Here is a 52,522-nt window from a genome sequence, read left to right as displayed (position 1 = left end):
CCATTGTTCATGGGATTTCAAAGGAAGCGACGGATTTCAATTTCTCACAATCCAGCAAACCAAACACTGGATTGGAATGGATTTCAAATCCAAATCCCCCCAATTCCATTCCAATCACGCAAACCAAACGCCCTTAGGGCGTGTTTGGTTTGAGGGATTTGGAGGGATTTGGAGGGATTTGGATTTGAAATCCAATCCAACCCTGTGTTTGGTTTGCTGGATTGTGAATATTTGAAATCCATGGATTCCTTTGAAATCCCTTGAACGCTGGATTTGGAAATCCTTCCAAAACACACGGGATTTGAAATCCCTTCCCTTACATCGTCTCCATCGTCTCCCACAGTACATGCTTGCCCTAACTCGTCTCCATCCCGTCGCCTTTCGCCCTTCCTCTCCCTCCGTCACCGTCGCCGTCGCCGTTCATCTCCCTCCGTCACCGTCGCCGTCGCCCTTCCTCTCCGTCGCCGCCTCCGTAGGTGGTCGTCGCTCACCGTCTCCGTCGCCCACCGTCTCCGTCGCCCTTCGTCGCCCACCGTCTCCGTCGCCCTTCGTCGCCCTTCGTCTCCGTTCGTCTCCGTTCGTCGCCGTTCGTCTCCGTTCGTCGCCGTTCGTCTCCCTTCGTCGCCGTTCGTCTCCCTCCGTCTCCGTCGCCGTCGCCTTCGTCTCCGTCGCCGCCTCCGTCGCCGCCTCCGTCGGTCAACAGGTGAATCCCTTTCCCCTTTTCGATTTCTGTAGTTCTCGATAATTTGCTGGATTGAGGAATCCTCGATAATTTTCGATTTCTGTAGTTCTCAATACTACAAATCCTACAAACCAAACAAAGGAATGGATTTCAAATCCAATCCAATCCAAATCCCATGGAATCCAAATCCCTATTAGGAATCCAAATCCCTCAAAAACATTCCTGCAAACCAAACGCACCCTTAGAGTATTTTTAACAGGTTTTTTAAAAGTTCTTCAAAATAAATAAATTATAATTTAAAATATTCGATCACATTCAACACTAAAAGATTCTTTATTTTAAACATTATAAAATTATTTATATTATTAACTATTGTATATTGCTAATACAATATTATTTTATCTTTTCGAAACATTTAATTTCAATTTTTTTATCAGTGGAAATATAATAAAATATTATTTTACTTTTATGGTAATAGTTTATGAAGAATTCTTCAAATTTAGAGGATTATATATGCTCTCTCTTATACTTTATTTTCCACTTAAATTTACTATGATCAATATCACGTATGATATTTTGACGAAAATTTACAGTTTTTTTGTGAATATAAATATCGGAATTGTGGATATCATTTGTGGTTTTTGTCAAAAGTTGTAAAAAAATCTTAAATAAATTATTTCAATAAAAAAATAAATATTATAAATGTCATACAAAAATAAAAAGTAAAAAATTAATCATGAAAATTATATTAAAAAAATCTTAAATAAAGATCTTAATTAAGAAATAGATTAATTTTCATTTATAATCCATATGCAACAAATGCCACATATGCTTTTGGACGATTTTAAAAGTTTTATCTAATACATGATTTAAGTAAATAATTGTCTGAGATTTATCCTCTTATTTTCTTATTTGACAGCATTCTCGTTTGAACTTCATTCATTTGACCATATCCAACAGATTTTTCAAAAGTTTTCAAAAAAGGAAAAAAAAATCATTGATAAAATCTTTAAAATTAATTACATTCAAACTCTAAAAAATTCTTTATTTTAAAGATTACAATATTATTTATATTATTAATTATTTTATACTTGTAATAAAATATTTTTTTTTTTCATAAAACATTTAATGTCAAAGTTTTTATTAGGGGAAATATAATAAAAGTTCATTCTTTTTTTAATTATAATTTTTAGGAAAGTTCTTTGAATTTAGAGAATTTCATACATTCTCTCTCATAAGTTCTCTATTTTAAATAAAACATTAGAGGATCTGTTAGAGCAAGAAATTTGCTCTAAATCTTTATTTTCTTTCATTTTTGTAGAATTTGTTAGAGACGTTCTTACGTTTCCTATATATATATACATATATATATACATATATATATATATGGGGCTTAATCAAATGAGAACTGATTAGTTTGTGTTAACTGTGAGATCCAATCTCAACCACAAATCAACGGATAAATTAGAAAATTAATAATTATGGTAGTTTGAGTTAAAATTATAATTAAAAATTATTTTAGGTATTTTTAAAAAACTCATCTCTTCTCTCTTCTCTCTCCTCTCTCCTCTCTCATCTCTCCGACCTACAATCTCCGGCCTCCGGTGAACAAAAATCCGGCAGTTACCAAGTAATCACAAAAATACAATGTGATACCCATTGTGATATACAGTGCTACCCAAATGGTATCATAGTATATCACAATGAGAATTGGTACTTGCCGTATTTTTGTTCACCGGAGGCCGGAGATTGGAGGTCGGAGATGAGAGAGGAGAGAAGAGTTTTTTTAAATACCTAAAATGCCCTATAATTATAATTTTAACTCAAACTACCATAATTATTAATTTCTTAATTTATGCGTTAATTTGCGGTTGAGATTGGATCTTACAGTTACCACAAACTAATCAGTTTTCTCTTAAATGGACCCTATATATATATATATATATATATATATATATATATATATATATATATATATATATATATCTTTGAGTTGAAGGGAAGTTGTTGCTACTCCCGACCATGAACCACTCCGTTTTTAACTTTTATCATAAAAAGATTCACTCCATCGCCTTTAAAACCTTTTTTTATTGTCAATCATTTCACAAAGAATTCATGGTTACATATGTTTAAAATATTATTGAAAACAATAAAACTTTTTCATGAACAATAAACATGTGTAATAAAATGGCTATTTAGTTGATTTTTCATTAAGTCCTATCTAAATAAATATTTTTGTTTTCAAAGGTTTTTTCATAAATACATGTAAATAATTTGTATCTTTTTCCATTTAATTTAGTCAATTTAGCTTGATAAATGATATGTTTTACCATGATAGTTCATCACGTAAAGCAATTGAAAATGATCATGCACCATATTCTATTACAACTTATCTCCTAAAAAACACAACACAACCCCAAATCCTCTAATATACATAAAGGGCACACACTCGTCAGCCACGATTTACCTTCGGAATTCATAATATTTCCTTTAATTACCTTGTATTGTTTTTTTTTTATGTCAAAATACAGTCTAATATTCCTCTCAAAGATTTGAAGCCCTTATACGAAGTTGAGTAATTCACACGGTGCTTTTTTAGTAAGCATAACGACTTAGTAGGGACCAAACCAGACTAAGGGATTGTTTACCAAACACTTATTCGGACAAGTGAACATCAAGTTACATTATCTTACCGGATGAATATGATAAAGACGAAAAATCTTACCCAGTAAGTGATGACGACTTACCATGGTAAATGCTTACCAGGTATATTGTTAGGTACGATACCATTTTGGTGGACTAAAATCTTACCTGGTAAGTAAACAACAGTATTAAATTTACCAGTAATTGCTTACAGGATAGGTGTTTGATAAACGGACCATAACTAGTACCGATCATAATCATACCAAATAAATTAGTACCGAACTCTTTTGAGAGAGATGAATAGAAAAGGTAAATTGCAAAATGAACCTTGAAGTTTTGTATTTAGCAAAAAGCAACCCCACCATCAAAAATTTCTTACATACACACCCCAAACGAGATACCATTCTCTTGTATATACTCCACCCATCTTCTAGAACCTTAATGCTCTTTTTTCTTTTTAATTTCTTTTTCTAAAAAACTACTAACTTTTTTTTTTAATAAAAATGAAATTAGAGAAAAGAAAGAAAAAGAGTGGACAAAAATCATCCAGAATCAAAAAGGAACGACGTCGCTGCACGCAAAATCATCCGAATTCCTAATCGATTGTTCCGGCCACGAATCCCGGAGCAGTTTCAACAGCATTTGCGCTTTTCGCTTTGCACGCTCTGTACAATCGCTCTGTACAAGCAACAACAGCTGCGTCAACACCCCCGCCGCCACCGCCTCCCTCTGCAGCCCTTCCGCCGCCGAGCAAAGGGACAGAAGTGCTCCGGCTGCGTATTCCGTCGCTCTATCGGATATTTTCAGGATGATTTTTACCAACAGAGGTACGATGAGCGCGTGAGACGCGAATGCCGCGCATCCTTGTGGTATTCGGCATAGAAGCTCGATCGTCGCTAGAGCTCTCTCTGCGTCGCATTTCTCGAAATCCGCTAGCCGGTCAATCAGTGCCTCCACAGCTCCGGCCTCCACCGCCTTGTGACGGTGTTGCTTCACCAGGCATAAAGCAAATAACGCCTTGATTCCTACTTTCATTGCTCGCGGATATGTCAAAGGATAATTCAGAATTCCGACAATTCTGTCGAAAATCTCATCGCGATTGCTGATTTCTGCTCTGTGCTCCGGAGATCTCGTTCCGGCGACGACGTTCTCAAGCAAGGAGGCTGCGTTTACTCGGACATCAATAGACGAATGCGAGAGAAGAGAGATTAGGTAGGAAATACGATCGGGATCCGAGGACACCAAAAGACACTCCGATTCAGAAAGTGGGAAGGAAGATAGAACCGCGAGAGACTCGAGATTCAACTCGGACGAGTTGGAGTTCGTTTCCGAGAACAACACCCCAAGCAGCACCTCACGTGCGTTATGCGTTGAGATCACCGAACGATTTTTATCCGAGTCACGTGCCAGCCCACGGAGGCGACGAAGGACGGCCAGCCTGGCATGTCTAGAATTAGACTCAGAGGCCGCCTGGTTGAGCAACGACCTCACCATGACTGGATCCGCCGGTTGTTTTGGCGTTGGAATCCGCTCCACACCGTAGGAGCGGTTGGCGACACACCATTCCTGGATGAGGCGGCGTAGGGTGTGGTTAGGAATGAGGGTGAAGTCGGTAAGAGGAAGTCGGGTGACGGGGCAGGTGGTGTTTCCGGTGGCCGCCCATGACTCGATGCTTGAACGGTCGTAGGTCTGACCGGTGCCGACGATGACCGGGTCCCTCATAAGCTCAAGAGAGATCGGACACCTGAAATGATATGGGATCTGGACACCCAGGTCCAACGGCTCTAAGCTCCCAGGCATGTTTTCCTACCTTTTAACACTCCCAGATTCTGTGTTTGCCTATCTCTGTGTATATATATGTGCACAAACAAAGGACTCCGTAAATTCTATTTGAGTTAGTTCTATCTTTGGGTTTGGCTTTTTGACATATATACGAAATTGACGAGAGGGACAAACCCAACAGAGGGTCTCCGTAGAAGGGGAGTTTTGTTTTGGAGAGGAAGAGAGGTTCGGGCTGTGGCCCCTTTTATCTGACTATGGTACTTCTTTTCTTCTCCACACGTGTGTACCCATTAACTTGAGCCTTAACCATAGTTGTTGAATGGAGTGGGGTCTGGTCAAAGGTGAGTAGGACCCACTTTCATGCTGGAAGGATATCTAACTCCCATTTACATCAACAGGCCCTCCTCCTTTTCTTCTTTGCATTGTTTATTACCCATTTGTAATTTTGTATGTCGTTGAAACTTTGGATTATTGCCTATTTTTATTCTCACACATTATCTTTCCATCTTTATTTTTAGAGTTGAGACGATTCTTTATTGATATAAAAGGGGTAAATAATAATGAAGTAAACCTTAATCGACTAGTGAAACTCTTGATTCTTATTGGAACAACGTCTCAATTGACCATAACATTGTGGGCCAAACTTTAGAGGTTTTCCGGATCAACACCACCTACCAAGTAAAAACCGTAACTAGCTTCTTCAATTACGAGATGATATGTACCAATTTGAAATGAAATCTTTGTGTCAAAGGGTTGTTAAATTGATCAAAGGTAGGTTGTGGTCCAGCAATAATATGCTAAAGTCATTTGGGGACCTGAGTATTGACTCTTTCTCATTAGCCTATGACCTAACTCACATGGTGGTGGAGCTTAAAGTTTTGGTAGCGAATGAACATAATCAAAAGCTTTCTTTTTTGCCTTTAGAATTTACAGCCTTAGCAATTGGTAAAAGGTGTGATGATTTTGGAAGTATTGTGAGGAGTACATATCCACATGGTGACTTTATTCCTTGACCAAAATAAATGCAAGATATGTTTGAATGATATTTGGGGAATGTACGTATCATTTGTTATATAAATGTGAGTTTGATTACAATGTTTGACCAGTGCAGTGGCATAGGTAGTCAAAGAGGGGTATTGAAAACCACATGAGATAGATAAATAAAGTAAAAAATGATGGTTTGATTGGTTTGTGTTGGTCTAGAAAAATCACAAGCCATTAAGGATGATGTCATCCCCACAACACAAATAATAAACACATATTATAGTTTACTATAATGAGGTAGATGGAGTGATTGCTTCAATCTTTGAATCCCAAACAACTATTGGAAAGGGACCTTTTATTTATTTATTTTAAATATTTATGGGAATTATAATGGATAGGTGGGTGTGGGTGTGGGTGTCTTGCACATTATAATTCCAATGTAGGCAATTTCTAAAATGTATGTTGAAAGTGGTTTACACCTAAAGAGTGTTGTCATTTGTGCAAATCACCAAATGAGAGAGACACAACTTTAGAACTGCAGTTGGCCAAACAAAGCAGGTTTGCTTATTGGTGTTCTTTTTGAATTTAGACTTTACTTCATACCCCATTTCCTTTCTAAGCCCTAAAAGGCATTTATTATAAAATGATAATTATAATTCCTTACAACTTTAGGGTTATTTACTAAACACTTACCTAGCAAGTGTTTACGGGTAAAATTTAACACTATTATTTACTTAGCGGTAAGATTTTAGTCTACCAAAACGACACCATATGAAACAATGTACCTGGTAAGCGTTTACCGTAGTAAGAATCGTCGTCCTTACTTACCGGGTAAGACTCTTGGTCTTTTTCTCGTTCATACAGGGTAAGATTCTTGGTCCTTACCATTTTCATTCGATGAGGTAGTGTGACTTGGTAAGAGCTTATATGATAAGCATTTGGTAAACCACTCATTTAATTTATTTTATAAATTCACTTGATATTTTTAATTTAGTTAGTTATAAGTTAGATTCTTGAAAAAAATACTTCTAGTAGTGTTTGATAAGTTTAAGGGTTTCTTTTTAATATTTCAACATGTATTTTTATTTTATTTTAATAAACATGACTGTTAAATATATAATATAATATTTATTAATCAACAAATAATTTATCTTAAGAGTTAACTTATTAGATAGTTTAACAAATATAATTATTAATTATTAATTATTGATGTGTAAAATATTAAATATATAATACAATATTTGTTAATTATATACATTTCTACTAAAGATTTGGTATTCTATACTATTTGATTAAATTGTAGATAATATAAGAGATATTGTAACTTTAAATTCAAAGTTAAGAAATCTTAAGGAGTGTTTGGGATTGCTTATAAAAAYAAYTTATTGAYTTATTCTGGTGTGGCACCGGTAATAAGTAYTTTTGAGTGTTTGGATAAACAACTTATACCGGTACCAAATCGGTAATAAGAAGTTTTTGAAGAAGTTAAATAATTTTAATTTATTATAAGTTGATAAGGAATTTTGTAAAAAAAATATAAATTAATAATTATTACAAATAAACATAAGAAGTAAAAATTTCCATTAAAATTTAATTTGTAAAAGAAAGCAAAGTTGAAGAGGGAAGGTCGGTTTAAAAAGGGAAGGGTGGGGGAGTCAAAGGTCAAAGATGGGCAGGAATGTGCGGGGGCCAGGTAAGGTTGTCGCATCTTTCCTTCTTTATTCGTGCTCCCGCCCCTGGATAACACTACCCACTGGGTCCCACTCCCCCCAACCCAAATTTGCCACCCCTCGCATCTTCTTTGTTTTTCACATTTTCCTTTTTTAATTATAAAAAAAACTCATGTTAAATTCTATCATTAGTTGCTTTAATTAAAATTTCATTTGTCAAACTACCTAATGGATAGGCTAACAGTTAATTGATAGAGTAACTGATTACTGATAAGATGATTCATAGATGATATTTTATCTGATTAACTAATTATGTCTGATAAAAACTAATTGAAAAACGTAAATAACATTAAAAGGTATAAAATTTTTAACATTTTATAATGTATTTAAAATAATCACTAATAATACAATATTTTAATACATACAAATTTTGACATTGAAAATGGAACCAATTTTGAGCTGCTTCTTATTTTGGGGGAACAAACTTTGGAAAACTATCATTTTAGTGCTAATGCAAACTTTTCATTTATTAGAAGATCTCGATTATCTGTTCAGAAGGTAACCGGTTACCTCTAGATGATGTGGTATGAAATAAAATAAGTGCTATAGTATAGTGTTGATTACAACTTGAACTCTGCTCGATCCACTCGGACCACTCCATCTTCACTCGTTTTGACGACTGACATCATTTCCCCATAACAACATATCCACCACCCACCCATTGTAAAGATGGCCTTTTCAGACCCTTTTCTTGAAATCGTACATTGGTTTCACCTCTACCCCTCACAAGAGATGGAAATTACAATAAAACAACCTCCCAAACCCTTAGAATTTGCCAAGGATGTGGACTACCAATGTAAGAGTCTGACCCTAAACAACTTGGCTTTTTCATCATACTCACCGTCAAAGATTCAAATTACAAATTACCCCTTTGATAAAAACCCATTAGCAAAGGAAACCCACATTCCATATTATCTTAAAAACGACTTTTTGGTTGAATATCACGAAGACCATAAAAACCCTAGGCCTAAATCGCCTGAAAGGCTGGTTGTTTCTATGAGGTGCCACAACTTAAAGAATTACGAATGTCACGAATCAAAACATTGAAAACTTGTTGCCTGATTTCGACTTTGATCATATGGTTAGTTGGCTGGGCTAAGAGGACACATTTGGGTCATAGGGGTGAGAGAGTTCAAGAGAGGTGTGTGGTGATTGTTGGTGGGTGGAGGGTTGAGGTGGCTATGGAGGTTGAGGAAGAAAGCGGTCGGAGCAGTGTAGTGTGTAGCCGAAGGCCGGAACATGGTGAAGCCGCTTGTGTACAATTCGGGAAGTGGGTGACTATTGAGGAAGAAGAAAATGAACAATATTCGTGTTTGGCCCAACCAAGTTTTAATATCTTATGAGATGCTTGTTTAAATCTTTAAATATGACTTGAAATTTAGTCCTTCCACGTCAATATTATTATGTAATGAGATAATGAATACTTTTAAATAAATGTAAAGTCTGATTTAAACCCTAAAACGATAATTTTGAAAGTTTGTTTCTTAAATAAGGAATCATGTCAAAGTTGGGTCAATTTTGATACAATTCCCTAATATATTAATAATAGAGTTTCAATTATCATCAAGTAACACACTGCGATCTCACCTTGTGAGCACAATATGAACACCAACATACCAAAAACAGAAAACTAAAGAAATTACAAGTCTCTAAAAATATTGTGTGTATACACATTGTGAACAGAATGAATAATCAAATTTGAACACTCGTCAAACATCTCCGATAAACACAGAACCAAAAACATATAGTATCACGATTTGAACTACTATCAAATATACCACATATTTTTTACATGTTATGATCATCTTGTGAAGACAATATAACCCAACAACATCAAGAACAAAAAAACTAAAAATTACTAAAACATTATGTAATGATTTGGATATACATCGTGAACAATTAATTACTGTTTTTATGGATGAGTTATGAATTACTTCTTCATGGGAGTTATGGATTTTAAATTTACGGAGGGAATAAATTCTACATTTATGAGTTTTATTTTTTATTACAAAATTACTTTTTTTTAATTTATTTAATAAAAAATATAATTATTTTAAATAAGTGGTTTATATTAGATATTATTTGACTCAGCTCCTATATATAATACTATAAATTTTAGATTTTGTTTAACCAAATACGAATTTTAGAAAAATAGTTACGTTAGACGATGAGTTTAAATAATCAATATATATATATATGGATTTTTTTTATTATTTTGAAAAATGCATATTATCTATTAAAATTGAAGGGAAACAAAATGATCACACTTGCTACTCCTTTACTAAGAGTGATGAGTGATCATTTGGGTGTTTCCTTGATTTCAGGTTCATTCTCAAGTTTTTTGCAAATAACTATTTGGGTGACCTTATATTTGATATTCGGTTAGCGTTATAAAATGGTTTTTTGAAATAAGTTGAGTTTTGTGATGGTTTTGTTATCTGACATTTAGGTATGTGTGAATAATTGGATCTCGAGACGTTCCTGTAAGAATTTCATCTCTTGGGACAATTCACTTACAACTCCACTCTAAAATCCAAACCGGACGTCTCGTTTGTTCCTCTTGTGCATCTTATTTGTTTGGTTGTTGGTATTCCTTTTCCTTATACTCATGTTTCTCTTTTTTGTTTTCTACAGTTGTAGGGAAGATCTACTTCTAATTGTTACATCTTGTTGCTTCAGCCTTTGTATGTGTAATTCTTATTATTGTTTTTTTTAATATAATTTATTGCTTTTAAAAAACAAGTTTTATTATTTTTTATCACTAAATTTTTTAATTGACCCACTTTGCCATTATATCTATTTCTCATCGAGTTTTTACCCCTTTGTAACTGTGACAACTTTTATCTTAATATATTGTTTCACATAATTTTTTTTTCTATTTAAGGCTAGCATTTAATATACTAATTAACATAGATTTGTTTCACAATATAATTACTTCATATGTATTTGATTCACAATATGAAACTTTTTTACGTGTAACATTCGTTTCACAAACAAACCAAAAAGATCCACAATGTGAAACAAACATATGTTAATCAAAACTTTAAATCGTAGTCCAGTAAAATAACACATAATACATTGATTCTCAAGATCACCACAATTTTACAGTGTTTCTTAAAAGATCCCCCTCCCAGATATAATGCTAAAAACTTTACTTTAAGTTTATTATGTCATGTTTGAATATAAACATATCAACCATAAGGATGATGTCTGATTGGTTTGAGCTTTGCTCCAAATGTCAAAAGTACCTGAATGTCCCAGGTTCAAATCCAAGGAAGAATAAAAATCCGCTTGTGGCCACGAAGGTTCAAATGCGGTGACTACGGGCTATCTGCAAAGTAAGGTGGTCGCCATGGGATTAGTCGGCTCGCATAACGGGTTGGATATAGGTGGAAGTTCAAATGAGAACCCCTGTGATTTATGAGAATGCAAGAACAACCCAATAACCTCAAACTTTTTTAATTAATAAATTAACTTATATTAAATATAAATAAATTAATAAGAGCAGTAATGTAATTAAGTAATTTTTATAATTTTTATTTTGTTTTAATTAACTATAATTATCCTTTTTTTTCCTGCACGTTCATTTCCACTCTCTTCTTTTCCCTTGTGATAAATGTGTGATTGTGTAACCATAACCTATCGAAACCATGATCAATCGGTTGTTACCATAACCTATCGAAACCATGGGTAATCCTTGTGATAAATGTGTGATTGTCTTACCCTAACCGATCGAAACCATGNATCGAAACCATGGGTAATCCTTGTGATAAATGTGTGATTGTCTTACCCTAACCGATCGAAACCATGATCAAATTGAGTGCGTAAGTGATGTTATAATAGTGATATCACATGATTATCACACTCATATCACACCAAATCATTACCCATATCACACCAAATCGTTTAGTGGATTTTACCAATAATCGTTGTGATAAATGTGTGATTGTCTAATCCTAACCTATCGAAACCATGAGTACTCATTGTGATAAATGTGTGATTATCTAACCCTAACCGATCGAAACCATGATCAAATCGAGTGCGCTGTTATGATAGTGATATCACATGATTATCACACCCATGTCACACCAAATCGGTAGTCGATTTCATAAGTTAACCCTAGTCGAGTGGAATCCTTGATAATTGTGTGATAATCACATGATTATCACACCCATATCACACTCAAATCACACCAAATTGTGTTGAGATAAGCGATAACCATAATAGCCCATTATGTTATCCAAATTATTGGGTTTAGTGTGATCGTGTTTTTTAAATTTTATCATTTTGAATTCCAATATTACCCTTTTGCCTCTCAATTTTTTTTGAATTGTTCTAATTTCATTTTTAATTTAAAAAATCTTTTAATTTTTATTGTTATCACAATATGAGGTTAATAGGATGTTCTTGCGTTTTCGCAAATCACAGGGGTTCTCGTTTGAACCCTTCCCTATATATATATATATATACAGAGAAAGAGAGAGAGAGAGAGAGAAAGAGATGAGCGATCAAATGAAAACCACCCTCATTTGTAAAAACCGTACAAACCACCCTCATACGTCGATTTTATTGTTTAATCTTATGAAATTTTTTCATGAAATTGTTTAATCTTGTGAAATTGTTTCATATAATACTTCTTTTGATGAATTTGTTTCATATATGGTTATGAAATTGTTTCATATAATATTTAATGAAACTGTTTCATGTATTTCTCTAAAATTAAAATAATGAAGACGATAATATCCATGATTAACACCCTCCACAATAAAAATGGTTAATCAACCTCTCATAATTACAAAAAAATGAACAAAATGAAAAAGTATGATTGGTTGAATGAAGTTTTCATGGTTTATACAAATTGGGTGGTTTTTATTTGAACGCTCATCTCTCTCTCTCTCTCTCTCTCTCTATATATATATATATATATATATCAAAATTATATGATAATCCTCAAAAAATTGATGAAACATAAAAAGCTATAAGGTTTATGTTTAGCTTTACATTATTCATAGATGGATACTTTTATCTTTTTTCTTGATATTAATTATTTTCTAATTGCTTTTTAAAGGATGCCTAAAATGCTTTTTGTATTATTTATTTTGATGCATATGAAAGTTTGATGTTGTCTTTTGAATATCCAAATTCTATGGGCTATATTTTCATTCAATGTATTTAAAATAGTGTATGTAATAAAGATGTCCACAGAAATTAAAGTTAAAGCTACGGTATAAACAATATTACTATAAAAAAAATGCCATCTGATTCCTTGCAAATCAATTGAACTGATTTAGACTACTTAGAAAATCCATATTGTGTGTAATATTCTTCTTAAACCTCGAGAAAATCCATATATGAACATGTTAACTAGAAAGCCTGCGACGTTCATGGTTAATTTCTAGAAATACTGTAACTTCTGAGATGTATCGAACATGTCAACTATAAAGCTTGCTGAGTTCATGGTTAATTTCTAGAAACACTGTAATTAAGTAACTGAACAACGACGCTGAACAAAATTGGCAACATAACATATTTTCCAATGTATAACTTGTGTAGCAATGATGACATAAATTGATTACATAAACAAAAATTGGGACCATATCAACTCAAGAATTGTACGTTGTTGATAGTGAAAATGCGTGCATAACAATCCAACTTGCTATGTGAGCCGACTAATCCCAGAGCGACCACCTGCAGCAGGTAGCCTGAAGTCACCGCGTTTGAACCTCTATGGCTACAAAGAGATTTTTATTCCTCATTAGATTTGAACTTGAGACCTCCAGACATTTCTAACCTTTGGAGCTCAAGGTTAAACCAATCAGGCATCACCTTTATGGTTAATGCACGTTTTACCAATCGCTTGCTAATGATTCCAAGTAAAAAAAAGGAGGTTAAACTAGATGAATACTAAAAAGTGGTGCTTAACTAGTACATGTTGTATCTAATGAAATGGGCATGCAAATCATATACCAAATATTGATAACTCACATGGGTTCCTATAAGGTTGTGTTTAATATACCGGATAAAATAGAATAAAACAGAATAATGATCCCTGTTTTATGTTTGATAGGATTTTTTTTGTGGAATAGATAAGAATAGAGTGGAACAAAATGGAACATGTCTGTTCTACGCCTACCCCATGGAACATGGTGGAACAGACTTATATTTTACCAATATAACCTCAAAATAAAATTTAATTCTCTTCTAAAACATCAAATAATTTTTCTTTTACATTTTATTCATTCTTTAAATTTTATTTATTGTATTTTATGTTTTTTAAAATTTTATTTTACTGTTCTCAAAATTTTATTTTTGTATGGTTTTTATATTTTTATTTACGTAATTTATTATATAATTAATTATAGAAAAACAATTAGAAAAGGGATAAAATAAAAATTGAAAACTGCGTAAACTTTTTATTTTGGTGTCATTTTTTATTTTGATAAAAACTTTCTAATTATATATTTTGTTATAAAAAAATAAATATTTTATTATAATTCAAGAAATTACATAAATTAATCAAAATATATAAACAACTCATTAGGGTAAATTGATCATTTTACTTGTTCTATTCTTCCAGTTCTGTTACCAAACGTTGAACAATTATTCTGTTATTTTGTCCTCTCCTATCTCGACATCAAATGCACCCTAACGTTGTACATCCCCCTCGGAATGAGTGATGGAATCTCACCTGAATTGTTGAGATACAGAGCCACATATATAAAAATACTTTTGGCATGCTAACAATTTAAGACATGTATAACACCTTTCGTATTTTTACACATGTAAGCCATGTTATACACAAAAAACAATATTTCTAGAATGTGTACGGAGACGTCTATAAAAAATTCTAAAAAGGGATGCAACGTTGGTCCAGTCGTGATGCCGTACATGTCACGAGGGCCTCTATGCTGTGTTAGATCAACGTATCAACTGCTACCCAGCACATAAATCATGACAAATTTTCAAGTTTGCATTATATGCATATATGTATACGTGCAAGTATTCAAGCATGTCTTCAAAGATGATTCACTAATTGCGTAATCATTTTACGAAATAATTTAAGTAGCACGATGTACACCTTACATGCATGTCTTCCAATGTTATCTGCAGGAAAGACAAGTTGGTATATTTGATGCCATCGACTTTTGATGCTAATCACTCCTCTAACATCATATGCTACTAACCCAACATCCAAACATGAGTTTGATATCAAAATGTACCTAAAATTGGTTGATTTCTACCTAAACTTGTTGCACGCTTTCTGATTTGAAAAACAAACCAAAATCATTATTGATTATTGGGAATTCTTCTAAAGTGAGAGATGATTAGCAGGTTGGGTTGGGTTATACTTTTGGATGGGTTGGGTTGGGTTGGGATTTTCCAAACTGTTATAATTGGGTTGGGTTGTAAAAATCTCAAAAACCCCCCAACCCAACCCGCGTACACCCCTAGTCACACATGGATCATAATTGAACTGTAGATCCACATACACAATTGAATGTAAGATAAGGTGTTGGACAATGCGCCACCATCACCAAAGGAACAAAAAAGATTGTTATTGCCCGCTCATACACATCTCAAACAAAACCTATATCACATTGTACAAAAAAAAAACACATGTACTAATCACATCGCTATGGAAGTGTCACACAACCACTGCCAAAATCCCATAAGTGTATCGAAGTAAGTGTCATATGAAATATATGTTCATTTGTGAACTCGTTAGTTAGTTCACATGTGAACTATTTAACTTATTCATATATGAACCCACAGGTTCATATATGAATCAGTTAACTAGTTCATATGTGAATCACAAGAGTTTATATGTGAATCAGTTAACTAGTTAGTATGTGAATCAATTTAAATAGTTTATATGTGAATCACATAGGTTCATATATGATTCCGTTTGCCGTCTATTTGTAAAAATTACGAAACTATCCTCTCTATTCTTTTGCATAACCACAATTTTTGAACAGTCAAACTCATAATTGATAAGTCAAATCTGATATTGACCGTATGAAGGGTTATGATCATTTTTTTTACTTATCAAATATTTATCACTTCTCAAAATAAACTATGACTCTCTCTCTTTCTCTCTCTCTCTCTCTCTCTATATATATATATATATATATGAAATTTTGAATGACCATCAAATTAATATTAAATAAACAAAAGAATGAATAAAAGCTCAACCAAAGATTCTACAAGCTGCAGAACTAACCTAAAAGAAAACAAAACCAACTAAAACCAAATAAAATGAACCAAAGTACTCTACGGACCCAGGAACAACTAAAGCGAAAAACACGCAAGTCTTTATGAAATCCTTCATGCTTGTAGCCAGAATAAGAAAGGAAAGCTGGATTTGTGATTCATAATTCCAACAGAATGGAGCCTTTTCGAATTCTTCCTGAGATAACTCGAAGACGCGAGCTTGAATTCCTGCAAAAAGAGCTTCAATAGATAGAAAATTTTCCCGATAAATAACGTTATTGCAATGATCCGATAACAGGTAGCTAGTGACTCAAATAGATGTCTGCCCAATTCGAGATAGCCATGGAGAAAAGTTCACCGTGAAGGAGAAGTAGTTATGCTATCGATCTTCCCATTCCAACATTGTTTCTCCACTAGTTTAGAATCAAGTCCCAAACTGATCTAGCCATCTTACAGTCCATAAAAAAGTGATCGATTGTCTCCGGTGATTATTAGAAGTTATTAAAAGCCATGACGATGACGAGTGGCTACGATTTTTAAACAACTAACAATGATGGATATTCGCGATGTGAATCAAAGCTTTATGTACCAAAGAGTGGGACTATCCAATTCAACCAATAAAGTAAAAGATAAATTGGGTCCAAAATATAAGTTTTTGAAACTACAAGGACCACAATTGAAAAAACAACAACCATTCCAAAATGGATAGTTGGAGAATCTGTCCAATCTGTATAATCCACGTGTTACATATGTTGGTGTTCTTAGTGGTGTTAAAAAGACGGTGTCGTTTAGCTGGTACAGGCGTGGAGACGGTGGGAAGCAGTCAGGACCCACCACCAGCGTACCGACGACCGACTTTGTCTATGGTCAACCGGCAAGATTTTACTGTACAGATAGACACACCCTCCTCTCTACATTATTTTTTTTTAAATGGAAAATAATTTTATTTACCAATATTATATTATAAAGCATTTGACAAAAAAAATTAAAATTCATCTTTTATGTATGAATATTGTTTATTGATACATATTATTTCAAAATTAAGATTACAAGTAAATTATGCGTAGGTACAATTTATTAAAGTTTGAATTCGTATAACTAACTGCAGATGAACATAATCTAGAGATTAAATATCTCATTTTAAATATAAAATCTAAAATATAATAAGAATAATCATTAAGATTTAACAAAATATTTAATTATTATCTTTATAAAAATATATTATTAAACAAAAAATAAAAAAAATGAATTAAAAAAAACACAAAAAATAAAATTTTTTAAATAATTAGTTTGGTACTAATATCAATAATTTTTTTCAATTCCTTATGATATCTTTATATTTGTATTTTATTCAAAAATAAAATATTATTGTTTTTTACAAAACCAAGTAAAATCGTATTGTAATATCGAGTGAGACAAAAGAAAAAACGAGCATTAAAATCAAGATGTATCTTATTGTATTGTGTGAATACCCTTCTAGTATTTATTAAATAATGAAGTAGAAGAAAGTTTAAGAGAAAACGTAAAAAAAATGTTTAGATTTATATATTTTTATGGAAAAATATAAACATAAATTATTTCGACTGTTTGCCATTTTGGTTGTATCTTGAAAATATATTTTATAAATATTTAATTGTTTACAGGTTTGGTTTGAAATAAATAATGATAATTTATATTCTGAAAATCTTTAAAATATATTTTTTCCATTTATGTTTTGTAGAAATTAGCATTGCACGTGTCAGCAGAATCCCCCATGGCCCAAAGAGATTAGGGGTGTTGACTCGTTTTTGGGTACGGAATTCCAACACAACTACCCTCCATGCTTGCAATTCCCTTTTTTTTTTAATTACTTTATTATTAATTTAACCATAACTATTGTCAAACGATGATACTATTTGACTATAGAATAAAAATATTGAGATATTTTGTACAACATTATAATTAGTTTGTTGGTTAGTTCATTGTTTTTCATATGTGAGGTCTTGTGTTCAAGTCTTTTATTGCAAATTTTTTCATTACCATAATAAATTTGAAATTAAAAGATAAAAACTAAGAAAAATGATACTAACAAGTTTCGAACTCAGGTCTGAAATGAAAAAAAACCTTGCAAACCAACTATACCAAGAAAAGTTGTATTCTTATTGTAGTTTCAAAATATATATGGTGGCACACAACAAGTCGATACGGTTGCACCTTTCACGAACGAATTTTTTTTTTTTTACACTACAACGGAGGAATGAAATGGTGGCACGTGCCACCATAACCACTATACTTGGTCCGTCCATGACTGTTGTTTACATTAGGAAACAATCGAGATGATTATGTATAATAATCATGCGTTTATTATAATTATCATTCTTTTATTTATAACGGTATTGTTCATTCATTATAGTAATGACTTTAGATTAGGAAACGTTCGAGATATTTATGGAGTAAGGTATTAGACTAGATTAACGACTAAGACGGGATTGTGTGGTCTGTACTTGAAACCTCCTACATGTAGATAGAGATGTCATTATACGAAAACCATAAATCCAAAATATGCGATTGATAAAACTCATTCAATTCATTATGATATCTCGAGCTTATTGTCCTTGCCATAGATTTGAGATACATGCTCTGCCAGCCTCCCGTTTGCTCAATCGCATGACTTCGTCGTTTAGTAAACTCGATATATTTCATTTTAAAACCAAAAAAGAAACTGATCAAACAAATCAGTCAATTCAACCGTAAAATCAAGCCATACCATACAGACATATATTCATTCCTTTTGTCGGTCGAGGACTTCTGAACATATTCTTTTAAAACCTTATGGAGAATAGGGATGTCAGCTGGACAATGACGTTACGATTCGTTAGTTATGTCAAGTGACACATTCTTTAAAACACTTTTGTTCTTTTTCTTTGATTCTGATGATACCAAATCCGGATGATTGACATTTGAAGGATGAATATCAGTAGAACTCAGGCAGACTCCAAATTTCAAAACTGATATCACTTGTTGAAACGAAACACATCCATTGAACTATCTATCTTGATTAAAAATACAGTTTCGGTCAAAGTAAATATATATTATACATAATAGAAAATTAATGGAATATAACTTTCCAAGGTGGCAGGGTGGGACCCACATGGCACATGCATACCCCACATTCACGTCCGATGTGGTCCATGAGCTAATGCATGTTGATGCGCATCATTGTTCCATGGTCCATCCTCATGTTTCACAATTGCCTCCAAATCCGAGAAAGGGACTCCCGAATATTATTTCTAATCATTATATCTATTCATTAATTAATCCTTATGCATCATTTAAAATATAGACTCAGATATATCACAAATAATAAATCGAATATTTTTTATATAATGGTCAATGGAAAAGTGGAAATACTGATGTTTCGTCAAAAAATTCTGTTTATACTGATTATCATATCAGATATAATTGGTAAAAGAAATCAACCATCAGTATCAACTGCTGAAACTAGTATACTAACTAAGAGAACGTGTGGAAGAACGAAGACCGCTGATACAGTTGATTAGAATATGGAGTATGAGTGTACAAGGAATTGAGTATAGAAGACGAGGTACTTGATTTTGATTCAATAGTAAAAGATCAGTATTTTTTTAGAGTTAAGGTAAATAGCTAAATGGGGAACAGTAAATCGATAAATATATAAATTGGTAATTATACATGTGTTAGTATATATTTATATATAGGCGAAAGATCATATGTGAGAAGGGAAGTTATGTTGAGAAGCGTAAGGAGATATTTGATTTGAACTTTTGATTACTTTTTAATCTCATGTCCACCTATAAATCGTGGTTTAGAAGAGAATTGATCGAGTACATCTCCGTTTACCTCATTAGTGTTGACATTCAATTAACATTTATCCAAAGGTGTAGATCTGTTCTTACGCTTTTCAACATAACTTCTTTTCTCACCGGAACCCAACCATATATATATAAGCAATTTCAAACGAGATCACTAACTATTTAAGAAAAAACAAGAAAAAATATCGTTAATGTACAAAATCATATATGATTCGGCATGACTTTACCCGCGACTTCAGTCACGGAAAAAAGTCGTCTGATTCCATTTTTTGACGTTAATGTAAAATCACATGTGATTTTGTATATTAAACGACTTTTTTTCTTGTTTTCTTAAATAGTTAGTGTTCTCGTTTGAATCTTTCTTCTTATTCTTCTTCTCTCTCTCTCTATATATATATATATAGAGAAAGAGAAGGAGAAGGAGAATAAGAAGGATCATGCTATAAGCTAACTAATTTATGAGAAGATGAGAAGAAACATTGGCTATGTAATCCATTAATTAAAAAATAAAGTAAGAAAATTAAAAATTAGGATAATTATCATTTTGAATTGAATAAATTTTCTAAAATCTAATTATATCTTTTCGATTTATTTATTTTTTAATTTAATAAATTCATACTCATTTTATAAAGTTGTATATAACTTTTTTTTTTCTATATATACTTCGATAAAAGAAATTCAAACTTTTTATCAAATATCACATGTGATATTTACAATTAATTCATTTAATATATGATCAGTATGATCTACTATATGAATTTTTGTACATATCATATATGGATAATATGTATTTTAATATAAGTGGTGTATCATCACATGTGACAGTACTTACTTCACAAAAAGATCTATAAATGTAGATATACATAGTCACATATGATTAACAAAAAAAATCTGCGATTGTCACATATGTTTAACAAAACTATCTACAATTATCACATATAAATTGATCGTAGATATCACATTAAATATTTGATGAAAATTATGAAATCACATAATTATCACAACATAATCACATCATAAAAAGTCTTCAATTTATCAAAGTATTATCACAGCAAAATCAAATCATTATTACATCACTATCGACAACATTTAAATGATAAGAACAAATATAAGATAACAGAAAATATATATATATATATATATATATATATATATGTATGTATGTATATCATATTATTATCATATAATGAACAGACACAACAATGAATGTAGATGTACTCATCGTTAGTTTTCGAGTATCACAACATCATCACATCGTTATCACAACAAAATCACATAATTATCAGATGATTATCACATCATTAAAAGTCATCGATTTATCAAAATATTATCACCGCAAGATCAAATCATTATCACAACATTATTAAATCACTCTCGACAACGAAGACATGAAGTCTTTGATGATACTAGCAACATTTAAAGGATAAAAACAAATATAAGATAACAGAAAATTATGGATAAATACTAATTTATTTTCATTATATGTTAATTAATTTAGATCTGTATATCAATGGTCATGTTAAAATTAGTAATTATACGTGTATATACATAAAAAAAAAACTATAAATGCTTTAAAAAAACTTGGTCGATATTGTGGTAGCATGGTATTGAAATTCATACCGTAAGACTGACCAAAATATTAACTATCAATTTAATTGGTATGTATTATAAATAAAATGAACGTATTTGTTGGAATATGAAAGGGTTCACATGCATGGGTTTTTTTTTATCAATAATCTATTTTAATGAAATAACTTTTGCAGTTATATTTCAAGAAAAATACTGTAATTTTATTAGACAACTGAGTAATAAGCAAAGTTATTACACAATGCAACTTATACGAATATATATCATTTTCACTTTACGAAAAAGTAGTGTAGATTTACGGTATCAAATCGTGCTTACGTCAATGATAGTTCGACCCGTTCATTTCAAAACGAATCAACTTTTGATTTTATTCTTTCATGACGACTCCCACTTTTCACGCTTTTGAGGACCCTGTTGTAAGATTTATGTTAACTTTTTATTGTTTATAAAACGAATTCGTGAAATAAAATTCCATGTTGTAGTGGATATTTAGATTGGAATGTAATGTTTTTTCCTGCAAATAATACGATGTTGCTACTTTTACAACATTTATCCTTTCATAAATTTTTAGGTTAAACATTTAATCAAATACTGTATAAATATTTAAAATAGAAAAAGCATTTGAAAATTTATACTATATTATCCATAAATCATTTGGTAACGAGGGTCTCGATGGGCATGACTCAAATGATGGTGAACTACAAGGGTGGTGTCTGATTGGTTTGAACTTGACTCCAAATGTCAAAAGTACCAGAAGGTCCCAGGTTCAAATCCACGGAGGAATAAAAATCCCTTTGTGGCCACGGAGGTTCAAATGCGGTGAATCCGGACTATCTGCAAAGCAGGTGGTTGCTCTGGGATTAGTCGGCTCGCATAGCGGGTTAGATATCCAGGTTAATTAAAAAAATGATGGTGTCAATGAGTTCTTGACCAGTCTAGATGGGAGATGACTCCAATGCTGATTTGATATCGTGGGTTTGTTAGCTTCTAGACTTGATAACACGACCATCATGGCCACCAAGTGTATGATGATGAAGACGAGTTACGAGTTTTACACACATAATTACATATTAGACGACAAAAATAAGGTTTATGGGATATAACACAAACACACACCATGAGGCAACTGTACAGATTATGAGTTTTACACCAACAAACACAAAAAAATAAGACAAATATGATATATAACTGGTTTATACACATCAGGAAAATAAAAGCATTGGACTCAGAGTTTTACATGCACAACACACTAAAACGAGAAAAATACTTAAATATAAGTTTTAATAAAAAAAATGAATACAAGACGAATATGAAACAAATACAAGTTAATATTCGGTTTAAGATTATATTCAACACTAAAAGTAACTGGGTTTTTATTTTATTCCTAAAATATTTATAATTCTTATTCAAACTTTCCTCTTTTTAATGATATAAGGTGGTGTTTGGGATTGCTTATAAAAACAATTTATTGACTTATTCCGGTGTGTCACTACTAATAAGTACTTTTGAGTGTTTGGATAAACAACTTATACTGGTGCCAAACCGGTAATAAGGAGTTTTTGAAGAAGCTAAACTCTTCTGACTTATAATAAGTTGATAAGTGTTTTTATAGAAAAGAATAAGTTGTTTCAAATAAGCAATCCCAGACAACCCATAAATCTAATATTATCTTTCTTTTTTTATTTATAAAAGAGAATGTATTTAATTAAAGATAAAATATTTTAAAGAAAGTAAAAACCATAAGTTACTAATTTTGTTAGAGCAAGGAATATATCTTTTTTTTCTTTCCAAAAATACCCTTTTAAGTCAATACAAAAAGATTCTCCTCCCACTCATATCAACACTACCCTTCCACTATGAGTGGCCACCAATTTTCTATGCAAATGTGCAAAAAGATGTATATTGATATAGAAGTGGGTTCAATAGAAAAAAGGTTTTGTAGATATTATTTTTATGATATGATAATTAAATTGAAGCATGTAATAAATTGGGATTAAAATTAAGGGGCCGTTTACCCAATTGCATACTCGGTAAGCGCTTATCGATAGGAATCAACACTATGATTTATTTTGATATGCAAGATTTTTGTACATCAAAACATATCGAATGCAACAATTTACTGGGTAAGACTATATTTTGTAAAACAAAACATTTCTTTTTTTCTTTTTAATGATATTTTGCCTAAACTGTATAACTCATCCAAATCAAAACGGTTTTAAGTTATCCGGTTTGCGGGTTAAACGGTTTAGTTAACCAAATAACATATGATTTCGATTAATTTTTTTTACCATATCAGTTAACCAAGTAACAAATTATACTATTAGTTAAATTTGTATAATTTCCTTCCAGACGAATTGGTTTGAGCATATATAAAATTCGCGTTAGGTAGTTGATGTGTATTTAAACTAAAAAACAAGAAATTGAGATATATTTAACAAAACCATCGACCAACGTTATCATTGTAGCATGATTACAAGAACTAGCGGTAATAAGATATGAGGATAACGATAATTAGACGATGAAGTGGGGGGTTTCGTCAAAAATGATTGGATCACCGGGGGAACCGTAAAAAATGACTGGGGGAACTAAAGGACATAATAGTTCCATTTATAACTGGTTAGAATTGCCAGTAATCAACTTTTTACTAAAAAAAATTAACGGCTTGTGTTTAAAAATTATGATATCAAAAGGGTTTATTTAGACTATTATAACTTTTAGTATTTTTAATAAAATAAATATATTAATTAATTTTATTTTTACATGCAAGTAATCTATACTACTTTATAAACTAAATTTATCAAAAGTTTTAAAAACAATTTTTAATGTACAAAGTATTATACATTTATGCACAAAGTTTTAAAAGTCTTAAAAACAACTTATAATGCATTAAGTACTACTACTTTATGCATTCAGTCTTAAAATCTCTTAATCTACAATTAAAATAACATAACTCTTATTTATTCAAATAGTATTAATATGTAAAAATATGTAAAGACCAAGTGTAACTTATATCATCGTTAAATCTTCTCTAATAAAGCCAATGAAACTTTAAAATCGCTAAAATTCACGGCTCTCATTACATTGCACGAATATACAAAGCCTGTAACAGTAAAAAAAATGGTAAACGTATATAAAAGGAATATACCAAAAAAGGATCGGAATCCTTAATCACGGGAGAGACATATGTTGCGCCGGATTCCCCCTACCAACCTACACTTTTCTTTATCTTAATTATTAAATAAATTAGGGAACAAGTTTAGTTTCGATTTCCGTGCTTCCTCTTCACTAAAATCTTTGAGTTTAAGATTTCCTCCATTTTTTTATTAATCATTTGTCTTTTTTATGTTTAATTTTTTTTATTAACCTGAATATACGAGCTGACTAATCTCAGGACAACCACCTGCTTTGCAGAAAGTTCGAAGTCACCGTATTTGAACCTCTGTGGCCACAAATGGATTTTTATTTCTACTTGGATTTGAACCTGAGACCTTCTGGTACTTTTAACCTTTGGAGCCAAGGTCAAAGGCACCACCCTTGTGGTTTTCATGTTTAATTATCAATCAAACAAACAACTTTTTTGTCATTGGTTTTAACTTTTAACATCACTGGTATTCTTTAACCGTGGTTTTCAGGTAAATCGTCATGAAAACTTTGACAGCATCTGGATCTAACAAGCTGAGATTTTAACGCTTTGTGCGTTACAACCCAAATAGTTGAAATTCAGTGGTTTCGAGCAGTGGACGCCTTTGTAAGGTAAATAGTTTCAATTGGTTATTCATTGTTTTATTTATATCAGTATTTTTCAAGATAAGATCAATCATGTTCAGTCTGGGAATCTAATCTAATTTCTATTGTAATTCTTATTAGTTAACAATATTTTTGTGGATTAAGAAACAGATAAAGGTGCCTCGAGCCTTGCACTTAGATATATTAAAATGGATTTTTAAGAGATTTAATCTGGTTTAGTTTAATTAATCACTTTGGACAATAATCATGTGCCTTCCACCCTTCCCCTATGTAGGTTCATGAACCCTTTCTCACATTGATTTGTCTCCTTTTCTTGATACAAGAACATTTTAGTCAACATATATCAGTTATTTAATTTATTATAACTGATTATAAATAATATAAAGTACAGACTGTCATAAACTTTATGGTTTTGTGTTTTTATGCTAAGAAATAGATAATAAGTTAACTGGAACTTTTTATATTCCAATTATGGGGGTGTTTGGGATTGCTTATTTGAAACAACTTATGTTTTTTTTACAAAAGCACTTATCAACTTATTACAAGTAAGAAGAGTTTAACTTATTTAAAAACTCCTTATTACAGGTTTGACACCGATATAAGTTGTTTATCCAAATACTCAAAAGTGTTTACTACCGGTACCAGACCGAAATAAGTCAATAAGTTGTTTTTATAAGCAATCTTAAACACCCCATATGTCTATATAGTTTGAAATGCAATTTTTTTGCAAGAGAAATAAAGATTAATTATTATTATATTATAGTAATAAAATTAAAAAAACATGTTAAAATTGAGGTTTTTAAAAATTAAAAAATTTGTTTAATTGAAATGGAAAATATATTATTGATTTTATTATGATTATATTTATTTTAATCTCTTCAGGAAAATCAAAACTGTGGTATGATGTATTTTACATTTCGTTCTATATAAAAATATATCATTTTTTAATGGAAAATATATATATCATATTTAAAATAACATCTATATTTGAATGGGTTATTGTTTTGTTAGGCCCAGTAAGCCCATTTTATAGCTATTTCCTACAGGCCCCAAGCCCAAATACCGCGATTGGTTCTAGAGATGGCCAAACGTAACCGGCCCGGCCCGTAACTGACGGAGGCCTGGAACCGAGCCCGGCTCAAGACCGTAACCGACCGGGACCGGTTATGGACCGGCGGTTACGAACCGGTTATTGTTTTTTAGAAAATCTTGGACCGGAACTTGTTACGAAACCGGTTATGGGCCCGGCCCGGCCCGGCCCGGTCAACGCAAAAAGTCAAAACGTATTTATAAAGCGTATTCTTAAATGTATATAAGAAAACGTATTTATAAAATTAAACGTATATAACAAAACGTATTTATAAAATTAAACCGTATTTTTAAAGTGTATTCTTAAATGTATATAACAAAACGTATTTATAAAACAAAACGTATTTATAAAATTAAACGTATATATATAATATATAACAAACGTATTTATAATAAAACATATTTATAATAAAACATATTAAAAATAACATATTTCAAAGATATTAATAACATATTATAAATTTATTAATTACCAAAAAAATAAAAAAAAATAAAAAAAAATATTTTTTTTTCAAAGGACCGGCCGTAACCGGTTATGGGACCGGAACCGGGACCGGCCGGCTTAACCGGTTATGGGAAAGCTTGACCGGTTATGGAGTTTTTCATCGGGACCGGGACCGGTTATAGAGGGACCGGTTATGGACGGTTTTTGTCGCGATTAGGACCGGCCGTAACCGGTTAAGGCCCGGCCCGGGACCGATTTTTGGCCATCTCTAATTGGTTCACATCACATCCCACAACTTAGATTCTTTTTTATTTGTAATTTATTAATATTTAAGAAAACTATAAGGTACTCGCACAATGCACCGAGATAAATATTGATTTTAATATTTAGTTTTTATTCATTGTCTCTATCAATATAATACGATTTTATATGATAATGTTTTTATTTTTGAATGAAATATAAATTTGAAGATAGTATAAACATTTTAAAAAAAATAAATCGATATTAGTATCAAATTAACTATTTAATAGTTCTCATTTTTTTGTGTAACTTCTCTAATTCAATTTTTATTATAATTTAATTTAGATTTAATAACAAAGTAACATTTTTTTGGTTTAACAATATAATTTTTTTATAAAGATAATGATTAAACATTATATTAGAACTCAATGCTTATCTTAATTATATTTTAGATTTTTTATATTTAAAATGAATTTTTATCCTGTATTTGATTATGTTTATATACAGTTAGTTACACGAATTAAAAAATGGAGCTTTAATAAGTTGTACTTACACAAAATTACTTGTAATCTTGAATTTTAAGTAATATGCATCAATAAGCAGTATTTCATGCATAAAAATGGTTTTTAAGAGTTTTTGTCAAATGATTTATAATATAGTATAGATATATGTATGTATATTCATTCTAGAAGAGAGATGTTCAAACAAAACAGTAACCAAATAAAAAAACATGCAAACTCTAATGTGATTTTACACTAATAGTCAACACAAGGGTGTGCGGACGACCTGGCCAGCGACCTCAGATCGAAACCAAAGTCGTGTGAAACACATGATTTTAATATAAATCACATGTAATTTGGTTGTTTTCGTATTCTATAATTTGTTGGCTGCATGTAAATTAGAGGGTTGTGTATGCTTATATAGGGCCAACCGAAAAAGGTGAGCATAGAGTTAACTTAGCCTTTGAAGATTCTAATGAGGCACTGATCAGTTGCGTTGATAGTCCAATTATTGAATCATGGATTATGGATTCTGGGGCTTCATTCCATGCCTCTCACAGCACGAACATGATGCATAATTTCAAGGCTAGATATTTTGGCAAGGTTCGATTAGCAGATGATAAAACATTGGATATCAAGGGCATGGATGACATAGTTAATAAAACTTCTCTTAGTACCTATTGAACGTTGAAGAACGTGAGATACATTCAAGGTCTCAAGAGAATGTTGATTTCAGTTGGGCAGTTGGATGATCAAGGATATCACGTTGTCTCTGGAGACGGTCAGTAGAAAGTGGTAAAAGACAGGTTGGTTATTGCTCGTGATTATATGAAGGGGGACATTATACATGGTTGAAGTATTATCAGATGGAGTCAACACAACTATTGGTGACAAGTGGGGCACTACATTGTGGCACCAAAGACTTGGGCACATGAGCGAGAAATGTATGAAGATGCTAACTTCAAAGGGTAAGATTCCATGTCTGAAAAATGTGGAAGTTGGTTTCTATGAGCCTTATGTTTACGGCAAACAGAAAAAGGTTACCTTTGCAAAATCAGGTATGACACGAAAATCTGAAAAGTTGGAGTTGGTTCATACAGATGTTTACGGGCCTACATCAGTTTCATCAATAGGCGGATCGAATTACTATGTTTCCTTCATCGATGATTCTACCAGAAAGGTATGGGTTTATTTTCTGAAAAATAAATCTGATGTTTTTAATACTTTTAAGAAGTGGAAGACTGTTGTTGAAAATGAGACTAACTTGAAAATAAAGTGTTTGAAGTCTGATAATGGAGGTGAATATAGCAGCAAAGAATTTATCGATTATTGTGTTGAGCATGAGATTGGAATGCTCAAAACAATCCCAGAGACGCCTCAGCAGAATGGTGTTGCTGGAAAAATGAACAAAACACTGAACGAAAGGTCAAATAGTATGAGGATTTATGCAGAGTTGCCAAAGATGTTATGGGCAGATTTAGTTAGTACAATAACGTATTTCGTCAATCGTGGATCTTCAGTTCCGTTAGGGTTCAAGATTCCAGAAGAAGAATGGTTGGGCAAAGAGATAACTCTCACACACTTGAAATTTTTATGCACAAGAAACCAGAAACAAACTAGTTTGAAAAGAGTATCAAAACACAGTCAATGACGAGAAATCAAGTTGTGTTTGAAGACATGACATAAAGTGACATCTTGTTGGCTCAGATAGAAGAAACAAAGTAAATTCAAGTGAGGAGATGGGAACTGGTCAGGACTCGGTTTCTTGATAAGGGGTCAGAAAGAAACGAGAGCTCAGTTGATAGCAGGAGCTTAGCTGATAGTGGGAACACAGAAAATAGTGATGTTGTTGAAGTTGTCTCAAAAGTTCCACAGTTACGGAGATCCACTAGTGAATCCAGACCTACAAAGAGATATTCTCCATCAGCAAACTATTTATTTTTGACCGGAGATCGTGAGCCAGAAGTTTTTCAGAAGTCATAAAATTAAAAGAATCAGTAAATTGGAAACAAGCTATGAAAGAAGAAATGGGTTCATTACAAAAGAATCAGACTTGGTCTTTGGTCAAATTACTGACAGAAAAGAAAGTATTGCAAAACAAATGGGTGTTCAGGACTAAAGAAGAACATGATGGTAGCAAAAGGTATAAAACGCGGTTGGTAATCAAAAGGTTTCAACAGAAAAGAGGGGTCAATTACAATGAGATATTCTCTCCAGTTGCGAAGATGACTACAATTAGATTGGTCTTAAATATAGTAACTGCAGAAGACTTGCATCTAGAGCAGCTAGATGTCAAGACAACATTCTTACTTGGAGATCTTGATGAAGACATCTTATGGTGCAACCAGAATGCTTTCAGGTGGCTGGAAAGGAAAACATGGCGTGCAAGTTAAAGAAAATCTTGTACGATTTGAAACAAACACCGAGGCAATGGTACTTGAAGTTTGACAACTTTATGAGGAGGAAGGGATACATGAGATGTCGCATGAACCACTATTGTTACTTGAAGAAATTTGAGTCTTTCTATATTATATTGTTGTTATATGTTGATGATATGTTGATTGTAGGATCAGATGTGAAAGAACTCAACATATTAAAGAAACAACCATCTCAAGAATTCGAGATGAAAGATCTAGGGGCAGCAAAACAAATTCTTGGTATGAGCATCAAAAGAGATAGAGTAGATGGCACTCTAAAGGTATCCCAAGAGAAATACATTGGGAAGGTTCTAGATAATTTCAATCTAAAGGATGCTAAGATCATAAGTACACCCCTAGGTCAATTCAAGCTTACAAAGGAACAATCACCTCAAACAGATAAAGATAAGGAAAAGATGGCAAAAGTTCCTTATGCATCTGTAGTTGGTAGCTTGACGTATGCCATGGTATGCACAAGACCATACATTGCTCATGCAGTGGGGGTTGTTAGCATATTCATGTCAAATCCAAGAAAAGAGCTTTGGGAAGCAATCAATTGGCTTTTACGCTACTTAAAGGGCACATCTAAGCTAACACTATGTTTCAAAAAGAAAGGTGTTGTATTCGATGGCCATGCAGATGCTGACTTGGGTGGTTGTTCAAACTCAAGCAAAATTACTATTGGTTATATGTTCACAGTGGGAGGAACAATTGTTAGTTGGATCTCTAGATTACAAATAAGGGTTTCTCTCTCAACCACATAAGCAGAATACATGGCACTTGCAGAAGCAAGCAAAGAGCTTATATGGTTGAAGAACTTTCTTTCAGAATTAGGTATGAAACAAAAAGATTGTGCTTTATACTGTGATAACCAGAGTGCAGTAAATCTTGTAAAGAATCTGGTGTTTCATAATAAGACGCAACACATAAAGATGAGGTATCACTTTATCCGAGATTTGGTAAGTGATGGAACATTGTCTTTAAGGAAGATCCTAGGTTCAAAAAATCCGGCAGACATGTTTACCAAGGTGGTGACAATTGATAAGTTGAAGCTTTGCATATCTTCAACTGGCCTTCTAGATGATTGATGAAAAAAGGGTCGCACTAGTAAGAGGGACTTATACATGTTAGGAGTTGAATGGAGTTATGGAACATGGATGGCAGTAGACCTTATCAGCCTCCAAGTGGAAGATTGTTAAGTTATGAAGTCTGATTAATTGGCAGTTGAACAAAATATTAAAGAAAGGAAACTTTCAACATTTTGTATCCGGCCCACTTGGGAGTTTAACCTATTTTACTTCTATAAATTCAATCTCATGTAATTGTAAACCCTAGCCGTCATATCAATAAAATTCTTATTAGTGTGGACGTGGACTAGCTTGATCAAACCGATCAAGTGAACCACGTAAAATCTCGTGTGTTATTTTTTTTTCCTGTTCTTATTTTATCGACGTGTTTGTGTGAGTGATCTTGAGCATCGTTCTCAACAACTATCATGACTTGATTTTTTTTCGATTACAAATAATTAATTATTAGTAGAAAAATACATTTGTCTAACTAATTATCTAGAAATTGATATATAACCCAAAAAATTATAAAATATTTGATCACCATGGATTGATATCATGTTTTCTAAAGCAATAAGGGTGCGTTTGGTGCGCAGACAGGACTGGACAGGACAGGACAGGACAGGACGGGACARGACAGGAYAKGACAGCTGTTCAGCGTTTGGTAAGACAGGACAGGACATGACAGAACTGGTTAAAATGACCAATTTACCCCTAGTGAGCTGTTTAGTGTTTTTTTCACTACRAAATGCGGGGGCAGTGGGTTCATCATCTTCATCCACAATATCAAACACATTTACCAAAATTCAAGTTAAAGTCACAAACGATTCCTTAGTTCATCCACAATATCAATCACATAAACGGTTCCTTAGTTCATTACCAAACCAAAATTCAAACACAAATTGATGCAAGGAAGACACTGTTAATCGAACACAAATTCATTACCAAACCAAAATACAAACACAAATTCATTACCAAACCAAAATAAAAACACAAATTCATTACCAAACCAAAGGGAAGACAGAACTCGATTTGGTAAGAAGGTAGATAAACATTGATGGGCTTTAGCAAAGTGAGCTTGCCTGAGCTCATACAGACTATGGGAGGAGATCGATTCAGGGAACTTGACTATGATACAACAAATCATAGTCGTAAAAATTGACAGAGGGRGATTTGGGAGGAGATCGATTCAGGGAAATACCTGATTGTTGTGAGACAGAAGATAGACAGATGTAGAGATGGTGGAGGCGACAACCGGCGACGGAGGAGACGGAGACGGTGGAGGCGACAACCGGTGACGGAGGAGACGGAGACGGTGGAGGCGACAACCGGTGACGGAGGAGACGGAGACGGTGGAGGCGACCGGCGATGGAGACGGTGGAGGCGATGGCAAAGCTATGGAATGCGACGTGAAGGCGACGTGAACTCGGGAGAGGCAGCAACTCATGGGAGACGATGAGATCGATTGGAAGGAGCAGCGGGCTGTTGCCTGTTGAAGGTCGCCGTCGATGGGAGGAGCAGCGGGCTGTTGCCTATTGAAGGTCCCCGTCGATGGTCTTGTGAAGGCAGAACTCGTGTGTAGGGGAAGAAGGGGTAATGAGGGAAAAAGACTTCTGTTCCACTTAGTTCCAGGGTTAATGGTGGAACACGCTTGTCCCATGCTTGTACAAGTTAGTTCCACTTAGTTCCACATTTAGTCACACCAAACGTAGGACAAATGTGTTCTGTCCTGTCCTGTCCCACCCTGTCCAGCGTACCAAACGCACCCTAAATGATTGTCAAAACTCTCTCGGGTTTAGTAGGTTGTCGCATCAGGCAACTGATGGAGTAGCATAAGTTTTAGACCTGATCTAAGAAAAGGTTCTATTACCTTCGTAGGGTTGGATTCCAGTGAGAAGGAAAGTTAAGGTAAGAAATGTAAAAAAACGATCTTCATTTTTAGATGCACATTAGGATGAGATGCACAGAGATACATCAGATCAATCGTGGTATCAAACACGAGTCATGGGTGGGTTTAAGATTAAAGGTGATGAAGTGTTCAGATTCCTTCTTACGCTTCTCATCGTAACTCTCTTTCTCATAGATCCTTCACCTACCTTCATATAAACTATTATTTTCTTAGAAATCATATGTATGCAATTGGGTTTAATCAAAATGGACAGTTTTATATTAAAACTGTAAACTAAACCAGGTAAACTCAAAGTCAAAATTTCAAACCGACTAACCAAGTATGAGATATTGAACCCGTCCAAACCGGCTAAATCGCTTATGGTCGACCCGTTTAATTTGGTTTCACCAATATCGTGGAAATGTATGCATTTCTATTTATTTTTATCGGAAATATTTAAAATTTATATTTTCAAATTAAATAACAGTATGTCCATTTTAATAAAGTTGGTGTGTATTTATTGATTATGCATTGTTACAAAATACTATTTGACAAAACGGACAAAAATAACTCAGAACATGGTCGAGTTGAGGCCCACGTTCAACACAATTTCTTTAAAATAGAGTCGGCCCCACAAGTGACGCTCGTTTCTCAATATATAACGACTAGCAGGATTCTGCGATGAACCTCCTAAGTCCTAACTAGAATCACGCATGAGGAAGATCTTAGTGTATGTACAATTCGTACAACGTCAACATAAATGGTAATAGAATAGCGAGTTCCGTAAACTGTAGACTTGTGTGCATGCTCATGAAAAGAACCTTCTAGACATTGTAATTTACTTATTCCATGTTTCTAGATATTTCTTTGAGTGATTTTGGGTTATAAAAGGACACCTTTAAGCTCCTATTTCCATCAGCAAACATCGACGCCTCTACCTCTCTCTTTTGAAGCTTTGCTCCCCTGAAAACATTTCATTCACACTTTCACCTCTTACTCTTTATTTATATTCTGTTGTTACAAGATATACTAGGGTGCCGTTTATTAAACACTTGCTTGGGTAAACGCTTACCAAGTCACATTACCTCACCGGATGAATATGGTAAGGACTAAGAATCTTACCCGGTAAGAGCGAGACAAGAACCATGAGTCTTACCCTGTAAGTGATGGCGATCGACTCTTACCACTGTAAGCGCTTAGCGGGTGAATTGTTGCATACAATGTCGTTTTGATGTGTCCATTTTCATGTTTTTCTTATTTTGAACATGTTTTTGTTTGATCCGTTTTAAATACAAACCATGTAATTGTTAAAAATCACACAAACCAATCTTAACCGTCCATCTAAACTAATGAATATTTGATTTTCATGCATAAAGCAATGGTCATAATATATAAACTATAATATCTTCCATAAATATCTCGAGTGTATCCTAATATAAGCTTTACATGGTTTGTATTAAAACATTGTCTCCTCTCTCTTCCTCTATATAAATCATGGTTAATACAAGTTCCGACTCTTTTAGAAAAAGGAAACGATTTCTTTCAAAAATTACCCTTCTTTTTTTTCCTTCCAAAATTTTCAATTCAATTTTAGACAAAAATACCGGAACTACCGGCCATCAAATACATATATATATATATATATGTATATATATATGTATGTATATATATATATATATATGTATGTATCTATATATATATGTTAATCAATACATTAAATATTATACTTAGATTAAAAAAAAATCAAGTGAAACAAAACCTTAAGTTCTTACAGATCCTATAATTTTTGAAGTTGTCATATGAGCATGTATATGATTTATATAACGATGCACACAAATAAAACAATCATGGGATGACAGATCATTCAGTTTGACGCTAATCACATGCCATTCATTATGAATCAATTTTTCTGGGTGTTCAAAGAGCAGGGTTGCAAGTTTGCAGATATAGTGAAGATGTTTAGCATTTCTAAAGTCTAAATGAGCTTTACAAAAGACAAGGTGATGGCCATCAAACCTGTGCCAAACAACCAATCAAATCGAACCAGTTGACTACCCGTGTTCGTTGTGCTTTTCCCTGCTGTAGTTGGGGCCGGAGCAGCACCCGCCTCCGGGAGGTTACACATTCCAAACGTCATGTTTGGCTGCACAATAATCAAATTTAAATATCGGTGAACTTTTTTTGATCCGCTTGCTAACAAATGTTAATCAATGATCCATTTTACTGCTCTAATGATGATTAAAATTTGTAAGTATGCGAAAACAGTATAGTACTGATGAATGTTGCATACCCTGCATACTGCAATGCTGTTACAGCCACAAACTAGCTCCCCGTTGGCCATATCTACAGCAGCAGGTGCACCCCCACCGTTGCTCCTCTGAAAATTTTGATTGCCCATTTAACTTCAATTTCTTTTGTAGTCACATATGATATATTATCTATGTCATGGGTATTAATTGAAATTACCAAAAAAGTATGCGGATACCTTGTAAAAGTCGACAGCAATGAAATTAGGCCACCGTTTACCGGCTAGATCATGGCATGTGTTCATCATGCTTATTAATGGGGCTGAGTTGTACTTGCAAGATTGGGTGATATCCGGGGTATCTGGAAAGTAGTTCAGCAAAACCAGTGATCTTGATTTAGTGTTCATAGCAGCGGACTCTGCACGGTTAGGGCATAGACCACTTTTCATCCCATCAGTTCCGTCTGCAATTTCAGTCCATTTGGAGCAGTCATACTTATGCTTCCATATGTGTTACACAAATGAGATGTTTCTAAATCTAGATTGAACCAAACCAAACCAAACCAAACCAGCCTAGTAAATCCTGTTCAGAGGTGGGTCTGGGGTAAAATGTACACAAAACTGATTTCTACCCTAAAAAGTAGGGCAGTTGTTTCCGTGAAGACCCCCGGGCTAGTGAAAGTGTGTAAAAGGGAGGAATACGGATATGCTAAAACTTGAAAAGCCAGATATGAGTAAACAACAACAATGCAACCAGAAAGAGATAAAGATAGATATGCTAAATTTTGAGAAAGTGGATATGAGTAAACTCTAGATTGTGTAAACTCAAAGAAAGTTGATTTAACTCACATTGATTCTCGACCAAGTACTTCCACTCATATGCAATCCCTTCCGTCTTCTCTTTGGAAGATTTGGAGGTGAAAACTACCAAGCGCAAATTCTGCCGGACCATGGAGTCAACTGTGGGCCAATCACGACCATCACTCGGCATTCGAGATGCTGGAAACCAGAATTTCCTCAAACCAGCAGCGTTGAAGACATTGCTTAGACCATTTGGAGAAGTAACGTAATCTTCAATGATTATAGTAACGATTTCAGTGGGATTCTTTTCTAGGAAATCTCGAACCTCTTTCAGTACATTGATAGCAGGTTGCTGATGGTATAAACAGGGTCACTATTTAGTGATTAGTAATTCTATAAGCAGGCAGCTCTTATGGACCTATGGTACTTATTTTTAAATATAAGTACAACAACTATAAATATGTCTGTTGAGGTTGATAATAGATGCACACTTTGAAAATTTATCATATGGAAAACGTATTTTGGGGTTTGACCTTACAGCGTTGATGCCACAAGTTAAGCTGCCGCATGCCCACATCAATTTTCATATTCTTATGGCATGCAACACATTTTCTAATGTCGATTATTTAACAAAAAGTATTGGATAAAGAAAAAAAGGCCTAAATGAAATAAACTGGAGTACAACAAAAACCCTGAAGCTACTTACATAAGCTGTATAGTTGAAGCATTTGCCACCAAAGGAATGACATAACCAAATGTCATTCTCAAAGTCATATAAATCAAGCATCAGTCCTCTCACGCCATTCTGCAGAAGCATTGTCAAAAAAAGAAGTTTCTTTAAAGGTCTTAAACTTTAGCTAATTCAGAGAATAAGAGATTAAACAGTTAAACTATATAAACAGCATGCATGCTTTCTAAAATTCTAAAATTAAGTAAATATGAAAGAAAATTATTGGATTCAACATAGCATCTGTAATTCAGATGCTGTTGTGTGATAGTTGCTGTTTTGACGAATGCTAGTATGCAACTACAACAAGTACGGCATCACAAACGCATGGTCCAGGAAGTTCATATATCCAACAATTCACATCCGTAAATTGATGAAATTTCTGAAATAGTGTAAATCCATCTACAAGTCATAGTATTCAAAACTTACATAACACCCTATGATTTAGATATTAGTATATCTTGTTACGGAGATATATAGCAAAAATAGGTCAATGCACATTCTTTAAGCAATCTTAAGGTTTGAATCAATTCAGCTGATTCAAGCACCTCAAGGTTTGCATTGCAATAATGAAAACACGGCTAAAAGATTATCCAAAGAGATAGCAACATGGGGTTTTCAACATTTGATAATCAAACCGAGAGTCAATCATGTCCAGGATATGTTAAACATCCTACTAATCATTGTCTTCATACGGAATAATTAATATGCCTTTACAGGTACATGACTATTAATGGGTTCTAACAGGCTGTTCTAATAATTAACGCATTGTCAAGTCATTAAAGAATTAAATCAAACACATAATTAAGTTTCCAACTTCACATTATTTAGTGGGGCTGCAAGTCTCTTTTGTTTTATAAGTGTTATGTCAGGTGTCAACTACCTTATCCATGTTATTCTCCATGAGCTTTGGCAAAATCATTAATAAGAACAAGCATGGGATGCTTTGTACTTTTACCTGCACTCTATCTTATCACTGAAGGCATATTTACCAGCCTCTTATTATACTCCCGTGTGGTAGGTGCATGCTAATATGAAATCAACTACTCCCTTGGTATCATTAAATTTCTACCACTCTCTATTCCAGAAACCTCTTGTTAGTTGTAATATTTAATTTTTTGCCAACTTTTAAGTTACTTAGCTAGTTGCTCCTAAGTCATTGTTATAAGAAACAGTCATGTTGGTTCGAGTCCAAAGGATTTAGTTCCATTGGAAATCTTATATCTGATCTCAAGCACTCTTATTTTGCTTGCATGTAAAAAAATATTTTAAATATTTGGCTAATATCAAAGAATTCATTGTTAAGCATGTCAAACTTATTTCCTCTCTTTCTTCAAATATAGAGATTTTCCATTCCCTCTCCTTTTCTTCTCTATTTTAGAAGAGAATTCAGAATGACTATTGGAGCAAAATTTTCTCAAATCTCCAAAATTTCTGATGCTCTAATGGTGGCAATTCTACCAAGAAAGAAAATACACACTCCGTCCCAAAATAAATGTCTACAATTAAGATGATACACAATTCTAAATATGTGTAATTATTACATATTTTAAATAACTAAATAACACTCCCAAAATAAATGTCTACAATTAAGATGGTACACAATTCTAGATATGTGTAATTATTACATATTTTAAATAACTAAATAACACTTTTACCATTGATAATAGGGAGAGAAACTTTCCTCACCTCGTAACTAAGGGTAGAACAGAAAAGTAGAAAGTTATTTTTGAAAGCCGACACTTACTTTAGTAGAAAGTAAAATATAAATGTGGACCATTAACTTAGGATACAATTTTAGTTTAAAATCCCACATCACGAAATTGCATTGCTACATGGGCCGTGACCATCCCATTAATTTGTATGGAGTTAGAACTACATGGTGTTATGTTGTAAATGATTTGTTTGTAGGCCCTGATTTTCCTAGTCGTAATTGACATGGATTTCTATTAAAACTCGCCATTGGAACTTTTAGTTGTTGGAATACAAGATAGCCACAAAAAATTCTTAACTCCCCATTAATTTTGAAGTTGAAAATCGCAAGTGAAATTACATGTTCTTGGGAACGAAAGGAATACAAAAAAGTGAAATAGAAGAAATTTAGTCCTCGAGGAACAATCATTTAGTCAAGCTTAACAAACATAATTATTCAAACAACAAATCTTTGAATTGCTGCCTTGGAATTAGAACTGTAATTAGTTGAAGAAAAAAGAGAGAATCTTACATTGAGCTGAGAACTAACAGAATCCTGCTGGTTCGAAGGAGCGAGAACGATAGAGCCAGTATCCGACTTCTCTCCCAATCTAGCGAATGCATTATGCGTCGTTAACCACGAGTACCGATTGAATGGCAATCCTTTCACCTGTAATCACACTCAATCACACATTTATACCAACCAAAACACCAATTTTCACTCACGCAGATACAATACAATATCTACGGTACCTTAGATAGAGGACTGAGAGGTTGAATACGAGTACACCGAGGACGAAGATTGCCGTCTGTGACGCAAGCCTCACAATGTAACCCTGAGTCACAGTTGTTATTGTTTACGCACGTTTGTCCTTCCTGATATATTATCCAAATACATATCAGTTCAACTAAATTAGCCATAAATGATACCTTCGAAAACATTTGAAAATCGACCTTGAGTGCTGAAGCATAGGTGAAGAGGACAAGTGTGGAGAAGAGAGTTGCCAAGAACACATTGCATCCAAATTTGATTCTCTGCAAAATTCAAGTCGCCTCTATAGCTAAGTTGTTCATGAAACCAAAAAAATACATCAGAATCACAGAGAAAGAGGATCCCTGCCTCCATTGATGAGAAATTTGAAGGATCAGAGAGATATATTTAGTGGAATAATCATCAGAATGTCGGTCTTGTTACATAAGAAAGCTGGTAAAGATGAACGTGACCTTTTAAATTGGCGTGCAGAGTTTGACAGTACACGCCGCGCCCAACTTCCTTCGTAAATAAACTTAGTTGTGTACCGTCTAATGGGTTGCACGGTGAGTTTTAACTATTTTGAAGTTTTATTAGTTTTATTAAAGAATATTTAACGATGATATAAGTTATATTTAGTCTTTATATATTAATACAATTTGAATAAATGAGAATTATGGTTTCAATCACAGTTTATCAATAAAAAAAATTGTATGATAGTTTAAAATTTAATATATTTAAAATCTAACATATTTAAACGACTTCACAAATATGTTCGATTTACACCAAAAGCAAAAAATCAAGAGATTAAGAGCATGACCGAGAGTTCTAGAGCAATTGAATGAGAGATGAATGAGATAATTTTTAATAACTTATGGTGAATATCAGTTTGAATCTCACATTGGGGGATGTAGAGAAGACATAGAGGCATGAGAGAGTAAAGTCATGAGTAAAAAATGTCAAATGTATCTTAGGAACATGAAAAAAAAAAGTAATAATATGTTGGTAACTTGTATTATATGTTATTTTAATTGTAGATTAAGAGATTTTAAAACTAAATACATAAAATAGTAGTACTTAATGCATTATGAGTTGTTTTTGAAACTTTATACATTAAAAATTATTTATAAAACTTTTGATAAATCTAATTTATACTTATTTTTTATATTTAATTCATAAATTCTTAAACAACACGTTTTCTTAAAATTACATGGCTCAATTTTTCCGCCAATAAAATAAAAACACATCAAACTTTTATTTTTTTAAATTTATTTAATTTATATTCACTTTTAAATAATTAAATTATATATATTTATATAATTGTTAGATATAAATAAGATATGAAAATTTAAAAGTGGTGATTTCTATCCAATGACTTTTTCCATTCTTTTTATATTATTTTAAAAATATGTAATTATTTTATTTAATAAACTAATTAATAATTTTATTATAAACGATTATGAGGTAAAGTTTTTTTTCTTTATTTTATAATCAAATATAGAGTTTGAAATTTTATATCTTTTTAAAATAAAAATGTGTATACTTATTCTAAACGAAAGTAACACTTCTTGAAATAAAGTCGTATATCTCGTTTAAACCGCACCTACTATGAGATATATTAAGACCGTTTACTTGGTTATTAAAAACTAAAAGAAGTTAAACGCAAACTTGGTCTCTAAGGTTTTCTAAAATTAACGAATAAGATTCTTGAAATAAGTTTAATTGAATAGCGTCGCTTTAGTTTTAAGTGCTTACCGGTAAAACTTAACACTATTATTTACTTACAGGGTAAGATTTAGACTACCAAACGACATTGTATGCAACAATTTACAAGGTAAGCGTTTATCCTGGTAAGAGTCATCGCCCTCATTTATCAGGTAAGACTTTTGGTCCTTGTCTCGCTCTTAACGGGTAAGATTCTTGGTCCTTAGCATATTCATCCGTTGAGGTACTATTACTTGATAAACGCTTACCCGAATAAACGTTTAGTAAACGACCCCTAATAACCTCACGTAACTCTCACAGGAGAGGTATTTTCACTCTTTTCATAACTTTATCCATTAATTTCAACAAACCACATGTACCGAATTTACATTCAACTCTATTTAAATTATGAATTATAATTATATATTTTAAAGTAGTTGTTGATTATCTTTTTTAAACAAATATAATAATAATTTTTTAAATTGCTTTAAATAAATAAATCATTATATTTGTATTATATATCGATTTTGTCAACGAAAAGTTTCATCATCTTTTTAAGCTCATTCAAAGAGATTTATTTGGTTTGAAATTTTATTTTATACAACGTTTGAAGAAATTTCAAAGGTTTTCATTAAATCTCGTTTTATATCTTTTTAATTAATTTTTAAACATGTTTATTTTAGTGATTTTAAGTTACCATCTAATTTATCAGCTAGTTTTTATTAAACATAGCTGATTTATCTACCAGCAGTTATTTTATTTAAGAAAAAAAAAACCAACAACTAATTTATCATATATAATTTTTTATGTGAAAATTGGTTTATGTGTTATTTAATTCGATCATGGTTGGAAAGCAAAGAGAGGTTACGAAACGTAACAAACTCTATTTCGCCATTTTAAGCCTTCCAAGCAAACATTTGCTTGACCGAAACTATGGACTTTTTTGCTCATGTTGCACTTTACCCCCTCTAAAGTTTGATGATTGGAAGAAACACCCCCTCTAGTCTAAGCAAGAATTTGCAACCGAAAACGATTTCAATGTCACAACCTCTTATGTTGAAAACCATGTCGTATGCTAGGGATAATTTTGTCGATTGATATTTTTTACAAACCAACCGATGTTTTGATTTATGAAATGATAGTAAACAGGAACCTTAAAACTCTAAAGAAGAAGAGAGAGTATTTAAGTACTGAATCGATAACGAAAAAGAAAAAAATGATTGAAGATAGCTCCTAAACAGAAACCGAGCTGCTTATATACTTAGCCATAAATTACACAAAATTGATCCTTGAAGTTTTACCAGAAATGCATCGGCGTCTTTCAGCTCTTAACAGCTACCGTCTAGATCCTTAAGTTTCTAGAAATCTACAGAAATACCCTTTTCAACATAATTTCCTAAAAAACAAGACCAAAAGTTTATAAATGACAAGATTGAACTGGAATAGACAATATTTAATAGATTTGGATAGTGATCAAAGGTTCATATATTTTGTTATGCTTATAATCATAACTTCTATTCTCATACGATATTTCGTCTATATTTCCCCTATATGTATGTATGTATATATATAGGCGAACGATCGTGTGAGAAGCGTAATAAGATATCTGAAGTTTTGATCACTTTTAATCTTATGTCTGTCCATGAATTGCGCTTTAGAATTCTCATCCAATAAAAATTGTATGATGTGTCAAAATCATCATGACAAAAAGAAAATGAACCGTCGTTTTTCTTCAAAAACTAACATGTTTTTATGTTTTAAAACCAATATTCCTCTTGGTTTTAAAGAAACCCTATTTTTTTTCTTTTGGTCTTTTTGATCCAAAAACTCTTGTAAAATCTTCACTTTTCTTGTTTATGGTATTATTTTACCTGGACTGTTTGTTGTATACTTGCATATATACAACAATGTATTCTTTTCTAAACCTAAAACTCAAAAAATCATTCTGTTGGTTTTCGAATGATTGATTGTTACTTTTTAGTATTTTAAATATTAAATCTTCTTGCTTCCTTCTTTCTTTTTCCTTCGATAATTGGTAGGTTATTTTTCGCACCCTTAGACTTATAAAAGAAACCACAAAGCAAGTATATAATATGGTCCATTGTCGTCTTTTTCAAATAATAAAGTGGTAAAAACCGGTTATCGTCCACTGAAATTGTAGTAAATGTTTAATAAGATTTCAATGAAAGAAATGATTTTTTATGATGAAATCGAAGACTTCACTGATTTGAGTTAACAATAATGAAACAACATAATATAAAAGGTTAACATGGATGTAAGACTTGTGGTGAAATGTAAACACAAATTCTAGCAGACAAAAATGTAGGAATGATACAACATGCAATAGGCCATAACTAATTCCACCATTTATTTTAAAGGTATTCCTCTCGGACTTCCACCATTGCACTATATTATAACTTTCAACTCATATCTCTATATGGTATCCGGACCAGGGATAATGACGAAATGGTGTCTTCAAAATATATGGATAAACAAATCCAGTTGTTAAAAATCACTTTTGTGAGACGATTCCCATATCATTCAAGTTGTCATGTGTTCTAGGTGGTTCATCTCTGAATCTACTGCACTTTAACACTTTTAACAAGCGACCAACATGTTGAAAATTGATTAGTTTGAAAGATATAAATGACAAGTCTCCTTGTCGGCAACTTTCTCAAGTCTATCTCTCATATCATTCAAGTTGACCTGCATTCAATGGCTTATCTCTAAGACCATGACACTTTAACACTTTCAAAATGATCAACTTGTCAAAAAGTGTCATTGATTTTTATAAAAAACTTGAATGAAATAGTGGAACATTATTATTGCGAAACAACGTCCACTTTTCTTCGGTTTAACATCTCACCCTTTGTCTTACACTCAAGCTAATGAAATTAGCTATTCATTACAGAAAGTAAATGACAAGAAATATTAAGAACAGAAAGTAAAGACATAAATATAAATAATGGAAAATAAATGATTGAATGTAAAGAACGGAAATTAAATGACAAGAAAAGTAAATAAAATAAAAATAAGAACAATGTTGCAGTAATATATCTTAAAGAACATTTTTTAAAGAAATTCAAGAACTAACTTGAATATAGAGAGTAACTTCATATCCGAATCTGATTAAGGGATAACAAAATGAGTTCTAAGTGGTTCTATTTATACTAAAATAGAAGAAGAAAAGATAAAGCTCTTGGGAAAGCAAGGGCTCCTAAAAAAAAGACAAGAAGTACAAAAGTAAAAGTGAGTATCACATCAAGTACAAAAAGCATTTTTCCAAAAATCTTATACTTCAGATCTTTAGTCTTTATCCAAGATTTCAACAAAAAATTGTCCTTATCTTCATTCAACAACTGAATTCATAAAGCCTTTTTAAGAAGTCATTTCTTAAAGATCAATGCTGGAGGAATGTTGCAACAAAGAATAATAGGCATTCAAGTTTAAGATTTAGCTACTTTAATGGTGTAAAGACAAGTCAATCACTTAATTTAGCTCCAAGTATAAACAAATGAAAAATAATGTAATAAAAAGGACTGAAGATTGGGATAAAAGAAAATTAACTACCTAAAAGTAAAGAAATAGGCGTTCCATGCCTTGAATAATCAATGCATGTCAACAATTCTTGACTAGAAATGGAATCGGCCGAGAATGTTAACTTTGACATCGAGGAGTGAACTTCAAATTCAACAATCATCTCGCCCTTCTCGAGATTCCAGTTGATAAGCAGCAGTACACTAACGCTGCTCACTTCCTAAAGAAGTCAGTCCTTGACTACGCACTCACCTTTCAAACGAGGATTTTGTTTCTCCTGTTTATGTAAGCTATTCTAAATCAAATATTAAAGACACCACACATGTTTAAATCCCACATGTTCTTCAATAAACTTAAAATCAAAAGGAATATCTAACTTAATACAAAAAAATAACAACATCATATAATAATTAATTACCTCAGAGCAAAAGAAATTTAATTTAATACAAAAACCTTCCAAAACATATCGTGTAATATCCAAAACCATATCGAGTAATATTTAAAACATATCGTGTAATATCCAAACTCATATCAAGTAATATTTAAAACATATCGAGTAACTTTAATTTTTACTTGTCATTCAAAATATTATATACTAATATCCAAAAAATATCAATTTTAGATTCTAAACATAATTAGGATATAGCACATCATGAATTACCTATTTAGTTAGAAATAAATAATATACATTCAATCTTTTAATATATATATATATATAGGGGCTGGTTCGAATACTAACCCAATATTTTGTGCCAACTATGCTAACCCGATCTTGGTCGTTAATTTTCTCATCAAACGGTCCTTATTAAATGAGAGTTAAAAAATATTCAATTAATTAAATATTTATTGATATGTCTATGAACAATTTGTTCAGAGGTATTTCTGTCAAACAATAGTATCATAACTATCGCAGTCGATTCCCGTATCCTGTAATCAAGCACAAAACCGCCAATCTGATCGAAAAAACATTGCTCATCATCAGCGAAAAATCTGGTTCAGAATCGTCATCACACAATGGACGATTTCGGAGGAATGCAAGGCGATGAGAATAGAATAAGAGGTATGCTTAAAAGAAATTAGGGCTTCGATTTTGTGATAATACTTGAAATCCGTTCATATTTGCTCAATCTTGACTACAGAACGGAGAATGAGCGAAAGAATCATGAAGAAGTACACATTCTCAAATTTCAAGAATACAATCGACAACCCGGTCGATGTGGATGAAAAGACAAACAACACGGAATCATCAAGTCGACGAGGTCTTAATCAAGAAACAATGGAAGTAAAACAGCCATCTCTAATGCTTAATGAACCTCAAAAAGGTAAATAAATATAAAAGCTTTACATATTCGAGTTTTACGCTGTTATTGACTATATGTTTTATGAGAAACACTTCATTCTATTTTTTTCAGTTAACAGACCTATTACAGTGAGTTGATTTTCAAATTTTTGGCTTTTAATATGAACATATCTCATCAAAAATAAAAATGCATGTACTCTTTATTTTAAAAGTTCAGGAAATTTATAAACATTGCTTTGTGGTTGTTCATTGCTTCATCGATATTGGTGGCACATTTGTCTCACCCAACTAGACCAAATGTTGAACAACATATGTTGTTCTCTTGCAAGTTAAACAACATTTTATTAACAATGTGTTTTTCATATTTTAGTGACCAACTTAGAGGTATTCACATTAGGTGTTCATACCTACAACAGAGGTGATTCATGTGAACACAAGCTTCATCGATAAAAATGTTTTGATAAGTTATTTAGAGACCAAATGTTCTAAATGAACATATGTATGTTTATGTTTTTTAGGGTTTTTTTTATTGTAATTATTGATTACCTTAATTCAATAGTACATGTTATTCATATTTTAGATTGAAATCATGTGATTACCAGTGTGTTGGTTATATTCACATGATAAACTCGGTATGTTCACATTAGTTGTTATTATCATTGACATTTCAGGATAATATGTTCATATGAAATGTCCGTACGAGTTAACACACCTATGGCAGTGTGCTGATTTTCAAATTTTTGGCTTTTAATATGAACATATCTCATCAAAAATAAACATGCATGTACTCTTTATTTTAACTTTGATGAAATTTTTAAACATTGATCTGTGGTTGTTCATTGCTTCATCGATATTGGTTGCACATTTGTCTCACCCAACTAGACCAAATATTGCAAACTTATCATATGTTGTTCATTTGCAAGTTAGACAACATGTTATTAACAATGTGTTTTCCATATTTTAGTGATCAAATTAGAGGTGTTCACATTAGGTTTCCATACCTACAACAGAGGTGATTCATGTGAACACAAGCTTCATCGACCAGAGACTAAATGTTGTGTCAACGAACACACATATGTTTCTTTTTTTTGGTTTGAGATTCTGACTCTTATGACGGTGATAATTATTTCTTATTTTCATATATGTCTCACACCACATATATGAAGATGTAATACAAAATGTAATACATATATGATAATTTAATACAGAATATATCATCAAGGGTGAAATATCACTTTTTTAATTGTTCACAGATTGTATAGTATACTCAATCTTTTGTTCCTCATTTAGTAGATGTACCATATCATGTAAACTGATTCACATTGAGTAAATAGAAAACTGATCAGATTTTTAAAATGAATTTTTGAATTACATTGATGATCCTGGGGCATCAAAATAGTGATATATCCCCATTCATAAATCACAACTTGTTCGGTCAAGTGACACACAATCAATACTTCACAATACATACATTAATTACACTGATGTTCGAGTGTGCTGCAAAAACACACTCACCACAGTTACTATATATCATTTGCATCGGAGGATGGCGTCCACCGTTTTTCTGTATACAAGTTTGTACAAAATTAAGTAAGCGACCGTCATATTGTTTTGTTTGTCCATATGGTACAAATTGTACACATATGTACATTAATTGTTCATGCAACTGCACACATGTAGATGACCACCTGTTCAAATTAGCGTCTGCCATAATATAGTCTGTATGTTTCAATCCACGGGACATTTTACCCCTAGCCATAAAAGCAATATGCTCATCTATAATTTCTTCTTCCATATATGCATTGGTACGGTTGCCCATAGAAACTATATCACTTTAGTTTAGTCTATGCATGTCTTCATAGCTGTTTTGCAATTTTTGTGCGTAACTCGTGTATTCATATGTGATATGTGTGTGAACATGTTTTGATAAGTTTTTTTTAGAGACAAAATGTTCTAGATGAACACATGTGTGTTTATGTTTTTTTGTTATAATTTTTACTTACCTTAATTGAATAGTACATGTTATTCATATTTTTGGATAAAAATAATGTGATCACCAGTGTGTTGTTTATAGTCACATGATCAACTATGTATGTTAACATTATTTGTTATTATCATTGACAATTCAGATACAATATGTTAATGTGAGATGTTCAACGAGTTGAAAAATAACGTGTTCATGATTTATTTAGAGCCTAAATGTTGTCAATGAACACAAGTATATTTCTTTTTTTGGTTTGAGATTCTGACTCTTTCAATGGTGATATTTATTTTATATTTTTATGTAGTTGACCATCTGTTCACATTAAGTCAATGCTTGTCCACAGTTTCACTACGATTTGATATAGTTAAAAATGCCACTGTCTTGTTTTTTAGAGCTACTTAGCACATGATCAAAAGAGTTATCGAGTATAGACGAGTGTTATCCATTAGAAGTGATACATTTTTTAAGAATCTTTGGAATTAGTAATAGCGCTAGCATTTTATTTAACTAAACTCGAGTTAGCATAAAAAGGTGAAACATTAGGATATATTTTGTTTTTTTTGGAAGGTATCACTAGAGTCTGCATAATCAAACAAATATATGTCCACATTATCGTCATTATCACGCATAGTATTATTGGGAGTAAGTTCATTTATAGATTTACACACTTTTATTATGACTGTCATGAGCACGATGAGTAGAAGAAGTTGAATTAGTTAAGGGAGGGTGCATAGCATTTTCAACAGAAACATTGGGTGGGGGGGATATGTCAAGAATTCAAAACACGAACCGTATATGAAGGATGAGAATTCATACTTGGGCCAGCAGTAGACACTTGTTGGATAGATGCATGATCCCTAGAAAGATGTATGTGAACAAGAAGGGTGGATTGAAGGGGGGATGGGGCAAATGATCAACCAAAACAGAGAGGTTCCGGTGGTTAGAATGACAAATAGTTGAATTTAGAAGGGGAGGAAAAGATAAANAATCTAGATACAGCAGTAGACACTTGTTGGATAGATGCATGATCCCTAGAAAGATGTATGTGAACAAGAAGGGTGGATTGGGGGGGGGGGTGAAGGGGGGATGGGGCAAATGATCAACCAAAACAGAGAGGTTCCGGTGGTTAGAATGACAAATAGTTGAATTTAGAAGGGGAGGAAAAGATAAAGGGAACATTTATGGAATGGACAGTAGCAGGTATCCATTGTCTGATAACGTCTTTATATAGGAAGTATCTATTGTTCTGTTAGATATGTGGACTTTTAAAATATATGCATACATGCTACTGTCCATTCTATTACGTAATAAACAGTAGCTGTTCATGTTGTCTTTAATCTGTATAATGAACAATAGTTGTTCATGTTCATATGGGAAATGTGTATCTATAACCATGGTTCATACCTTTATCTTTCGTGCAATTTGTATATGATGGGTTAATGTTATCATGATATTATATGATAAAAATTAGACTTAGTATCTATTGTTATGACATCCAAAAAAACTAGAGAATTAGAAAGATAGCACAGTGATGCAAGGTTCCATTTCAAATTTGGTGGAAAAGTAAGTTTGTATCTCCATGACACAATCACAATAGGTAGTGAATATCACTGTATAAAGTGAACATAATGTTGAATAATCGTAAATATTATTTATCATGCATTTCCATCGTGTATAAAATGTGAATGCTTTTTTTCAGCTTTTAAAAATATTTACAGTTAAAGTGGCCTGTATCTCACATATATTAGCTATTACATGAAACAGTTGTATTGTGACAGTCAGCATGTATCTTACACATCAACCTCTGTATGAGATATATCGGGTTCGTTTTGATTGGGTTTATGAAATGTTTTGCTTTGTTGGTCTGTCATCTTTTTGGCACTATTTAGAGCAGGCATGAAAAACTAACATCAATCCATGGGACCTTCAAAGGAGAATGAATTGAAATGTTTCAAGTCGAAAATCCTTGAAGTAAATCAGTTTTACATAAAACTAGTAACATATATTTAGAGCTGTTCATTGCCGATAGGTAGTGAACCTAATGGACAGTAGCTGTTCATACACATATCTTCAGTTTGTATCACTGTCCGCAGTAGCTATATGTTCATATGAGTGGCTGTTCATGTTGATTTTTAGTCTATTATGTAATGAACAGTAGTTGTTCATGTTGTTTTTTATCTGTATAATGAACAATATCTCTTCATACGAGTGATATATCTCCTAGACTCAATCACAACATGGTTGGTTAAGTGGCACACACGCAACACTTCCCGTTAAAAGGATTACAGGTCTGGTTCCTTAGGACATAAAAACAGAGTTAAAGCAGAACTTATATTGTTTATACTTCTGTCCTTGATTTTGGAGTTAAATCCCACCGTCTACGGTTATGTAATTCGGTGTGTGTGAACAAGACCGATAGCACATTTATTCAATTTTGTTCATACAAAATATGGACAGTAGCTGTTCATACATATATCTTCAGTTTGTTTCACTGTCTGCAGTAGCTATATGTTCATATGAGTTGTTGTTCATGTTGATTTTAGTCAATGTTGTAATGAACAGTAATTGTTCATGTTGTTTTTTATCTGTATAATGAACAATATCTCTTCATGTTCATATGGGGAATGTGTATCAATAACCATGGTTCATATATATATCTTTCGTGCAATTTGTATATGCTGGGTTAATGTTATCGTGATATTATATGATAAAAATTAGACTTAGTATCCATTGTTATGACATCCACACTAACGAAGATGAGATGTATAGGTGCATCATCATGAATGGTATTGATACTGACAAAGTCGAAGGTGATTGGTTCGTCAAAACAAGCAAGTATGTTTGATGCATACTAATCGTATCAGATAGACAAATATGACGACAGACTATGAATCCTAACTTCACAGAAAAATGTTTTCTTTCTAACAATTACTCTTCTATGTATTCAGCTCGGCTTCTTAAGACTGACAACATACGAACTGTAGATCCCTCAAGTAGAGAAATTAACATCCAGACAATGGATCACCCCATAAAGGACGTTACTGGTGTAGTAGATGCAGGTATGTCCCGATACATATGTTTCTATAATTTTACAAATAATTAACGTTTTACAAACACACATACTAACGATATAATGATCTATTTTTATTCATTTCTTTAACTGTCGTAGGGGAAATGTTCATGAAAGAATTTATGTCACGCGATAGTGATTTCCAAAGCCTTGACCAGACACGTGGTAAGGCAACATCAATAGTAAATCAGAAGGATAAAGGCTTAGAAATTAGACACGAGAAGGAAGGAATGGTTGGGCCGACTGATGCGAAGGATATGAACTTATGCATTAGAATTCGTACTTCTCCAAAGACATTATACGAAACAGTGAAGTCCCTAACCGTTGACCAACGGGCAGCGATCAAGGAAATGGGATTTGCGTCCCTGTTGGATATGACTGTAGACGGGATCCCGACAAAAATGGGGTTTTATGTCGTGGATAATCTAGATACGGCAGCCATGAACATAACGATGAACGCTGCTGTAATACCTATAACAGTGAAATCTATACACGACGTGCTGGGCCTGCCCATCGGAGGAGTATACCTTAATTCAGTTGATCCATCACCGTCCATCGATGACATCATTACCGCATGGCGAAAGCAATTCTCAAAAGACATAATGAGGCTGAAAGATGTAATGATTGTTGTACAAAAATCAGGTGATGCGGGGGCCATGTTCAAGATAAGCTTCTTAGTGATAGTCATCAACACCCTTACGGAGTGTAGCCGGGTTGGTGTTTGCAACCTGCATTTCTTGTCACGTATTCGGAGCTTAAATATGATTCTACACATCAACTGGTGTAAGTACATATTTAATTGTATTATGACAAGTAAGATGTGTTGGAATAGAGACAACCTTCTATCTTTCTATGCAGGCCCCTTGACATGTTTGACTGTAAGTTACTTTTGTCATAACACATTTCAATACAAGAGGTTTAATATTAGCGCAAAAAAAAACAACTAATTTATTCATTCTTTACAATTGCTGTATGTCCATACTACCAAATGTGAACACATCCAGATCGCCAACGATACACATCCTATGAAGGCTTGGACAATGGACCTGTTGTGGAAAAGGCATGAGGTGGATCTTAGACGTGGCGGATTTGGATACGCAGAAATGAAACGTATATCCACCAGCCAGGATCGAGCATGTGAGAAAGATGTTGAAGTGGGTATCGCATCAAAAAACGTGGCTGAAGCAAGTGCAAGATATTAAGCCAAAGATAGTCGCATCACTAAGGAGGTAACTTGTAAACTATTATAATTATGTTTCTGTTTTGAGAGATATTCACGTAAGCTATTGTACTTTCATATAGGGGCTGTTTGTGTATATTGTCTATCACAAACCACGTTCACCACATTTTTCTGATTTATTACGTGCAAGATTCAAAAATCTGATAATCTTAAAACACATCATATAACTAGTATGAACAGTATATGTTTATTATGTATCTATTACATACCTCTTAAAATTCTTGTTGTAGACTGGTTATTATATATACATAGTATGAACTGTATATGTTCATTATATGTACTGAATATAAAAAATGTACTCCTGTGTTAAATAACGAGTATGAACAGTAGCTGTCTAGTACATAAACATTTGTTATTTCGGTCCTAGTGTTCATTATATAGCTAAAATGAACATTATATGTTCGTTATATGGATTGGAGGTAACATGAGCAGCTACTGTTCATTATGTAGACTAAAAATGAAAAGAGCAGCTACTTGGTCGGTTATATTTCACACCTTCAGACTAAAGAAATTAGGCCACAAAGCAAGTATACAATACGGTCCAACGTCGTCTTTCCAAGTAATAAAGTGGTACAAGTACCGGAATATCGTCCACAGGGATTGGAGCAAAAGTTAAATAAGAGTCCAAT

At 32.8% G+C, this 52,522-nt stretch overlaps 2 protein-coding genes across 2 annotated transcripts; both read right to left on the bottom strand.

The window, feature by feature from the left end:
- Positions 1-3,822: 3,822 nt before the first annotated feature.
- Positions 3,823-5,226, bottom strand: LOC112507660 (U-box domain-containing protein 26-like). Its single transcript, XM_025112320.1, has one exon. It carries the CDS (start codon positions 5,123-5,125, stop codon positions 3,878-3,880), a length of 1,248 nt encoding a protein of 415 aa, XP_024968088.1. The 5' UTR covers positions 5,126-5,226; the 3' UTR covers positions 3,823-3,877.
- A 29,484-nt stretch (positions 5,227-34,710) lies between these two features.
- LOC112507056 (PI-PLC X domain-containing protein At5g67130) lies at positions 34,711-39,499 on the bottom strand. The gene is made up of 9 exons (XM_025111458.1): positions 39,428-39,499; positions 39,262-39,342; positions 39,061-39,183; positions 38,840-38,977; positions 36,595-36,693; positions 35,937-36,240; positions 35,328-35,551; positions 35,133-35,219; positions 34,711-34,985 (listed from the first exon to the last, which is right to left on the bottom strand). The coding sequence occupies exons 1-9, from the start codon at positions 39,431-39,433 to the stop codon at positions 34,818-34,820; spliced, it is 1,230 nt and encodes a 409-aa protein (XP_024967226.1). The 5' UTR covers positions 39,434-39,499; the 3' UTR covers positions 34,711-34,817.
- Between the last annotated feature and the right edge of the window lie 13,023 nt (positions 39,500-52,522).

This window comes from Cynara cardunculus (assembly GCF_001531365.2).
Source record: "Cynara cardunculus var. scolymus isolate 2C chromosome LG 2, CcrdV1, whole genome shotgun sequence".
In the NCBI taxonomy this organism is placed as follows: domain Eukaryota; kingdom Viridiplantae; phylum Streptophyta; class Magnoliopsida; order Asterales; family Asteraceae; genus Cynara; species Cynara cardunculus.
The sequence above is the reverse complement of the archived record's forward strand: the minus strand, read 5'-3'. Positions and strand labels throughout refer to the sequence as shown.

Excerpts from the sequence above, each read along its gene's own strand:
- LOC112507660 (XM_025112320.1), bottom strand. The coding sequence starts at position 5,125 with ATGCCTGGGAGCTTAGAGCCGTTGGACCTGGGTGTCCAGATCCCATAT.
- LOC112507056 (XM_025111458.1), bottom strand. Across the intron at positions 39,184-39,261 it reads CCTATGCTTCAGCACTCAAG|GAAGGACAAACGTGCGTAAA; the intron begins GTCGATTTTCAA and ends ATAATATATCAG. Across the intron at positions 36,694-38,839 it reads CTGTTAGTTCTCAGCTCAAT|AATGGCGTGAGAGGACTGAT; the intron begins GTAAGATTCTCT and ends ATGCTTCTGCAG.